The 72,089-nt window shown below is 42.4% G+C and overlaps 1 protein-coding gene across 1 annotated transcript; it reads left to right on the top strand.

Annotated features, from left to right (window-relative positions):
- Positions 1 to 13,598: 13,598 nt before the first annotated feature.
- On the top strand, positions 13,599 to 69,377 carry GPR1 (G protein-coupled receptor 1). The gene is made up of 2 exons (XM_040357299.1): positions 13,599 to 13,995; positions 68,246 to 69,377. Exon 2 carries the CDS (start codon positions 68,266 to 68,268, stop codon positions 69,334 to 69,336), a length of 1,071 nt encoding a protein of 356 aa, XP_040213233.1. The 5' UTR covers positions 13,599 to 13,995; positions 68,246 to 68,265; the 3' UTR covers positions 69,337 to 69,377.
- The last annotated feature ends 2,712 nt before the right edge of the window (positions 69,378 to 72,089 follow it).

Below are 72,089 nucleotides of genomic sequence, written 5' to 3'. Positions count from 1 at the left end.
AGAGTGTATGGCGGTGGGTGGTATGTACAGGTGAGGGGTGAGGAGTGTATGGCGGTGGGTGGTATGTACAGGAGAGGGGTGCGGAGTGTATATATGGATCGTGTATGGGGGGGTGAGGACTGGATGGATAGATGGTGTATGACATACACAATACCCCAAACACTTACTGTACAAGGCTCCTAGTCCCAGAGTGATCTCCGCAGGTAACATGGAGGCTCCGGCTCCGCCTGCAACCCCACCTCTGTGTGCCTTCTGCAGCCTGCAGCTCCGCCTCCATGTCCCGTCTGCAGCCAGAGCACCCAGCTCCGCCTCCACCTCCACATTCCTGTCTGCAGCCAGAGCACCCGGCTCCACCTCCACATTCCTGTCTGCAGCCAGAGCACCCGGCTCCGCCTCCACCTCCACATTCCTGTCTGCAGCCAGAGCACATGGCTCCGCATGAAGGTGGAGGGAGAAATTATGGCCTGGCAGGAGCGAAAATGTCGGGTCAGATACTGCCCGCGTTACATGCGGCCAGAGACATGTCTCACAAACCGGACAGGTGGCAACCCTGCAATCCGGGGACAAAATCGGGGACAGACAAGCTCCGGGGACAGTGTCCTCAGTCTGGGGACTGTCTCCGGAAATCGGGGACGTCTGGTCACCCTAGTATAAAGGCCATGATGAGGGAGAACTTGGATTTATTAAGTATGCTCGAAGCTTAACAAAGGTAGCATATGCAAGCATGGGACCTCTATAAGCCTAGTTAGGCCCCAGATAGCCATCTGAATCGCCTCATTGGGGTTCCGCCACTTGTTGCATTACACAATGACACTTCCCTATCACATAATGACGTACGGGGATCTAATTTTTAGAACAAAATGCTATTGTAGTTCAGGACCTTGTAATCAGTTCCCGTTCATGAGAACAAAGGAATAGATTTTATGCACATGACACCTTATCATAAGAAGCTTGTAAACTGTGAAGTACTTTATTATCGGCTGTGACAATGAGAAATGTATAACATTGTATTTCTGGGAAAAATTAGAGGAAGTGGTGCTGGCATGAGCACATAATATTTGACGAAATACAAAAAAAACAATCAGATATTTTTCCATTTTCCTCTGGACAAGGCTGACATTCAATCTACTGTACTTATATTTTGCATTTTCTTTGTCTGCTCCCCTCATCATGCTAGTTAAATTTTAATTCCTTCCTGCCAACCCCATGTTTATCAATGACAACCTTTCAAATATGTGTGACTTACACAGCAGTGACTATAAAAAGGCTCCTGCACTACTTTGGTGCGACTTTCATGCGACCTGAGGGTTCAGAGATAGAGATAGTCAGCGTGGAACATATTCAAGAGGGTAGTATTAGGGGCATTAGAGGTAGGGTAACCAAAGCACATAAACCCAAGGTAAGTAGAGTAGCAGGTCCTAGTTGCAATCTCGGAACACCCAAGAGGATAGTTAAAAAAGCTATAAACTATAAGAAAAGAGCTTTTAAAAAATATAAAAATTAAGGAACACTAGTGTCATTTAAATGTTACAAAGAATATAACAGGATATGTAAAAAGGAAATCAAGGATGCAAAAATTCAAAATGAACGACAGATTGCAAAAGACAGTAGGACAAACCCCAAGAAATTCTTCAAATATATTAATAGTAAAAAGGTCAAGTCTGAGCATGTAGGGTAGGCCCTTTACAAAATAATCTAGAGTGGGTGACTGGGGACAAAGAGAAGGCTAATTTATGAAATACTTTCTTCAGCTCTGTGTATACATTGGAGCATGGGGGAGCTCATGTCTAAATTTAGTGGGATGAGAGGGTTATTTGCTTTCATCTGTGTTGATCTATTTAAATGTTGGCTGTCGCCAGCCCTGAACTGTCCTGTGGGTCATTCTGTGGTCCAGAGATGTAGTTTCAGAGGGGTCCAGGCGGAGCCGCTTTTCCCCAGCAGCCAATTGAAGGAGCGTTTTCCCTTGCGGGGCATGCTGGGGAGGGGTATTTCTGTGTCGGAGGCCTTTGTTCTGGGTTCTTTGCGGGTTCCTGGTTCCAGGTGCGGCACCCACCTTTAGGGTGTGCACACATCACAGGCCCCGGCGATAGGGCGCATGTGCTACGCAGAGTTCCTGACTCTGGGCTCTCATGGCCCGGAGCAACTGATGCTGCAAAGGGACACCAGTGACTGACTTGGTTCCCCACCCCTCATCAAGAAGATCCCAAGCGAGTTGTGCTGTTCGATGGGGAGTCGGTCTGAGGTGAACCCCGGAGGCAGGTGATCCAACAGGGCTTAGACGAACCATTGGAGATCTGGGTGGCCGTACACTGACAGGTTGTATGCTGCAAACTGTTAGTCGGTGACTCAAGGACAAGAAGTCCACCTGAGAGGGATTCAGGCTAACTATCAACGGGGAGGATTCGCTCTACTATTCATGTCCTCGATATACTAGGCCTGTGGCAGAGGTCTCTTTACAAGTCCTAAATTCCAATAGAGCCAGGTCTGTGGCAGAGACCTGTTCCTCCCCAGAAGTTCTAAGTGACGCTCTGGCTGCCAGGTCTGTGAGAGGGATCTGTCCAGGGGCACTTTACCCACTCCAGCTGGAGTGGCGATGTGACAAGTGTAATTGTTGGAGGCAGGACTGCTTCCTCTATCCATAGCCTGAATTTGCAAAGTTTATTCTCTTTTCACCAACCTATTCTATCTACCTCGAGTTGACTGTTGGTCGTGTTGGACCAGAAATAAAAGCATTGAAAACGTCAACCAACTGTCTGGACATTCCGTCACTGCTCTCACCACCATCATCACCCCTAGACACATCACAGAGGTAACATAATAATGCCGTCCCAAATCTAACCAGCGGCTCCTCCGCGGGGTAGCGCTACATTTAGACAGAATAAAGGTGGATAAAGCACCTGGACCAGATAGCATCCACCCACGGATCCTAAAAGAATTGAGCTCTGTAATTTCAAAGCCATTGTATCTAATTGTTAGGGACTCATTAATGACAGGAATAGTACCACTGGATTGGCGCATGGCCAATGTAGTGCCCATATTTAAAAAGGGAACAAAGTCTTTACCAAGTAACTATAGACCTGTTAGTTTAACTTTTATAGTTAGGAAGATACTGGAGAGATTAATAAAAGACCACATAGATGAGTTCTTGCTGGAAAAAAACTATTTAAGCAGCAGACAACATGGATTCATGAAAGACAGAAGTTGTCAGACAAACCTGATTTCTTTTTATGAAGAGGTAGGTAAAACCTTGGACAGAGGGGCGGCGGTGGACGTTGTATACTTGGATTTTGCAAAAGCGTTTGATACAGTTCCACACACACGGCTCATGTGTAAGGTAAAGTCTACAGGATTGGAAATATCAGTTTGTAAATGGATAGAAAACTGGCTGAAAGACAGAATTCAGAGAGTCGTGGTTAACGATTCTTACTGAATGGTCTAAGGTTATAAGTGGTGTACCTCAAGGTTCAGTGCTGGGACCCTTACTTTTTAATATCTTTATAAATGATATTGGGTCTGGGATCAAAAGTAACATTTCTGTTTTTGCAGATGACACCAAGCTATGCAGTGGAATAACGTCCTTACAGGATGTCTCCAATTTACAAGCCGACCTCACTGCTCTGTCTGATTGGGCGACTATGTGGCAGATGAGGTTTAATGTTGATAAATGTAAAGTTATGCACTTGAGGGCTAAGAATATGCATGCATCATACATGCTAGGGGGAGTACAACTGGGGGGATCTGTAGTGGAGAAGGATCTGGGGGTTTTGGTAGATCATAAGCTCAATAATAACATGCAATGCCAAGCTGCGGTTTCCAAAGCGAGCAAAGTCCTTTCTTGTATTAAGAAAGGTATGGACTCCAGAGACAGAGATATCATTTTGCCCCTGTACAAATCATTAGTAAGACCTCATCTGGAATACGCAGTTCAGTTTTGGGCACCAGTTCTCAAAAAGGATATCGGAGAACCGGAGAAAGTGAAGGGCAACCAAGCTGATAAGAGGCATGGAGGAGCCCAGCTATGAGGAAAGATTAGAGGTACTGAATTTATTCACTCTTGAGAAGAGGAGAATAAGGGGGATATGATCAAAATGTACAAATATATAAGGGGTCCATATAGTGAACTTGGTGTTGAGTTATTCACTTTACGGTCAACACTGAGGACAAGGGGGCTCTCTTTACGTCTAGAGGAAAAGAGATTTCATCTCCAAATACGGAAAGGTTTCTTCACAGTAAGAGCTGTGAAAATGTGGAATAGACTCCCTCCAGGGGTGGTTCTGGCCAGCTCAGTAAAGTGCTTTAAGAAAGGCATGGATTCTTTCCTAAATGTACATAATATAACTGGGTACTAACGTTTATAGGTAAAGTTGATCCGGGGAATATCCGATTGCCTCATGGAAGGATTTTTTTCCCCTGCTGTAGCAAATTGGATGATGCTTTGCTGTTTTTTTTGCCTTCCTCTGGATCAACTGTGGGTATAGAATTGGGTATATGTGATTGTGTAACTATAGACTGCAATGTAAATCCTCAACTGTCGTGTGAAAGTCACACCTGAATGCTATCCATTTGAACACCAAGCCTTTTCTGAAACTTTTTGCTTTACATGTAACAATCAGTATTTCTTGCTATAAGATATCTTAGAACCCCCAAACATTTTATATATATATATATATATTTTTTTTTTTTAAGCAGAGGCCCTAGAGAATAAATTGGTGGGTTTTGCAATTTTTTATGTCACATGGTATTTGTGCAACAGTTTAAAACATTTTGGGGAAAAAAAACTTTTTTTAAATTTTAATGCATAAAAACACAATACATAACTCAATTTTTTGGTAAAATAAAAAAGAAAATGTTGGGCCGAGTAAAATGGATACCAAACATATCACTCTTTAAAAATGTGTACGCCCGTGCAACAGCAAAATCAACACAAATTCTACTATCCATAGGTGACGCTTTAACCGCTTAAGCCCCAGACCATTTTGGTGGTTAAAGACCGGGCCACTTTTTGCGATTCGGCACTGCAGCGTTTTACCTGACAATTGCGCCGTGCGACATGGCTCCCAAACAAAATGTACCCCCGGGAGACTGATGGATTTTAAACGCTGCCATTTATGCTACCAGGATCGACCATCTTTACTTTGAGCTACCAGCTCATAAAGACTCAACATTACCACTTTGTAGAAAAAACTCCCCCTTTTTTAAGGACGTTTATTGTTAGCCTTCCTGTGTTGGCAGCACAGCGTTCCATCCAAGATCCCTTACTTTTAAGGGTCATATTATATCTATTTAGCTGTCCAGCAGCCCGGACTCCTATCTTGAGCTTCACTATAGGAAATTAACCCTTCCCAAGCTCTATACCATTGAACTATACAGACGTTTTATTACTCTCTCAAACTATTCAAAAGACTCTGTGAAGAAGCGCTGTTAAACGCGCGAAACCGGTCGAGTCACCACATCGCAATATCCATTTTTCAGACATTTCCATGTCTGACCCTCCTCTGTCTACACAGGACAATCACATGATTATTATTTTTTATATACTGTTTTATATACTGTTTTAATTGATTTCTATAATCGAAACTATCTATATATTTTTGTATTCTTTAATTTAATATTAGTGCATAAGTTCCTGTGTCACTCTGGAGGCACTTTGCCATGTGTAAATAGTTTGCTAGTTCCTATGGAACATCCAATTTTAATGTCAAATTGCACTTTTGTGTCTAAATAAATCTATTTTTTTAGAGAAAATTCTCTGTACGACTACATCCTTTACAACGTATTGTGCCTGAAAAGTCCAATAACTTGCCCCCAGTTTATTTCTTCCTCAACCAGTATTGTTTGGTGGAGGAACAACATCACTCTAAACAGCAATTATTATATAAAGTTATCAAGAGAATCTGTCGGTGGATTTATTTGAACACGAATATTGGGACTGTACTGTTATACATATCTTTGGAACTCTACCTTTAGCACCAGGATTGGTGCTTTATATGTATTTCATTGTATGGATTTGGCACTTATAATTTAATGTTTTATTGGCACAATATCTATATATTATATTCTATATTTTTCAGAATTGGCACATTTAATTTAATGTTCATTTGCCATATATCACTATATTTATTGTGGATTGGTATTACGAGGCACTTTATTGTAGTATAGCGCTCTCTACATACATTTTCACTATAGTGATCACAGCTTCCCATAATCGGAAGCGGTGATCACTGTCTTGTCACACATAACCCATCCCCCCTACAGTAAGAAGCACTCCCTAGGGCACACTTAACCCCTACAGTGCCACCTAGTGGTAAACCCCTTCACTGCCTGTGTTATTTTCACAGTTATCAGTGCATTTTTATAGCACTGATCGCTGTAAAAATTACAAAAGTGTCCGATGTGTCAGCCATAATGTCGCAGTCACGATAAAAAGCGCTGATCACCGCCATTACTAGTAAAAAAATAAAAAAATATATTAATCAAAATGCCATAAAACTATCCCCTATTTTGTAGACACTATAACTTTTGCGCAAACCGATCAATAAATGCTTATTGCGATTTATTTTTTTAACAAAAATAGGTAGAAGAATACGTATCGCCCTAAACTGAGGAAAAAATAGTTTTTTATAGATTTTTTGGGGATATTTATTGTAGAAAAAACGAAAAAGTATTGAATTTTTTTCAAAATTGACGCTGTTTTTTTGTTTATATCGCAAAAAAAAAAAACGCAGATGTGATCAAATACCACAAAAAAAATGCTCTATTTGTGGGGAAAAAAATGATGTAAATTTTGTTTGGGAGCCACGTCACACGACCGCACAATTGTCAGTTAAAGCGGCGCAGTGCCGAATCGCAAAAAGTGCTCTGGTAAGGAAGGGGGTAAATTCTTCCGGGCTGAAGTGGTTAAAGAATGTACATGAAATTGTATTTTCATGCTGAAAGCACAGCGATAAAAGTAAGGTCAAGATTTTTTCAGTTTACGGATGTTGATGAAACTTTTACTCTAAATTGACAAACATTTACACAATGCAGAGATTCATTTGGTGATTCACATGTCCATCCTTGTTGTCTGTGGTTGTCTGTGTTTTTTTGTCTCCGAAATTAGACTTACCTCTGTAGCAGTGGTTTCCTGATCTAACCATGTAGAAGTCATGACCTTTTCACTACGATCGTCACACACTGCCACCTCTGTTGATCTTGCACAACTGTAAGATCGGTTGTGGACACAAAAATGTTAACTCTTACAAATCTAGTAGTTATGGAGACTAAACAATCACAGTCTTACATACACCAGCCTCTGAATAGTTCTATATACATGACACGGATGCCTTGGGAAATGGTGTTCGTGTTCTACTGAATAACCTCTTTTTCTGCATAGTACAAGCATGCTATTTTCAAATAAATGAATATTACTTGATTTTCAAAATTTCACACCAGGCAAAAAATGTTTGTTTTAGATAAATTAGAGAAGCGTTAGCCTGACTGTAAACAATCACGACCCATTCGGTTTTAAAATAGAAATGAAAGGCAAAATATTTTTGTATAGATATAAAAAATTATATTATAAATACTCTTTTTTTCCCTAGCACAAAAATGCACACTTACATCGAAGAAGTGAGATAAGGCATATAAAATATAATCGTCCCGTGACAACGTTCCCTCTAGTGACGAAACGTTGGGAGGAACGACGTTCTGACGTCACCGTGTTGTGCGCCAGACCCGGAAGATATGGGCTGCTGAATTGAAGAGCCTGCCAGCTCGATTGTATTTTATATGCCTTATCTCACTTCTTCGATGTAAGTGTGCATTTTTATGTTACATATTCAATTTTTAAGGGTTTTACGCTATGCCATGCCCTTCCTTTTTTTATGTGGTGCATCCTGAATTGCTATGCTGTTTGAGACATTTTCTATGCAATATTGAGCCACACTGAGGGATTTATGCTACCAATAGAGACCCCAGGCTGGGATATCAACCATATGCGCACATTGATCTCCTATAAGTAGAGATCACATCCATCTGGTAAGCGGCAGTGTTATTGTTTGGTGGGGGCACTATCCTGTCAGCACTTTTTCCTGGACTATTGGATTTGTTGAACACTGGGGATATTTAAGTTTATATGGACACTCTGCATTAATATTTTTAATTATATTCACATTTGGTATTCATAAGGATTTGTTTTTTAGTTTGTTCACACAGACTGGTATTTATTCCTTTGATAATTTTCAGGTTTCTACATTATTTAGGCATTAACCCCTTGTCAGGACTAGACTGATCTTTGGAGGAGAGTACACTGAGTTCCCAGCATAGCTAGAGAGCTCACTCGTGATGATCTCTCCTGCTTGGTGTGGTCAGTTTGTAATAGTAAAACAGAGGGACTGGCAGGAACACCAGGGATTTCACATAAAGGAAGCAATACAAAGAGAACAGGATACTTTCCCATACAAGTACATGGTACAGCAGGTACATATCATGAATATGAAGTGTTGGGGTAACAAACACTTTAAGTTGGCCATGCAGTATTGGATTTTTTTTGTTTAAATTGGATGTAAACCCACTCTCATTCTTTCTAAACTACTTCCATAGTGGTTATCTGTAAAGATATATATGCCTCCTGCATATATCCTTACCTGTCAATGTCTCCTCTCTGTCTGTTATGAGACGTGAAAAACTGCAGATTCTGACTGGGTGAGTCTGTTTTCCGGAGCTCTGTGGGTGGAGTCGTGATGTCAGTAGACTCCCCGCCAACCTCTACACTCCCCTGGTCAATATGCATTTTCTCCTGTGTATTTCTTACACTGAACTTCTGCTATGATCACTAACATCCAGTCAAAACCCAGAAAAGTCACCACATGACTTCAGCATGCCCAACCATGCTGAGGTATGGAGCAGCCAATCATGGGAGAGCTGGAGAAGAAAGGAGGAGGGGATCTGAAGTACACAGAATGCATCTCTCACATGCCTGTGAGATATTTAAATCACCTGTCATTCACAGCAAGGGGGAGAAACATACTCCTATTCTCTGTGTCTGTTTTTATCTCACTGAAAAAAGATAAGAGCATTGCTCAGAGCTAGATTAACTCTTCATAACAAGATTGGGCACAGATGACATGAAATCCTATACTGTACAAGGTGCAAGCCTCAATTAAAAAAAATAAAAATTGGGTTTACATCCACTTTAACCTGTGGGCTGAATAAAAATAATTAACCACTTCCCGACTGCCTGCCGTACATATACTGCAGCAAGGTGGCTCTATTGCGCAAAATCACGTACCTGTACATGATTTTGTCAATAGCCACTGGGAGGTGTGTGTGTGCGTGCTGCCAGAGCCGCGATCGCATGCTGCCAGAGCCGCAATCGCATGCTGATTGGCCACAGGGGGAGCCAACTGCAATCGCTCACCACAGAGACAGAACGGCGGTCTGCCAATGTAAACAAGCAGACCGTCGTGCTGTCAGGCATGGACAGTGATCTAGTGTTTCTGCTAATTAGGAACACGGAAAACAGTGTCCATGCTGTGAGCCCATCCCCCGAACAGTAAGAAAGCACAATTAGAGAATGCACTTAACCATTTGATCGCCCCTGATGTTAACCTCTTCCCTCCCAGTGTCATTTATACAGTGTCAGTGCATATTTTTAGCACTGATCACTGTAATAATGTCACTGGATCCCAAAAAGGTGTCAGCTAGGTGTCCAATCTGTCCGCCGCAATCCCGCTAAAATCACTGATCACCGCTATTACAAGTAAAAAAAATAAAAATAAAAAGTGCCTCAAATACTGTATACTGCATATCCCCTATTTTGTAGACGATATAACAATCAATATACACTTATTGGAATTTTTTACCAAAGATATGTAGCAGAATACATATTGGCCTAAATTGATGAAGAAATTTGATTTCTTTACATTTATTTTTATTGGATATGTTTTATAGCAGAAAGTAAAAAATATTGTTTTTTTTTTTTTTTTTTTCATTCTTTTCTTGTTTATAGCAAAGAAAATAAAAACCGCATCGGTGATCAAATACCACCAAAAGAAAGCTCCATTTGTGGGAAAAAGAGGACATCAATTTTATTTAGGTACAGCGTCGCACGACGGCGCCATTGTCAGTTAAAATAACGCAGAGCCGTATCGCAAAAAATTACCTAGTCATTAAGGGGGTAAAACCTTCCGGGCTGAATTGGTTAAACACTACACAGTTTGGATTGACGAATCCCCCTGATGGGTTATTGTATGTTGACAGCAGCAGGGCCAAAATTCCAAACCAACATGATACTTTCATTTGGAGACTGACAACTAAGATACTGGCTAGACAGGGATCACCAACACAGTTGGCCATCATACAGTACATGGTACAGCAGGCACATATCCTGAATATGAAATGTCAGGGTTACATATTCTATAAAGTTGCTTTGCCTTGCCCCCAATTGTTGAACCTCCTCTTATCGGGTCCCTCACCGGTGCTCCAGGCACCTCCCTCCTGCCAAGTGCCCCCACTATTCAGACACAGAGCTGCAGCTTGGTCCCGCCCCCTCTTTCTCCTCATTGGCTCACTGACTTTGATTGACAGCAGTGGGAGCCAATGCCGTCTGCTACTGTGTCTCAGTCAATCAGGAGGGAGAGTCCCGGACAGCCAAGGCTCTCATGCAACATCGCTGGATCGAGATGGGGTTTAGGCAAGTATTAGAGAGGCAGAGGGGGGCTGCTGCACACAGAAGTTTTTTTTATCTTATTGCTTAGAATTCATTTAGATAAAAAAAAAGTGACTAGCCTCGGGTAATGCACAGAAATGAAAAAAATCCTCTCACATAAATTGTACCTGGTTATCTGCAGCCCTGCAAAGTATACAGTTTATACAGTATTTCTGAGCTTCAGGAGGCAGGGGCAGAAATCTGATGTCACACACTGCACAGCACAAAGAGAAGGACTGAGTGTAATCTGAGACCTAAGTGAAGGAAATGAACACCCCCCCCCCCTTTACACAGTCTTATAGGGAATCATGGACAGTGGAACCTGTCAATCACCTGCTATGTGCTGGAAGGGAGGTGGGTTGTGTCACAGGATTGTGAGGTTTAGGGATAAATGATCAGAAGGCAAGTAGGGATTATAGAGGGATATGCTTTGTTGATTTTTCATTTTAGAGGTTTACAACCACTTTTAAATAGCCTGCTGGCTATGTAAATAAGGAGAGAGCAATTTTTTACAACTCGGTGTGGTATTTATGTGAGATTATAAATGTGATCGCTTCTGTTTAACTTCTTCCCGTCTGGCGTATAGTCATATGACGTCCGCTGGAACCCATCGTCCCTCCGAGCAGACGACATATGACGTCTGAGGATTCCCTGCAGTGTGAAGATTGCACGCGGGGACCCGATGCACGTACCCAGCGGGCATAATGTCCACCGGGCACCCGCAATTGCTCGTCACAGAGCAGGGATGTCGATTTCTGTGTAAACACATAGATCCATGCCCTGTCAGGGAGAGGAGACCAATGGTGTGTCCCTTGTACATAGGGACACCGATCGGTCACCTCCCCCAGTCAGTCTCCTCCCCCCACAGTTAGAATCACTCCCTAGGAAACACATTTAACCCCTTGATCACCCCCTAGAGTTAACCCCTTCCCTGCCAGTCACATTTATATAGTGATCAGTGCATATTTATAGCACTGTTCGCTATATAAATGTGTCAAAATAGTCAGATTTGTCTGCTGTAATATCGCAGTCCTAACAAAAATCGCAGATCGCCGTCATTACTAGTAAAAAAATAAAATAATAACAATTTCATAATTCTATCCCCTATTTTGTAGATGCTATAACTTTTGCGCAATCCAATCAATATACGCTTATTGCAATTTTTTTACCAAAAATATGTAGAAGAATACATATTGGCCTAAACTGAGGAAAAAAAAAGTTTTTTTAAAAAAGAATAGAGATATTTATTAAAGCAAAAAGTAATAAATATAATTTTTTCAAAATTGTCGCTCTTTTTATGTTTATAGCGCAAAAGAAAAATGCAGAGGTGATCAGATACCACCAAAAGAAAGCTCTATTTGTGGGGGAAAAAATGATCAAAATTCATTTGGGTACAACGTCGCATGACAGCACAATTCTCATTCAAAGTGTGACAGTGCTGAAAGCTGAAAGTATGGTATAGAAGTGGTTAAACAAGTCAATCCAATACCTGATATGTGATGGAGTGTGGAGCCAGGGCCGCCATCAGGGGGGTACAGGCATTACACCTGTAAGGGACCCGATGCTCCCTAGGGGCCCGGTGCCCCCCCATTTTCTTTATTGTCTGACCCCCCCTTTAGCAACTCGCAGCAGGGGCCCCATGTGTTTTTTTTTTCATCTGACTTTAGCGACTCGCGGCAGGAGAGAAGAGAAGACTTGAGTTGACCCCCCCCCCCCTGCTTATCATCTCGTGGCAAGAGAGAGAAGATAAGAGATGACACTTTCGTCACCACAACCCCCCCCCCCCCCCCCCCGCTTATCATCTCGCGGCAGGTGAGAGGAGGGCCCACCCCGTTCTCTGCTCCAGGGGGCCCCTGCCTAAAGCTGTGTAAGTGGCCCCAAAATTTGTGAAGGCTGCCCTGTGTGGAGCCTAAGCTCACCTGGAGTGATATGTGGAAAGTTTAGTGCCAGAATTACTAGGTAGGACTCACATACATTTAGCAATTTGAGAACTTGGAAATCTCTGCATGACCCACTTGATCTTTCCCTCTTCTCAATGTAAAGAGTGATGGAAATCATTAACAATACCTGCAACTAGGGCTGTTACTGATTACAATTTTTGTGTTCGATTAATCGATTTTTTTTTTTAATCGATTAATCGACTAATTTCGATTAATTATAACGTACATACAGATCCAACTACTTTTAGCTGATCTCCTTGCAGGCTAATTCCCAGTGCAGCTACCAACCACTGGAAAAATGGATAGCAGGATACTAAAAACACACAAAGGCAGCGCTCGATGGGAATAGCATTAAAACTTTTATAGTCTTCAAGTAGGTAACAAAATAAATATTGCACTGGAGATAAAATCGATATAGCTACATAAACTGTAAAAATGGTGTGAGTAATACCAAACGGTAGCAAAAGCAGACATTAAAACATGTAGCTAAGTATGATACTGGTATAAAAATGGGTACAACAATGCCACTGCTGAATCCAGATGAGCAGGTGTTAACATCAGTCCGTCAGCATGTAGATGTCCCGGGAAGGGAACTATCACAACTCCCAGTGGATGGTTGTAGAATCCCAGGTTGATAGAGGGAAGTGTAACAGCCCTTGCGTGTGGCAGATAGTAAGGTCCTGTCGGCATGCAGATATGAAGGCAGAGCAAAGGAGCCCTTCAGATGGACACGGCAAGCCCTGCCGGTGTCCGTGACGTCAACGGAACTCCCTAAAGACCCGGGAGCCGGTGGAGAGGTGAGTACCAATCAAAAGAATTTTGATCGATCAAAAAAATGTTGATCGATCATAAAAATTAAAGATTAATCGATGAATTATTAGTTAATTTCCACAGCCCTACTTGCAACCCTTCACTCCATCACGCATATCCAGGCACATTAGACTTCAGTGCAGATGTCTCCCAACCCATCTACGGACAGCGTAATAGTTTGGGACAGAACATTCCAAATCTTTCCGCATAGCAACCCTAAACAAGCCTCTGTGTCTACACAGGGTGTGGTGGACCGTAGTAATTTGTTTTCAAAAGGTCTCTGTAGACCAGTCATCTTTGCCTGGCCAGAAGACAAACTCTGTGTGCAAGTGTTCACTGCTAAAGCACAGCAAGCACTGACCATCTTAGCTCCAAACTCTGTTAGATCCGATGTGACAAGTCACAAGTCACATCCTCAATCTGAAAACTGGAAATGACACTCCTTCGAGGGAGGGAGAATGAGCTGCTCTCTTGCAAGAACACATGAATCACAGTATTTCAGTCTGCTGCACATCTGTGCATAACATCATATTGTCTACACTCACAGCAGCTGCTTAGGTAAGTTCATTTTTTTTATTATTAATGGCAAACTCCGTATAAGAAGAATATACTTTTAAGCTATAAGAATAACTCAAAGTTATGTAATATTATTAGAGTTGGAAATAATTTTTATTTTATTAAGTAGAAATAATCTGAGAATTTTTTTTTTTTGTCTGTGTGTTTTTAGGATTTTTTTACTGTTTATTTTACTGCAATAGATAAATGCAAATATTATTATCAGTTATTTAGGCGTAATGCTTAATGCTTAGTAACACAGAGCAGACCATTAAGTAGGTTTGCACAGCCACTTAGTTTTTTTGACTCCCATCAAGTCAAAAAATAGGTCAGGCACAGAACAGGGATGCTGAGAAGAGGAGCACAGCACAGAGAACTCTTTTTCTTTTGCATGAATATATCATTTTCACACCCCTGTTAAAAGAACGTCAGAATTAGAGAAGACTGCTGAAGGATCTGTTGGCACTTATATTTTTCTACTATGTGTTTTTACATTCCATGCATATATGTTTTTACATACAGAACTATACTTATGTATGCTTTGCTAGACTGCCCTCTTATTCCCTTCTTTACTTCACTTTTTTTATTTAAAAATCAAGCCAAGAGGAGACAGGAAATGAGAACAACTCAGTAGGTGTAAGTGATGTCAACCTGTCTGCATGCGGCATTTGTTGCTTAAATCTTTCATTACCAGAGGTTACTGAGGTCTAGATGCCCAGGGTCAATTTTAGCATCATTAGCCGTTTTAAGACCAGGCTTTCTGTTTACACGTTTAAATTCTATTTTTTTTTGCTAGAAAATGACTTATAAGCCTCAAACATTATAAAAAAATTTTTTAGCAGAGACCCTAGAGAATAAAATGGCAATTGTTTCAATTTTTTATGTCACACAGTATTTGCTTAGCGGTTTTTCAATTGGAAAGCATTTTTTTTTTTTAAAGAATAAACTTTATTAAACAAAATGTAAAATAGTATATATACCCTAATTTTTCTGTAAAATGTGAAAGATGATGTTACACTGACTAAATAGGTATCTAATATGTCACACTTTGAAATTGAGACAAACTACGGTACTTAAAAATCTCCATAAGCGGGCCTTCAACACTGTTTAGAGATACAGAGGAGGTCTAGCGCTAGAATTACTGCTCTCGCTCTAACTTTCACAGCTATACTTTACATGTGTGGTGCAAACACTGTTTACATATGCGAGCCCGACTTACGTATGCATTCGCTTCTGTGTGCGAGCATAGAGGGATGGGGGTGCTTTACTTTTTTTATTTTTATTATTATTATTATTTATTTTACTTTTTTTTTTTTCACTGTCCCTTTATTTATTTTTTTATCACTTTTATTCCTATTGCAAGGAATGTAAACATCCGTTTACATAATAGATAATTTTTACGTAAAACGGAGGGGCGGAGCGGACAATTCCCACTGCTTCTGAAAGCGGCTCTTGAGCAGCTCATAAGAAAGCCAGCCACCAGATGAAAAAACAAATACCAGGGTTATGGCTGATAGCTCCAGCTAAAACCCCAGTAAACCACTTCAAAGCTGTAATGTGGTTAGGGATTAATTAGCTTGACTATAACCAACCCAAATTATTGGGTTGGGTTGTTCACTTGCCCGACCGCAATACGTATATATTCGTTGCGGCTTGCAGCATCAGCCATAACCCTGGTATTTATTTTTTTAGCCAGCGATTTACTTTTGAAAGTTCTCTGAGTGGCTAATTAGCTGCTGGATGGCTTTCAGAGGCAGTGGGAGTTGTCACCTACCCCTCTCACCGCTGTTACTACCAGTGTTGTTACCAGTACACCTGAAAAATGATCCGACAGTTCACATGGCTGGCCGTACAGGTTACCATCGCCTCTTTGGTCTTGGAGGACCATAGCAACATCATGACGTCCCTTCTGATCTAGGGTAGAAGTATAAAGAAAATGTATCTTTTCCTTTTAAAGAGGAGACATTTAGGGTCATATTGACGTCAATCAAATCCAATGATGCAGGCGCCGGGGTAGAGCCTGGTATTCTGTATTCTGGACTCTGGAGTATGCCCGCACGGTAACACCCTGATAGAGCTCTTCTCCTGGGGGGTTTCCAGACGCCAGAAGGAGCTGCGAGCGCCGCCGTTGGAACTCAAAAGACGAGGTTTGGGGCCACTCCATGCAAAACAAACTGCAAAGTGGAGGTAAGTATGATATCTTTGTTATTTAAAAAACAAATAAACAAGGGTTTAGTAACCTTTTAAGGCTTTACAGTTACTTACTTTAAGTAGGATACACACTATAAGAAAATTAGAAGAAAAATTCAGTTTGAGGCAAAATTGTTCGATTTTTATATAGTGTGTCCACTTTCGACATCTGGTCCAAACAAAAATTTACGAAGGAACAAACTCCCCAAAAAATATCATACATGAACAGAACTAACGATTTTTGTTTAATGTGTAGTTTTCAGATGTTATTCTACGAGAACAATCTGATCCAAAAGACTGTGCATGATCAGAAACAATTTTAAAAAAAGCCAGTGTCCTACAAGAATTTTTATACGTTTGTTTAATCCTTGGTTTCGACTTGCTGCGAAACATAGAGGCAAACCGGAAGATTGTTCGCCCGATTTTCTTAAAGTGTGTACCCAACTTTAGTGGCTCACTGGCATCTTCAGGCTGCAGTGGCATCGGCAGGTTCTGGGTTTATTTTGTAAATGAACCTTCATCCTGAATGTGCTTACTATGTCTTACTGATATAGTAATCACATGACCAAGAATCACGCTGATTGGTTCCCAGTCCTAGTCCAGTGTCAATGATAGTGCAGTCTGACAGCTAGAAGCTACGTACAGTGCCACCTGCTAGCTGGTACAAATTGAATGTAAATCAACATCTCCCAGCATGGGGCATTATTGAAAGGAATGCCTGTTTACAGATCGTGTCTGGAAGCTGTGAAAGAAAACCTTCTCTGCCTTTCTAATTCAATATTTTCTAAGTCATTGACCCAGAACAACATACATACAAAAGCACTGGGTCGAGAAGGTCAGCATGGCAACCAGGCAGCTAGCATTTGCATACTGAGTAATGGCAGCCTTTTTATGTCTTTCAGGGAAGACTTTAGGCAAGAAGGAAACACTCTGTCATAAGGGCATAGACAAAACAAAACACATTTTTAGCATAGTAAGAAAATGTTAAAACTAATTTTTATTGCAACCTGTGTCTTTTAGTCCTGGTGACAGCTGCTCCCCCATTTCTTGTCTGGGTGTCACAGGGACACACAGTAATGGAATATCTCCCCAACGGGGTCATCAAGGGACAGATAGTCTATCCAATAAAAACAATTGGCTTAGAGTAAGGTTTTTAATAAAAAAAAAGAGTCTGAACCAGATTACCTTATAGCATTAAGCAAACACAATAATTTAGAAAATGTGCAGTGACATCACTTTGAACTTTGTATTCTTTACCCAACCACCTTTATATTAGTAGTCTGTCTTTAATTAGCTGTTTGCACAGACATTATGTCAGATATTTCAACCTTTTATCTTTTTAAACGTAGGTATTTAAATTGTTGTTTCGGTGCAAATATTGGCTTATTCAGTAAAGCAGTACACAGTGCAAAGATAATAAGAAGGTAATATTCAGCAACCCATTTTAGATATTGGTTTGCCAAAATAAAATCTGTTTTAAAAAGTTATTTGCTATCAGTTACTGCACTTTACCTGCACTAATTTTCTTTGCCTTATTCAACCAGGCTATTAGATTGTATATGTATATAGTAATGCTATAAGACTACGTTCAAACCAAAATAGATATTTCTAGCAGTGTTCCAAAACAGTGGTTTTAAAAAAAAAAGTGTATGAACAGAGATGCTCACTATGCTAATTTAAAAGGTTAGTTCATCTTTATGAAAAAAAAAGTAACATAGACACTATCCCCAATCACCTTGATCCCTGCTGTACCTACCTCTGGGGTTTACACTCTCTCTGCTCTCTGCTCTCTGCTCGTTCATGAGATAAAGAAATTAAATGTCAGTCATAGAAGTGGGGGATGTGGCTACGCAAACTTATCTGTGTGCAGTTTTTTATCTTACTAAAAATTGACAAGAGGATTGTTCAGAGATGAATTAACTCTTCGTGGCAAGACTAGGCATAGATGATTTGACATCCTCTACTGTACAAGGTAGAAGCCTTCATAAAAAAAAAAAAAAAAAAAAAAAACAGGTTTATATCCATTTTAAGGAAGCTGGCCATGTTATCATTTTCTTATATATTGTGCTAATTCACCAACCAGTACAGAAAACAAAATGCTTTTTGGGTAGAATAAACCACAAAATCACATTTAAGATAACTCTTTTAATACCATTTACAAACAGTTCAACTACCATATATGATTAATTGGCCATAAAAAAATTGCTTAATACCCATGTAAAAACACAACATAGTAAAATTACTAACAAACCAAAATTAATGACAGTATAATATACCAAAACTATAACTGTGTCTTTACTGTATTTCTGTAGTTTAAGATTGTATTGGCAGTCTCTTCTGTTCTGTGGGTTCTGACATGGAGACATGGCTTAGAAAATTCCTGTTATGTTTCCATTGGCTGCAAGAGAATTCCCCACTCTCACTGCCTTATAACTGACATACTACACAAATCCTGGTGGTTAGTGTTTTTTGTGTCCTTATCCCTGGCATCTAGCAGTCTGTGCATCCACATCCACCTGCCATCTGCAGTTTTTTGTGCTGGTATTCCCCTGGTATCTAGAATAATGTTATGTTCCTGCGCTCCTATATTTCTTCAACAAATGGAGCACATTGATGCAAGCCTGGTCTCAAAAATATTAAGATGACCAGAGTGAGGGTTCCTAGTAAACGCTTTGACACATCACTAAACCAACAGTGCATTCAATGCTCGTAGGTATTTGTTCCCACTCCAAAACATGCCACATAGGGGTAATTTAATAAAGGCAAATCCGCTGCTAACTTTCCAATGGAATTTCCCCTAAAGCTTAGTAAATGAGTTGATTCGGCATTCTTTGTAAAGTGAAACTTCACCACATTCAGTAAGCTCTTGGAAAAATTCCCTTGCAAAGTGGAACCACCCCCTGCAAAGTCAGAACCCAATTTTCCTTTAGTAAATCAACCCCATAGAATCTACTCCCACTTATTTGGAGGGGCAAGAAGTGTGGGGGCAGAAAGGAAGGCACAGTCCTTCAAAAATAAGGATAGACAGCAGTTATGCTGTAAAAGGACACTGATAGGAGCAGAGAAGTCAAAATAGATATATTTTGATATTATATTTTTGATATAGATTGGCTATTCTAATATTGTATATATGTATTATTTGCACACAAAAAAACAAGAACAAATAATGTGCTTCATTAGTCAATGTTGGTTGCATACTCAGAATCAGACTATGCTTTATCATTTATTATGCAAAAACTGTAAAGTCACTTACTAATTTAATAAAGAACTGGACAAAATGTTTTTGGACAGGATATATTTTGCTGTCAGTTGAATATTTAAACCATTACTATTTCAAAATTGTCAAACAAAGCCAGCACTATTAAACAAGTGTTCTATGAGCAATGCAAGCTGGATGACCTGGTAAGAATATTGGCCAGAACTAAGCAGTAGTTAAAAGCATTACTTACAGCAGTATATGTGTTCTAGCTTAAGAATTTGCCAACATGCCTCTTGTCTTCCACCTTATAATTGTTCATATATTTATTGGCCAAGGAAGAAAACATTGTTTTTGTTTTTTAATGGGCACCCTAATACAGTATGCTGAAAAAAGTTGGTGTACAATGATAAAATCAACCAGTAGATTATTTGTTAGAAATTATATTTATGAATGTTTTCTTTCCATAAGTTGTAGGGTCCAGGTAGACATGCCTGAATGTGAACTTCAATTCAGTGCTGTGCTGGTAATAATCAAAACACAAGAGTCTAAGGCCTCATACACTCGATCGGAATTTCCGATGGAAAAAGTCAGATGGACTTTTTCCATCGGAAATTTCGACCATGTGCATGCCCCATCTGAGAAATTCCATCAGAAATTCCGATAAATTCCATTGGAGATTACATAGAGAACATGTTCTCTTTTCCTCCGATGGAATTCCGTCGGAAATTCCGATGTGAATTTGATAACTCAGAATACACAGCCAACATTGTTTTGTTCAATAAAACACTTATTTCCTTGATGGAATAACATTTGTTTACTTGCATTTATAGAAACTTAGAATAATACTTGGGGGTAAAGATACTGGATAGGTTAATTATATTATTAAAATAGATTAAAGCTGAGTAGCCTGCAAGCTCCCTGTTAAAAAGTCGAAATAAGAGAAATCCCACATAAATAGGCAGCTTCTCTTTTTTATTTTTGCATAGAGTAGGGAATATTTTAAATCCTCATCAACCTTTTGTCCCTTTGGAAAGATTTTTTTCTACTTCCTGTCTGTGGGAATAACATCTCTCCAAAAGTCATGGCAAATTCCTTCTTAGATAGTTGTCATCAAAACAGGTATCCGTATTGGCACATTTTCCTATTTACCATCACCTCCTGTTCCAGTCACAACTGTGCAATTTCAATTCCCATCACTTTCTATTGTGGTGACAAGGGTCCAAAATATATTTAGCAGGTAGATCTTGCAGCAGGCATAGAGACAACAATAAATCTAACAAAAAAGTTTGGGCAGTAGATACATTTCAATTTTCACATGAGATTATTACAATCACAAATTCAAAGTTGAAGCATATTACATTGCCATTTAGAAGAATGTGTTAGCTATAAAATAAGTAAATCAAAGTAACAAAAATTGTTCCAGATAGACCAAATAATTGGTTTCCCATATTGCAGTTGCAATTCAAAAACTGCAATGTTATTGGAGGTGCCAATAAAAACTTTCAAAAATAATACAATTATGTAGTAGCCATATACAATCTGGAAACAGAGGAACAGTATCTTCACAGGACAGCTGCCAAATTTCTGAATATGCCCTGAAATTAGCACAGGATTGAATTACCACATCTATATCCCAGTCTCATAGGGAATATACAGTATATTGAATGCAATGCTTGTTGTACATGTAACAGAGCTCAGCTTGATGTAAAATAATTTTATCGATGTGTGTTAATGTTTTATCTTTTTGTTTCTTGTATGTATGTGTAATTGTATATGTACATGTGGCAGCCATATTTGCTATTTACATAGTATTTTACTATTTACATATGTAGGTACTTCCTGTATGGGAAGAGTTATATAGGGGGAACTATTGTTTTGCCAGTGTCCATTCACCTACAGGTGGCGTATAACCCAGATAGTCATTATTATGGCCTGCTCTGTGTCCCGTGATGTACGATAAAGAAAAACTAGTAGCGTGCAACAGGCTTTACTTCTCCTATCCCACTGTAAACAAGGTCTCTTTTAATACCTTTTCCTCCATCCAAGAAGCAAAATAAACAAACCTTCAAGTTTAACCAGTAGGTTATTATAACAGGACTTTTGAAGTACTATTTTCCCCAAGCATGGGACACAGTTAATGACTGTGGTTAAGAAAGTCTGCTTGTTTAGCAGGCATGGTCAGGGTAAAAAAAGATAGTTTTTCTAAATATAAATTGTGTCTTTGGTAGCACAGACAGAAAAACATAGTCTACTATCTTACTGTTTTGTTTGTCCTTAAAGTGTTGCGTACACAGTACTTGACTCATATCCTTATGCTCTTGTTATAGTCTCAGTCCACACTGCATGTACCACAAATTATATAGGACACTGCAAACTACATTTCATGGCGCCATTATCTGTGTTTTTAGTATGTACCTAACATGGACTTTACAAAACCAAGCTGAGCAAGTAAATGTTCAAATGTTTTTGCCTTTAAGAGACTCTGTCACCAACTTAAATGAAAAAAAATACCATTTTAAATGTTTCTTGCCAGTGTTTTTCCTTTACATAAATAATCTTCCCTTGCACAGGTCCCTGGATGTTTATCAGCAGTGGAATTTATGGGCTATTGTATGAACGCCCTAAAATCGCATTCAGGAGCTGTTTTTCTAACCACATAAAGCGCTTAAAAATGTTAAACGCACATACCAGCATCACCAGCAATTTTTAACGTTTTTGATCCATTAAAATAAAGTAAAAAGCGCTAATGCGGAAAAAACGCAAAAAAAAACCCCTAAAAGCTGCTAATAAATGCTTTGGTAAAAAAAACATTGAAAGACTCACTGTAAAGCTACTGGCGTTTTTATAAAGTTATTTTAATGTCCAGTGTGCATGGAGCCTAAGGGCGGGGAAGAGAAGGGTACTGGAACTTAGGAAAAGGGAGACGAGGGATGGCAGGGGAAAAGAAAGAAAAGAGAGAAGTCACGATTGAATAAGAGAGGAGGAAGGAGTAGAAAGCTTCCTCCCTTTCGGAACTTTGGATGGGGACCAAAAAAGTCCAATCTCTATTTCTCGATATCTCTGTCAGGTCACCTGAACAGTTGATTTCCATTGTAAAAAAAGGGAAGTCGCGCTAATTAAATTAATAAAATAAAATAAAACACCAGTGATAGTGAAAATAAACAGTACGTGGAAATAGACAATTCTATATATAGTGATAATCACCCTCAATGGGGTAGGTGTATATTATAAATAACTCTAAATGGCATAAATGTCTCTTCAGTTTAGTATGGGCAAATTGACAGTCCAGACAGGCCAAGCGATTTATAAAGCAGTCCACAGGTGTAGTGATGAAAAGAAATCCTTAGGTAACAGTGATAACGACCACTCTGTGTTCAGAACAAACGGAAGACCTCCACCACAAAGATGTCTCCTCACTAAGATAGTGAGGAGACATCTTTGGAATCGGCAGCAGAGGAGAGTCTGGATTTCAATGGTGATTACTGATGTATGGATATCGCTGGTTGAAGATAATCTTGTGGGCTGCTGCTGGATTTGTCTCTATGCCTATTGTATACTGAATTCTGGTAAGAGTCAGTATTATTTGTGGTGGAGGTCTTCCGTTTGTTCTGAACACAGAGTGGTCGTTATCACTGTTACCTAAGGATTTCTTTTCATCACTACACCTGTGGACTGCTTTATAAATCGCTTGGCCTGTCTGGACTGTCAATTTGCCCATACTAAACTGAAGAGACATTTATGCCATTTAGAGTTATTTATAATATACACCTACCCCATTGAGGGTGATTATCACTATATATAGAATTGTCTATTTCCACGTACTGTTTATTTTCACTATCACTGGTGTTTTATTTTATTTTATTAATTTAATTAGCGCGACTTCCCTTTTTTTACTATGTTTGTTTGTGCTGTATGGCACACTTAAGACGCGGCTGATAATATATGTTTGTATCACACGTTGGGTCTGCGCAACAATATTTCCTTTTTTCTATAGTTGATTTCCATTCCTTCAATAAAGCTGTTCGTTCAAACTCTAGTAACGGCGCCAATCTCATTGGCTCATGATGTGGAACTTGAAGGGGTTAATCCTCTGCATTGTGTAAAAAAGCTCTTTGACATATGTATATCTCGGTGGAATTGGTGGAGTATATGGACAGATATTTCCCCCCCTGCACTGTCTATCTTGGCAAGGCCATATAATACAGTGAGAGACTAAACTGAGCATGTGCAGGTCGGCTACCCTCACTGTATTATATAGCCTTGCCAAGATAGACATATCCAATAAGCCTCCAATGAACATTCAGCAGAGCATGTTCCAGTTGAACTCACTTGTCACAGAGTGTACCATCCTAAACTGTGTCAATTTTTGGGAGTAATACACTCAAGAGTGCTGCTTTAGCTTTATGGATCACTGAAGATGAACTTTTAAGGCTTATGGTTTATTTTCTTTTAACTTAATTTAACTTCCAATAGTTCATTTGAACTAAGCTGATCCAAAATAACTATTACTTTTACTAATACATGTGCTGCTGCCAGTTCTCTATAAGCTGTACTGTATGTAGCATCATCTACATACAGTATATAGGGCTATGTTGTGGCAGCGGTACGGGGACAAAATCGAGTTGGGATGAGCGCTGCTCAGCCATTTCACATTCACCTTGTGTTTTTATAAATTAATAATTGGCTTAGATAGAGAGGAGGGTGGATGATGTCACAATATGGGGGGATTTGGGGCTCAAAAAAGTATGCTGGAGTTAGGTTTTATATTAGGCTATGCCAGAATAGTTTCTGAAACAACGTCAGTTTTCTTACTGTAAACACATGTTCAATTCCAGTGTCATAAAAGAAAACATGTATTCCCCAAGCATCCTTTTAGACATATTGTACAACATCCTTGCAGGAAGTTTTCTAAAGAAGCACCAAGTGCCGAGCATTGCTGAGCAGGCCTGTAATGTGTTCTCGGACTCGGATATTTCTAGGAAAAGCATCATAACATGTGATAAGAATTCAAGGAAATGCCCCCTACAAACTGTGTGTGTGTTGTTACTGCAGAGACAAATATTTGAATTTTTGGCAGTTTGGGGAAATCATGTCAGCAGAATATAAAATTTGTTTTAAATACCTTATATTGCCAAATGGTCTGTGTAGCAGTTTTGTATGTTATATCAGTATTTTAGTAAAACTAGAGTATGATCTGTAAGTTCAGGAGATACTTATGAGAATATTTTATTTACAATAATGTCTGTACATTATAATTTGCAGGCTCTATTCACGATAACGGCACTAGAGCACCAGCAATAAGCTGCATTATTTCCAAATTCTAACATCTTCCTTACTGGTTTACCTCTTCTGGCTACCTCTGGACACTATTTCTAAATCCAGTAAGAGAACTGTTGTGGTACTGGATGCCGAGTAAGCATTAAACCATGTATAGTTTTCCTTATTTGTGACTTATAAAATTAAAGCCCAATTCCCAGATATTAGCAGCCCCACCTCCCTCTATCATTGGTATAAAAAAAAAAAAAAATATATCAAAATGGCTATTTTACTCAACCTGTCATGTGAAAACCCATCTCCCTTCTTTTGTTTACTTCCTGGAGTCCCACTTCACATGTTCATATTACTGACTGCATGATATGGACATATCCTATTGGTGGAGTTGACACTTTCAGTGGACACAAAGAGACACAAAGAGACACAAAGAGACTATTATAAAGAAAAATTTAACAAACCCGCGCTATGGTGATATGTCCAAACAATAAATATATATATATATACAGTACAGACCAAAAGTTTGGACACACCTTCTCATTCAAAGAGTTTTCTTTATTTTCATGACTATGAAAATTGTAGATTCACACTGAAGGCATCAAAACTATGAATTAACACATGTGGAATTATACATAACAAAAAAGTGTGAAACAACTGAACATATATTTCATATTCTAGGTTCTTCAAAGTAGCCACCTTTTGCTTTGATTACTGCTTGGCACACTCTTGGCATTCTCTTGATGAGCTTCAGGAGGTAGTCACCTGGCACCCCATCACTCTCCTTCTTGGTCAAATAGCCCTTACACAGCCTGGAGGTGTGTTTGGGGTCATTGTCCTGTTGAAAAATAAATGATGGTCCAACTAAACGCAAACCGGATGGAATAGCATGCCGCTGCAAGATGCTGGTTCAGTATGCCTTCAATTTTGATTAAATCCCCAACAGTGTCACCAGCAAAGCACCCCCACACCATCACACCTCCTCCTCCATGCTTCACGGTGGGAACCAGGTATGTAGAGTCCATCTGTTCACCTTTTCTGCGTCGCACAAAGACACGGGGGTTGGAACCAAAGATCTCAAGTTTGGACTCATCAGACCAAAGCACAGATTTCCACTGGTCTAATGTCCATTCCTTGTGTTCTTTAGCCCAAACAAGTCTCTTCTGCTTGCTGCCTTTCTTTAGCAGTGGTTTCCTAGCAGATATTCTACCATGAAGGCCTGATTCACACAGTCTCCTCTTAACAGTTCTAGAGATGTGTCTGCTGCAAAAGGTGGCTACTTTGAAGAACCTAGAATATGAAATATATTTTCATTTGTTTCACACTTTTTTGTTATGTATAATTCCACATGTGTTAATTCATAGTTTTGATGCCTTAAGTGTGAATCTACAATTTTCATAGTCATGAAAATAAAGAAAACTCTTTGAATGAGAAGGTGTGTCCAAACTTTTGGTCTGTACTGTATATATTGTAATTGATAGGAGCAGCGCTAATTTAATTAGTTGTTTCCAAAAAAAAGACTATTCCCAATACACGTTTCTGCAAAATGGCTGTGATTGTAAATGGGTGCTGCAAAAACCAACATTGGATCTCCATAGTGGGCCCAAAGCTATATTCAGTGATCACTGTACCTGGTCTGGAGCCGATTAGACAAGGGGCTTTCATTGCGGCTAAGTGCTAAGCACCCCTGACGGTGAGAACAGGGACTGCCAGGCTCAAATAAGCATGTGTGCCATTTAGGTAGATCTGCTGGAAGTTGCTTGCAGCACACCCAGATAGCAAGCAATTGTACTGCAAGTTTGAAAATGATTTGCCAAGCTATTGCTAGACTTGCACAATTGCATGACTCCAGCTCAGTTAGTTTGTGCCCACCACAGGCATCACTGTGGCTGAATTTTCATGCTTTAGACTTGGAGAGCTCTTGCTGTAGCATCACCACTGTAACTTTGCTCTTGCTAGAGACTTGACATGCAAATTTGGTACAAATTGGAAAAGTGTGAAATAGAACTTGTGCTTCAAGTGCTGTGCAAGTGTATAAGTTGCCAGTTAAAATGTGCAGCAAGTTAACAGACTTACAATTCAACACTGCCACAAATTGGGCAAGTTATCCTTGCTATCTGGGCAGTCAACTGGACAGCCGTCAGCTGGTCATCAGGAAGATGGCAGGACCTCCACTGCCCCTGGAAATGTAGTGGGACCAAGGCAGCAACCACAGGCAAAGTGGAAACCATAGAAGAAGTAGGATCAGGCTGGCAGGACCAGACTGAAGAAGCATAGTCAGGATGGTAGCCAAAGTCATACACAGGAAGGCAGGCCAGAGAGTAGGCAGGAGCGCGTTCAAGAACAGAGCCGAGATCTTTCACAGGGATTCAGTGGAGCAATCAGACGAGTAGTCAAGAGCAAGCCAGTCATGCACAGCAGAACAAGAGAAGCAGAGTACTTCAAGCAAGCCAGAGTCCAATAAAACAAGACATTGGTCGCACACTGGAACTCCAACTTATCTTGATGTTATCTTTATTGTCAAAAGGGTCAAACAAATATAGGCAATGGTAGACGTTTTTCACAAGCGATAGCTTGCTTGTTCTTATCAAGATAAGTTGGAGTTCCAGTGTGCGACCAATTTCTTGTTTTATTCGTCTTCCACGGTGGTCAGCTGAGGTCTGCACCTGTGATCTACCTTGCACCTGATTCTGCCTGGAGCAGTGTGCTTCTCCTTGTTCTAAGCCAAAGTCAAAACCAGGGATCGGCAGCAAGGAAGTTCAGAAGCAAGCCGGTTGGTAACAGGTTACATAGTTACATAGTTAGTCAGGTTAAAAAAAGACACAAGTCCATCCAGTTCAACGATAAAGTAACCATGAGGTAATCCAAGTAATATAGGAAACACAGGAGCAAGGGGTCCTGGTAGCTGAAGATCATTCAGCAGAGTCTGAGTGCAGCCACCGTCCTTATATAGGGCATTTAATGCCAGTTCTGGCAGCAGATGTGCGAGAATGCACGCCAGTGTAAACCTTAGCACAAACGAGGATGTTCATGCGCATGCACACATTTCTGTGCAAATGAGCACGGCCATGTAAAGTATTGGCATCTATGCCAGGTCTTTTCCTCTGCACATGCACATTTGTTATCTGGTGTCTTCTTTTTTTTATGTTTGTTCCAAATAGCACTCTGCCAACACCATTAGAACAGAAGCAACACATGTGTTGAGCAAAATTATGTGATTGCTGAAGAAAGCTTTGAACATGCTCTGGATATCCATGCTGTGCATGTGACATACGTTCACTTCCAGTGGACAGATCCTCTCTCAGGCTCCAGAAACAAGAGAACTCATGAGGGAGGTGAGGGGACCAGTGCTCAAGAAGATAATGAGCAGGGAAATATGTCTGGTCCCCAGGGCAGGAAATAAGCTTGGCTAATAGAGGAAACTGTTTTTTTAATCAATAAGGCCCCTTTCACACGGGACACTGTATTGTCCTCTATGGAGCAGTAAATGTCAGCAGATATATCGTGTATAAAAGACAATTAGCGCCACCTACCTAAAGTGTTATGTGCTATAAATAAACTATTATGTATACTAATTAGTACTCCACAGTTGCTGTACACTTCCAGTATATTCACCTCACCATACAACATATAAAATAAAATGAAAAATATAAGTGCAGCGCTATTAAGCCCCGTACACACGATCTGTGAGATCAAATTATATTCAAATAAATAAAAAAATGTATCTATTTAATAATGTGTTCATTAAAGTTCATATGCTGAAACTTTTCTACGTTGAATTATTGTGACTACTCAATTATTGTGACTTCTCAATTCATATATCATCCACCACTGTGCAAATCGTGTCTTCAGCAGATTATGTGCACGCCTTCACCAGTCGTTATACCTGCTCACCTCATACATGAGTCATAAAGACTCAAAACAATTCCTTTCTTTCTTTCAGCTATGGTCTCATCTCTTCCACATCCGACCAGCTACTCTGTATCCACTTTCTAATCAGTAGCCTCCTAGGGGTATCGCAAGAAAGATCTCTCTAAGGCTGGGTTCACACCAGTCCTGTGCGAATTCCAACTCCGTTTTCCCTGCAAAGAGAAAAAGCAGCCAATCAGCGGTTCCTCTCCTTTGTAGCTGCGGATCAGCTGAGCAGGGAGAGGCGTAGTAAGGAGCGGGAGAGAATTCATGTTCACAACGGAACACATCTGCGAATCAGATGCGTTCTCATAGAAAATAATGGGCTTGAATTCTCACCTGAGCCAGACCGCACTGCCTAGAAAATGCACACTTTTTTGGCCAATGCAGAGTGCGAATGTCCTGCGAATTGGATGCGGTGTAAGCCGCATCCAATTCGCATAGGTGTGAACCCAGCCTAATATGTTGCCCCACTGCTTTTCTCTTTCCTCCACACCAGCGTTATTAAGCCCTGTACACACGCTCGGTTTTCTCAGCGGTAAAACCGAGGGGAAAGCAGAGAACCCGGCTTTGGCCGGGAATCCTGGCCGTGTGTATGCTGAGCTCCATCGGCAGTGCCTCGCAGTGTTTCCCATAGGAAAGTAGTAGATCTGGCGGGAAAAAAAAAATGCCGGGAATCCCAACGGGAAAATAGAGAGCAGGTTCTCTATTTTCCCGCCGGGATTCCCGGCTGTTTTCCTGACGGGAAAACTGTGAGGAAGCTTACACACGTCCTCTTTTCCCGGCCAAAAGCTCTCCTGTCGTGTGTACGAGGCTTTACTCTGTATTCCTGATAGGATATGGCTCCACATTCATGCAACAATAAATAGAGGATACATAGTGCTCTCAATTTGCAACATTTATTAAAATGCCACAATTAAACAACACTTACAAGATATTAAGTTAAAACCAGCACTGCAGTGTCCTGCTCACCACTGTGGCTACGTGACCTCACAGGCTCGGTTCTTCCCCTCTACACGCGTATTGCCCTCTGATTGGGCTTTCTCAATAGATCAATGCCCGCTGACACCTGCCACTATCCGATCTGGTTCTGTCTGCCAAAAGTAGACGAATGGTGGTTCTGTTTTCCATTCAGCCGGCGGATCAGATTGCCCCATAAAGGAGAGCAGGACTGTGTCCCTGTCCTCTCTGCATAGCGGAACGGACACGGACCTGTCATCCGCCTGCTCAACGGGGATCAGCGTAGAAATCCCATGCCGAGCAAGCGGATTCTGCTTAGCGGAGGCACCCGTGTGAAAGGGGTCTTACACTGCAGGATGACTGAGGAAGACATGTCTGGTATCAAGTTAAATTTCATTTTTGCCTGGAGTTGGGCTTTAAACATAGCTCTGCACATAAATCAGTTCAATAGTCCGTTTTAGCACTCATCATAGGGGCAGAGCTTAAATAACAACAGGGTATGATCACTCTCAGGCCTTGTACACACGACCGGATCTATCCGCTGGGATTGATCCGCGGATCAGTTCCAGCGGACAAATCCGGTCGTCTGTACGGCCTAGCGGATATTTATCCGCAGAGATTTCTCGGGCCGATCGATTGCAAGCGGATATAAATTTCTTAGCATGCTAAGAAATCTATCCGCTTGAATCGGGTCCAGCGGATTGATCCGGTGGTCTGTACAGACTCACCGGATCAATCCGTCCGCTCCCCTCCCTCGCATGCGTCGTAATGATTCGACGCATGCGTGGAAGTACTTACCTTCCAGCGTTGCGCACGTCGCCGCGTCATCATCGCGGTAACGGCGCGACACGTCACCGCGGATGAATTCCGCGCGGATTTTGATCCGATGGTGAGTACAAGCCATCGGATCCATATCCGGAGGAGGAATCTCCGCTGGAAACGGTCCGGTGGACCGTTTCCAGCGGAGATCCCCTCGTGTGTACGGGGCCTCAGATGACCTTTGCCAAAATGATATCTAAGTACCAGAGGCGTAGCTTGAAGCTTGTGGGCCCCGATGCAAAGGTTGGGCTGTTCTCCCCCTGTGCTCCTCTCCATTCAGCAAATGACTCACAGCTTGTCCCCAGCCAATGAGAACGGAGGGGTGTGGACAGTGGAAGGCAAAGTGGAAGCCCAGTACTGGAGCGTGGCTATGGGGCCCTTGGGCAGATCAGAGCTGGACTTTGTGGAGGATATGATAATATGACAGGGAGGCTGCAGGGACCCCCCTGGAGCTAGGGGTGAGGTCGTGATTGTGACCCCTGCAACCTCTTATGCTACGCCCATGATAAGTACAGGTTTTATAATATAGTCTGCCATCATTGCTATTCAAATCTGAAATGTTAACCAGGTGACACAAAATACATTTGTTTTTTTCTTGCCAAGAGATTAGGCTTCCGCCTTTCCTAAATGGCCTCCCAAGCATGAAATACATTTGGAACTAGTGTGGGAAGTGGAGTCAGTTTATTAGTAGAATATAGAAAAGCTGATTTTAGAAATGTGGTCAATTGTTAGAAAAAACGAGAGAGTCAAGTTCTTTTGTCGTTTGCTTGCTGGAAGTGAAATGCTTATCTTTCTCCATGGCAGGTGCATCCGTGGCTATCCCTTGGAAATGATTGTGTGATTTTCGTCTGATCCCAAATAATTGTTCTGACCCCTGATCCTCATTGTGAGTTGGTGGAAATCTGTAACCCACTAATATCAGTTAAATATTTTTAAAATGTATTTCCTACATATCCTGTTTGAAAGACAGTTATCAGCACATGGGTGTAATATTGCAAAGCTCCCTTTAGCACTAGTCACATTTTACTCCCTTTCCTTCCCATGATAATGTCTGACTTGTTATCTTTGCAAACGCCTGGCATCAATCTATCATGTTGTAAAAAGCTCCGCTTATATAAGTGCGAATTCTTTAGCTTTTAACTAATGCGAAATCTGTGAATAGAAGGCTTTCTTCATCGGCAGCGTTTTGAAGACAGCCCATTCATAGGCCTGTGCACGCTAAGGCCTGTATTTATCTTTGCATGCCGGAGATACTCATTCATTCATCGTCGCTCAAAAATGTCATTCTTTAAAAAAATAAACAAGCATAACAGCACTGGATTGGAGCATTTCTGTATGTGACAAAAAATTTCCAAGTGCAAATGAGCACTTACGGTTAGATAACAGACCCACGCTGAATCAGTTAATGGATCAAATTGGCATGGGAATAGATAGATAAAGGACTAATCCAGATTAAAAGGGGTCTTTTGTTACTTTTTGCTTCTCAAGACAGCTCTAAATGTCGCCAAAAACAATATAACTCAGCCCCATACATCACTTTCTCACAACCGCCATCTCTGTTTCTACAGACTTTGAGGATTCTGTAGCTTGATATGTTGATAGCAGAAAACAATGAGGAGTTCAAAGGTTAAAGATGAACTCTGGTCAGCGGATAAAATACGCCCTATATAGTAATGCCGCGTACACACCATCACTTTATGTGATGAAAAAAAACGACGTTTTTAAAAACGTCAATTTAAATGACCGTGTGTGGGGGAAAACGTTGTTTTATGTCTTGTGAAAAACAACAAAAAAAAAATTGAAGCATGCTTAAATTTTATGTGTCGTTTTTCAAAACGTCGTTTTTTACTTCACAGAAATTGACCGTGTGTAGCAAAAAAACGACGTTTAAAACAACGTTTTTACACCCGCGCATGCCTAGAAGCTAGTTATGACGCGAGCTTCAATGGAAAAACGTGGTGAACGTAACCTCGCTTTGCTAGAACATTGTGAGAAAAACGATGGTGTGTAGGCAACTTCGTTCCTCAAAATTGAAGTTTCAAAAACGTCGTTTTTTACTTCACAGAAAATTTCGTTTTTTTTCATCACATAAAGTGATGGTGTGTATGCGGCATTAGGGTCTAATCCTTAAAATGGTTGTAAGCCTCAGACATGGGATGAACAAAACATATCCTTCTATAGTGCGTACTTGTCTCATTTACGAGCAGGGCCCTTTCACACTCCTGCGTTTTTGCCTTGCAGGAAAAATGTTTCCCTCTAAATCCCTTAGGGCTCTTCACGTCACTGCATTGCAGTTGTGCATTTTTAAAAATCCTGCATGCTGCCTCTTTGAAAACCACACCAAAAACGCAGCTTCCCATTGAAGTGAATGGAAATTGCGGTAAAATCAATGTAAAAACGCACCGTGATTTGCATTTTCAGTGCGTTTTTGAGTCACATGTTAATTTTTCACAGGTGCAGGCAACCCAAAAATGCACCAGAAATGCATCTGAAATGTGGTGGAAACACATGCGTTTTTACCATGAATTTGCTACAGAGCAGTGTGAAAGGGCCCGAAGTGTAATTTCTGTCTGCTGCTTCATTCCTCTGCTATCAGCATGAATCACTTCTCACCAGGCCTGGACTGGCCATAGGGAAGACCGGGCATTTTCCCGGTGGGCCGGGCCATCCGCTCCATGGCCTTTTGATGACAGTTCCGCTCTCCTCTCGGACGGACTGCTCCTCCCCCTCCAGCCTGTCTACTCCTGTGTCTGACCCGCCACACACATTCCCGGGGAGAGGTGAAGGAAGATTGAACACAGAACATAAAAGCTGCAGGCAGCCTGCGCCTGAGCCTTCACCCTGGGGTAAGTAAGCTCACCCTCTCTCCTGCCTCTAAGTCATATATATATATATATATATATATATAAAACTAATTTAAGGGGTGCTCTGTTTCCCTTTAGACCAGAGTCCACAGCATTCCCCCTTAAATCAGGGTTCTCAGAACACCACTTTACATCAGACCCCCCTTGAATAAGGGTTCCCCTTTACATTAGTCCACAGAGCTGTAAGTCCCCCTTACAGTAAGTGAAATTCTGCAGCTAGGGGGGTCTGTGCGGACTCTGATTTATGGGGGGCCTGTGCAGACTCTGATTTAAGGGGGCCTGTGCAGACTCTGATGTAAGGGGGGCCTGTGCAGACTCTGATGGGGGGTCTGTGCGTACAGCGATGTAAGGGGGGTCTGTGCGGACTCTGATGTAAAGGGGGGCCTTGCGGACTCTGATGTAAGGGGGGCCTGTGCGGTGGCCTTTTGCATGCCTCTATCTGGTCCTTGAGGCATTATTCCTGCCATTGACACCAACAATGGGGCATAATTCCTGCAACTGACACCAATTATGGTGGCATTATTCCTTCCACTTGTTGTATATCACTTTTCCTAACCATCTTATTCTGTGTATTGCTCTGTGTAGTCCCTGTTGCACATAGTCACATTTTCTAGGTTGTGTTGTACATTACCTATTCCAAACCATCCCATTCTGTATGCTGAACCATGCACTTCCTATTCTACATTTTCCCATTCTTTATGTGCTGTAGATTCCTTATTCCCCTCTATCCCTTTCTGTATGGCCCCGTACACACGATAGAATCCATCCGCTGAAAAATCTCAGCGGATCGGTTTCAGCGGATAGATTCTATGGTGTGTACAATCCAGCGGATCTGTTTCCGCGGATTTTTATCCCCTGGGATGGATTTCAAGCGGATATAAATTTGAAGACATGCTTTCAAATCTATCCGCTTGAATCCATCCCAACGGATTGATCCGCTGGTCTGTACAGACTCACCGGATCAATCCGTCCAAAGGGATCCCCCGCATGCGTCGTAATGATTCGCCGCATGCGTGGAATTCCTTATATGACAGCGTCGCGCTCGTCGCCGTGTCATCATCGCGGCGACGGCGCCACACGTCATCGCGAGGGGATTTCGGCGCGGATTTCGATCCTATGGTGAGTACACTCCATCGGATCCAAATCCGCTGAAATCCTCGAGAGGATTTATCCTCTCGTGTGTACTAGGCCTAAGATTTATATTCTGTATGCTTTGCTATCTGACACTATCTGTGTATACAGGCTGTTGTTTTGTTTTTTTGATAATGTCACAGATCTATAGGGCAAACTTCATGGTCACAAGACTTTTCAAAGCAACATAGATTTTTATGTAGAGTTTTCACAACCTCCGTCTAGGGCACATGTGTCAAACACAAGGCCCCATGGACCGAATCTAGCCCTCCAAGCCATTTCATGTGCCCCTCCACCTCTCATGCAGCTGCGGCAACCCCCTCATCTCCGCCCCCAATCTTGTCTCAGCAGTCGGCAGCAGAAAGGACAGAACTCCTACACATATTGTGCCTCTCTGAAGAGCCACAGCACCCCTCATCTCTGTCTCCCTTGGTCTCAGAATTCAGCTGACTCCAGCCCTCCTCCGGTCCTCCTCCAGACACTACACTTTCTGCTTTCCAGTTCCTCCCCAACTTCATACCAACAGCAGCACAAGGTAAGGGGGAGCACTGTGATGTAATGAAGGGTGGAGGTCTCTTGACACCTGATGGAGGGGGGGGGCCCTTGATGTCTAATGTAAGGGGGAAGGGTGCTCTGGATATCTAGTTTTACAGATACAACTGACCCTATGAGGACCACAATAATGCTGATAAAATTTAGTTGGACACCCCTGGTCTACGGATTACTAGGGAGTTGTAATATTAGTGCACGATGAATAAAGAACTTTCAACAGCCTCCTTGCACAGGTACCATTAGATAGGACAGAATGAGAAATATTGTGGGGCATTTTAAATATCCCATGTTGTCCTGCTGCATGCACATTGCTCTATGATCCACAGTAAATACTTATTTTAAAAACTTGATATGCCACTTATGCTGTGTGTGGGTGTTATGCTCAATTCTGTGTAATTAGGCAGAAGGGAGTTGTTCTACCATACCAGGCTCTTGCTTTTTCAGTGACTACACCCTTCACAGTGTATTCAGTGCCTGCTTACTTTTGGTAAGTTTTTATTTTTACAGTCTAAGATTTCACTTATAAACATACAGAAATAGTTTTGATGGAGGATGGCTACAGACTCTTGATGGATTGCAGTCATTTCTAGAGATCTTAATTTAGTCACTGCTGCAATATGCACACAGTTGTCTATTGAGTCTGTAAAGTCTGGGAATCTGCCCATTAAATGGCCAGCCTGATATAATATGTATAATGCATCCTTAAGTCACCAGGGTCACATCTTGTCATCTTGACCAATATTAGGTGCACTCAGCATTGTATAAATAATTCAAGGAATGTGGGGCTTTAACTTAGCAAACGTCTTGCTCTGTTGAAAACATTTCAGCGTAGCTAATAATTGTACGGATGAACAAATGTCTTTTGAGGACATGAGCATTTACTCCTGATTTGTGTTTGGCCTTTTGTACACAGACTTTGTACACAGACTTTCGTAATTCCACATTCATTTTGACATCTTCTGACATCATTTGATTGAAGCATTTGAATTGGATGTTGATGGAAGCAGTACTCAGATGGATTTCTGTATACCTGCCCGCTTAAAGTGGTAATAAACCCCAAAACAAAACTTTAATATATTCCAGCTTACCAATACTTAAAAGAGAAGTTCAGTATTTTTTTTTTTTTTTAAGAATCTTACCAAGGTTGATGAAGCATTTTTTCCCCGCTGGCGCTAAAGGCCCATACACACGATACGAAAATCAGAAGTAACATTTTGTCTGACGAACGATCTGCCGATTTTTGGATCGTTAGTATAGTGCTAACGATCTGATAGTGATAACGATTCTGATTTTTTTATCCAAAAAAAGCTAGATGTGCAGGCTATAAAATATTTGTCTAAAAGAAAAGGTAAGCTGCGCTGCAAGTATATAATGTGAAAACAAAATATCACAACCAACCCTGAAATGGTATATGACTAGTGTCCACAGAAATAGCAAAATAGTGACAGCAATGTGCATGAATAACAAAATTAAACTAAAACACAATTGAACGTGAATACAAAGTCCAAATAATCGTGACATTCACAGCTGCAACACTTGTGGATATCCCATTCGGATCAAAGATGCACCCAAAGTGTGTTAAAAGATAGTCCAGGGAGCAGAGTCAGATGGTAGAACGAAAGACACCTCCACCTCTAATAAAAATTCTGCTTACCGACTCCCGTGGATCTTTTTTTTAAAAGATCATTAGCGCATGTGGCTCTATGCCAAGCTCATTCCTATGGCTCCTCTGCTGCACTCCTCCGCTTTATATTACACTTAACAGTGATTAGCCAGGTCTCCCCGCACAGATTCCAAATCCGGGAGTGAAAAAACAGAAAGGCCAACATAGGGCAGTATTGTATAATAAAAGCAATTTTTTTACATAAAAAAAAGATTGCACCCACATGTCGAATGATAATTAATAGCGTTGTGTAAGTTTAAAAGCCGGCCGGCTCAGATTTTCGCCCGTCCTTCCGGATGGTCGTTGGTGAACAGTGGTGACGTCAGCACGCCACTCCTCCCTACGCCGTTTCGTCAAAGAGATGACTTATTTGTCGTATGTGAACTTAACAACCGAATTTCGGGTAATTAGTCTGAAAAAAATTGTAAGAGCATGCTCAGAAACGAAAGAATACATATAAAACTATTCAACACACAATGTCACTTCTGAAGTTGTATTCTGTTGTGTGAGAATTTTCGTATGGTGAGTAACCTCTTCACTTTCGACATGAGACTAGCATGCCTCAAACACCGCTGATCGCTCAGTTCTCAGAGCTCCGTGAGCAGAGAGCTGGCTAATGCTCACTGGAGCGCTGGGCTGTGCAGCGGGCGGGAGCGGCTGGCTCAGGCTCTTAGAGGCTCAGCCAGGCAAAGCCTCATATCGGTCCAGGGTTGTAGTCAGATCCTGATCATATTGTCACAATCTTGCCCCAGCCTGGACCAGCTCTGTTTATTTGCGCTAATACAATTTAATTGTTAGTGCAAATAAATACAATTATCACTGATAGTACTCAACTGTTGTATAGCTGCATGCATTGTTTCTTTACCAAATAGTTGTGTGTCCACTGCAAAAAAACATAAGATAAAGGGCCTCACCAATGTTATTAGACCTCCGTAAGGTAGGCCTCGTAGCCCCCATCCAGGCTCTCCAGCACTCTATGGATCCACAGCTGCTGTCACAACAGACTAGGTACACCAGTTTCCTGAGGACTACAGTGCTTGGTATATGTATACTACACCTGCATATTCTGCAAGTTTTGTAGATGGTGGCTCCACACCATACAAGAGACAGGGAGAAGATATAATGCAAAACAAACTCTTGTCAGGACCACAACCTGGAGTCAGAGCTGTGGTTGCATTTAACATACGCATCTGGATGGGAGCTATTAGGACTACTTTTTGTAAGTCTAATAGCATTGATGAGTGTCTTTGAGTGCTTCATCATACTTCAGTTTTTCCAGGACTCTTCTCTGGCACTGGGCTTTCCCCAATGACCCAGAGAACATTGCTGACATGATAATGTAAACACTGTTCTCTGCATCATTGTACTGTGAGTGCAAAGGGCTGTGTTGTTGGTCCGGAAGGGGATAAGTCTATGATGCCCAGCATTCCAGGAAGTAGTTTAAATGATGCTGGGTGTCATTTGACCTGGAAAAATACCGGCATTAGATCACAGATGGGGTGAATCTGCAAGGGAAGAGCAGGTGAGTATTTCCGCCAGAGCTACTTCAAAGCTAAAATAAAACTGGAGCAAAGTTTAAATTTTGAAATGGAATTTTAGGGGGAAGTGTTTACCAGCATTTATACTTTGCATTTTGGTAAATGCAGGCTCTCCTACTACTGTGCATTGAATTTTAATGTGAATTCAAATAAAAGGCATCTCCAAAGCATCTCACATTCATCTCACATTTATTCTAACCTAATCTCATTTCCTTGGAAGCACCTAAAAGTATGCTGCCTTTGTCTTTCTTCTGAGTCTAACACCCATGTAGACGAACCCTTATGCCTGGTACACACGATCGGGTTTCCCGGCTGACTTTTTACCGCCAGGAAAACCCGAGGGGAAATCGTTGAACCGGCTCGGCAGCTGTTTCCCCCTACACGTGGCCGGTTTTCCTGGCAGGAAAATTGCCATGAGAGCTTTGGCCGGGAAACTTGGCCGTGTGTATGCTCCACCGCAGTGTTTCGCAAAGGGAAAAAAAAGACCACCGGGAATCGCGGCAGAAAAAAAGAAAACATGTTCTTATTTTTCCCGCTGGGATTCCCGGCGGTTTTCCTGTTGAGAAAACTGCCTAGGAGCATACACACGGCCAGTTTTTCCCGACGGGAAAACTGGTCGTGTGTACAAGGCAATGAAATAAAGAAGTGAGATAAGCGCTACACACTGTGGTAATAATAATAATAATAATACCACCACAACTGCCTACCAATGAGATCGCTGGCAGATGAGAATGGTCATAAATCGCATAACTAAATGTATATATAATACAGACAATCAAAAATGCAATCACAAACGCAAAGGTTTAGTGCAGATCAATAAACTAGCACAAGTGATCCATTAAGACACACAAGGATATATATGTAAAATAAATTAGAATGTATGTGCAAAGTCCTAAATAGGAGAACAGTCCTTCAATCAGGGGAACCGATAATGGGCATCAATGGGTGCTGACAGGCGATGACTATAAATCCCCAAACAATGCAGAGATATCCGACAATAGTCTCCCAAAACTCTCACCTTAATGACATGAAATGCAGGCATGTAGCATGGATGTAAGCGTGTCCAGGAATGGATGCCAGAATGCTCCCAATGGTGTCCTCTATGTTGAGCTCTTGCCAATATGGCTAGTGTTGATCCCAAGATGTATGGCTGATCTAAAACTCAATGCTCGATAGACAAGGGGGAGAAAAAAAGGATACTCCGATAGTGAAGTATTGCTAAAATGTGTTTTGGGAGACTATTGTCGGATATCTCTGCATTGTTTGGGGATTCTTTATAGTCATCGCCTGTCAGCACCCTATGATGCCCATTATCGGTTCCCCTGATTGAAGGACTGTTCTCCTATTTAGGACTTTGCACATACATTCTAATTTATTTTACATGTATATCCTTGTGTGTCTTAATGGATCACTTGTGCTAGTTTATTGATCTGCACTTTGTGAATGCATTTTTGATTGTCTGTATTATATATACATTTAGTTATGCGATTTATGACCATTCCATCTGCCAGCGATCTCATTGGTAGGCAGTTGTGGTGGTATTATTATTACCACAGTGTGTAGCGCTTATCTCACTTCTTTATTTCATTCTATATCTGTGTTCAGTGACCACTATTAGATACAGCAGCTTCCACGTTTTATGTTATATTCACTTTATTCACTTTTCATTTCAATAACTCCCAGTAGCGCATTAGTTTATCACTTTTTACCATTTCCGTGTGTACAAGGCATCAGTCCGGATTCACACCTATGCATTTTTTATGCTTTTTGCAGATTTGCACTACAGAACATGTTCCATAGGAAACCATGTTAAATGGACTGTAGTGCAAATCTGCAAAATGCAAAAAGCACTAAAAATGCATTGGTGTGAATCAGGCCTTATATTTCTGCTGCTACACTCAGGTACAGTGCAATGAATCAGAACTCAAAATAACAGCAAGTTTGGTCACTTTAGCCTTTTCTGAGATAGTGGTGCCCACAGACGGGAGCCCATCATGCCAAGTAATGAATCAAGCCCTGAGTGTGCCAGACTAACGTGGTTCTAAAGCCTAAACATTTTTACCTTAAGGCATTCCCTGCATTAAGGTAAAAAACGTCTAGGTACCCTGTAGTATTTTCGCCCCCTCTCCCTGATTCGATTCATCGCTGTGCCTGTCTGTAGCGGCTATACATGCGTTTACAGGCTTTGCTGTCAGTCAAATCCTGTGATGATGGAGTAAGGGGTCGGGCTGGGCCTTGCTATCTGGGTCTATGGACACAGGCAGTGCACCTCAGTATTGAGCCCACAGGTGTGCCACAATAGGAAGCAGCTTCCTATACTGCTACACCGAGAGTAGGAGCCAAGGAGAGAAGGATCATAGCTGCTATGTGCAATTCTATTCTAAAAACAAGTTTGTTATTAAAAGAAGAAAACCTTTAGAGCCAGTTCACACAGGGGCGACCTGGGATCCGACTTGAAGTCTCCCCAAGTCGTGCGGTTGAGAAAATCAATGGAAGTGAATGGAGCTGTCTTAATGTACACTACTGAAGTCGCTACGATTTCAGAAAAGGTTCCTGTACTACTTCGATCTGACTTCTAGGCAACTTGTACCCATTGATTTCAATGGAAGTTTCCTCAGAAGTCTGATGCCTGTCTTAACTGAAGCAACTTTCCAGGAAGATAACATACATTTCTCAGGTGGGACTTTAAATGTGCCTTTGAGGAGTATAAAAAATGAAATTCAAAATCATTGATTTATGAAAAAGTAGAAAAGTTTTTATTATTCTGCCAACTGGCAGTGCATTCTAATTAAAAAAAAAACAACATAAAAGAGATTTACAGTCTTGATGTTTTGAATACGGGATGTGCAGGTCCCAAACAGTGAAAGCAATAGGGCCAACGCGTTTCGCGGACAATTCCGCTTCGTCTGGGCCTTTGGAGTTGCACAGCAGAATTTCAAATAATTTCTATGAATGAAATATTAATAAAATATAAATGATATAATTTACGTATATGAAAGTTCAAATACATAATGCATGAATTATTATATTCATTTAACATAGATTATATATCAGACAGGAGGCTCATATCTTATGCATTATCTTTCTTTAATAATGCCCATAGCAGAAATACAACTTTTTCAGTGATTTCAAATAGAAAAACGTTTTTACTGAAAGAAAAGAAAAACTACAACACCCAGCAGCCCTCAGGCTGGGACTGCCAATCATGAGGCAGGACAGCCGGCATATAAGGGGCTGCCTCCTTAGAACCTTCCTCTTTCTTTCTGCTCATGGCAGAGCATACAGATAAGTATTTCATGTAACTTTAAGCTTGATTTGTGTATATCTTAGCCCTGATACCGAATTTGGTCTCAGGTACTTTTATGGAATTTGATTCATATGTTTAACATATTGTGGAATATTGGGGGTTTCCCTTGTATTTCCCCGATTTTGTGATTTTATATTGTCTCCCTGATACCGGATGTCCCGGTGTCAGGTAGGTTTTTGCTGGAAATTCTGATTGTTTTTATTTGGAAGATTGTGGATATGGGGAGTTCTTCCCTGGTATCCCCCGATTTTGCACCTTTTGTCTGTTTTTTCCCTGATACTGAATGGTGTCAGGTAGTTGTAACAGATAGTTGTATTCGAGTCATGTCTGTACTTTATTTTTACTTGCAGTCATCCTGACTTGGGCTTTCCCCTCCTTGGCGCCGGAGCGCTGCGGCTCCTCCATGAGGGGTCCATGCCTTTTCCCTCGCTCCCTCAACAGGCGCCATCTCTGGGCAACTGTCCCTCCCCTCCTTCTTCCCCACGCTCGCCTTCGCGCTCTCTGTCGGGGGGCGGGGCCTCCGTCGCGGCCGCTCCCCTCCTTCACAGTCTCATGGAGGCAGGCAGACACTGCGATCGCGCCCCAATTCTCTGAGCGGGTCGAGAGAGAGCGGACCTCATCGTCCGCTCTGTCCCTCAAACCCTCGGCTCAATAGGGACTCCAGAGGCCGTAGTCTCGCGAGACTTCGCCTCTGGAGTTGAACCCCGTCAGACTCTCCTCGCATCTCCTCCCACCGCAAGCTAACCCAGCGGTGTGGGAGGCAGGCACTGCGATCGTTCTCCTCTGCAGTGGCAGTGCTCCTAGCTTAGTGGCTAGCACGCAGGCTTGGCAAGGCTGTTCCCCATAGGCTCGCAGGTTCGAATCCCCAGGGGGGTCTGCTTACACAGCTTGCCAGCGTGCGCCCTAAGATCTCTCTTTTTTATTTCCCCCTTGTATGGCTACTGTCAGTAAATCAAATAATTTGAATAAAATCTCTAGATATCCTATATTTAAATATATAAATAAATATATATATATATATATATATATATATATATATATATATATATATATATGTATATTCTCATTGCCTTCAATAAATGAATAAATTTAATAAAATTTAATAAATTAATCTGAACTTAAATACATAAATAGATAATTTAAAGATTCAAATCAAAATAAATAATTAAATAAATAAATATATATAATAACAAATAAATTACATAATTTATACAAGCCAGGACCTCGCTCCCCCCTGTATCGCTACGCCAGTGTGCGGCGTGCGATGCAAGACCCAGGACGCGGGTCCTCATGCTTTGCTCCATTGGGTGGGGAAAATCTCCCCTCACTGTACTATCACAAACAAATGAATACATTTAATAAATGAATAATAATACATTATATTGGTGAATAAGTGTTTTATGATTATATGATTAATTTGATATGACAAATATATGATGTATATTTTAGAAATATAGATCATATTATGTAAATAAATGAAATATTATTTAATGAATACATTATACTAATCATCGGTTATGTCTCTGGGGAATTCATTCCCCTGACATGTACTTTTCTGAACAATTAAATAAATAAATACGTTAATATACATAGAAATGTATAAAATTATACATATAAATAATAAATTATACCAATAGATGATTTTACCACAGGTTTCCAAATATCTGATCGGTAGATCCGTCCGGGCCGCCCTGGCGTCTGTTATCCCAACCCGCCTGCGCCCCCCTACGTCCGGACCGTCCGGCAACGGTTTACCGCCCCTAAGAGGGACTAGGTGTCTCCAAAACACCGCCACATTTCTGTGGCCCCCGACTCCCCGGCAGGGGAAGTAAATAACATGCCCCAGGCAGTACCCCACCAGGACTGCCAACCCACTGCTCTCCCAGACTCCGATCGACCCCGAGCCTCGGGGAGATGCACAGGCTGAGGCAGCGATCCGCTAGACGGACTAGCCAGACCCACTCATGGACTCTTCCAGAGTCGTCCGAGGCGGCTAACACTTTTGAGTCTGAGGATGAGGATGATGATGACTATTTGAGCAGTGGGCACATGACGCTTCATGACGGCGCCAACCCTGTGGACCAGGGTGGAACACTATTGGACTCTCATGGAGAGCCATGTCGATCCGGGGGCGATTGCCATCCTCACTCCGGTGACTGGGCACCTCTACCCGAGGTGGCCCAATATATATCAATACTGGACCCGGACATCGGTCGGTAAACCCCACCGAAACAAATTGAGGGCGTACTACCCCCTTCCATTACCAAATAAGGTCGTGCACACTCCTGGGGTGGACCCCATACTCTGGAGGTATCTCACCAAACACGAGAAGTATCCCAAAAGAGAATAGAGAAGTCCTTTCGGACCATTCAGTCCAGGCTCTTAGACCTTTTTGGTCCTATCACCACAACCTACGCCTTACCGAACGGACTACTGCCGCTGAACAAACGTTCGACCCAGTCCAACTCAGGGACTGAGCCCAAGGGGCAGTTGCCTCCTGGGATGCACGAACATTACGTGTCCGACAGGACACCGCCGCTCAAGCTCAATGAGACTTGATCCCCAGCGGTTCCACCTAGCCGAATCAGACCCCGGTCATACCACCGAGGGCATACTACTCGGGACCACGCTGATAACCTTATTACAAGTCGGTAGGGCTCCGGGCTTCCTCAGTAACATCTTCCTGGCCAGGTTGGGGTGGAAGTTATCGCCCTGCGGTAAATCTCACCTCTGCGGTTCAGAGGGGTGAGGTTGGTTATCTACTTGGAAGACCTACTCTTAACAGCTCGTCCTCCTCGCCTGACGAGTGAACACGTCTCCCGGACAACTCCCCATAGATCACAGGGATCTAGCCTCTCCCCATCACAGGGGATAGATTTTTTCGGGTTCTTGGTGGACACCAGCCGAGCGGTCCTTCGGCTACCCATGACCAATTGACCGCCATTTGCAAGAGGTCAGTATCTTACTGGGCAAACTACGGGTCTCCTTACGCGGATTGGATCGCCTAGTCGGCCTGTTATCGGCGTAAAACCAGGCCATTTTTCCGGCACCACACCTTCACTATCGAGCCCTCCAGAAACTCAGGGTCCTGCGTTTTCGCTAGGGGCTTCACTGTGCAGACGAAATCGCTTTGGGCACAGAAGCCATACTGGACCTACGGTGGTGGTTGCGTCAGGCCGGCGATCGGACGGCAAGACCATCTTCAATTCCATGACGGACTTTGTCATAGAGTCTGATGCCATCCGCCTCGGCGGGGTGCTCGGTGCGGTCACTCGTCCGCAAGAGGGACTTGGCCCGCAGCGGAGTCTCTGCTGCATGTCAACACGTAGAACTTCTGGTGATCTTCTTGCCGTCAGGAATCTGCTGCCACACGAGTCCAACTACTGTGTGTTCCTGCGCATGGACAACGTAACCGCGGTCCGGTACGTCAATCGCTTGGGGGGTCCCAGATCCAGTATCCTAGCAGATCGTCCAAAGTCTTCTGGCAATATACCTGGAGCACAACATCGTTCCGGTTACGGAATATGCCTCAGGTATTTCCAATATGATGGCGGATTGGAATTCTCGTTACCCAATCGATTCCGGCAATTGGCGGCTTCGCCGGTCAATGCTCCTGACCTTCGCTCACCTATGGGATCCTTGCTGAAAACTATGGACTATTCGTCTTTCGTCTCTCCTGCGCTTTTGCAACCAGAGGCCGGATCCGGTGGCGCACTCTGTGGACGCCCTCCGCCGAAACCCGGCCACAGGGGACACATTACGCGTTCCCCCGTTCTCGTTGACCCTCAGGGTCCTCCTTCACTGTACAAACATGAAAACATCAGTCGTGCGGTTCACTCTGCGGTGGCCGACGTAACCAAGGCTTCCCCTCCTCCTGGGGATGTCGATGGATCTTCCCGGGTTGTTTACTCGCTCCCCTCATCTCCTTGCCAGTCCGGACGGGGATCTGCACCCTCTACTCACGACGCTCATCCTACCTCGCCCCGCTTGGGTGACTTCGGGGTGCCGGTCGCGAACAGCGATTTTTAAAAGTTCAGCTGGGGTCTCCTTGCTTGGACCTGGGCCCCGGGACTAGATCGACATCTCGATCTACCTGGGGACGCTAGTTGGTGTGATCAAGGACAGGTTGGCCTGTTCGGACGTCTGCCTGTAGTGACCAACTATCTGACGGACTATTTGAAATCCGGGAGGTCCTATGGCTCCCTTAACATCTATCGCTCGGCGACTCTAGCCTAACGCTCCCTTGTAGTCTTACTACCGGTGGGGGAACATCCATGGGTGTACCGACTTTGACAGGCGTCAAGTTTCAACGCACTTCAATCCGCCTTACGTGTCGGGCTTCACGACGTTGGATATAGCCAGGCGTCGGGTCTCATTTCACTGAGTCAGGTTTTTTCCATCATGTGTAGGCCAGCGACGGGTCTTCCATCGGCTTTCTACCCGTTCTTCCCTGCGCACCCACAACTAGGTGTGCTCCGCTCTATACAGGCTTACGAGCCCTTGACGGTCCGGCTGCGATCCTCGCAATTCTCTCAATTCCTTATCTCCTACGTCAATCCTCAGTTTCTGGATTTCGCGACTAAGCTAGCCAGAGGGGCTCGGTCGTTCATGCTTAGGGCTAGGTTTGACATAACCCCATTAGGTGCCCATCACTAGGGTCGTCACCTCGAACGGCTCCCTCTAGGAATTACGGCTAGCGGCGGACTGGTCGTCCCGACCACCTTCCGCCAATTCTGCTTCAGACCGGAGGAACACATATCTGTATCAGTTTGTAGTTGTTCCGATTGCTATCATTTATATATACATTGTCATAGCTTTGAACTTGCATAAGATATGAGCCTCCTGTCTGATATATAATTCGAGATTTTCCTAGCTTGTGACGGAAAATATTAATTATATGAAGACAGGAGGCGAGTATCTTCCCTCCCGACCCAACCCTATCACGGTGTTGTCTCTCTCTCGTTCTAGGCTGTTGAACCACACATCCTGCAAGTCGGAGGCTGATACGCCCCGGGAGTTGAGATTGCTGTTCCGTTTCGATCCATGGGTTTTAGTTCATCGCAGACCAAAGAGGGAGATTCCTACTGCGCTCCAGATCCGGAGTCGGGATGCTGTTGACCGAATCCGGTACCGAAGGTCCAGTTTATCAGGGTCCCGGTGTTTTCGAACTGTTTGCTGTTCCGGGCTACCTGCCGATTCGCCTCAAGAAAGAGGAAGGTTCTAAGGAGGCAGCCCCTTATATGCCGGCTGTCCTGCCTCATGATTGGCAGTCCCAGCCTGAGGGCTGCTGGGTATTGTAGTTTTTCTTTTCTTTCAGTTAAAACGTTTTTCTATTTGAAATCACTGAAAAAGTTGTATTTCTGCTATGGGCATTATTAAAGAAAGATAATGCATAAGATACTCGCCTCCTGTCTTCATATAATTAATATTTTCCGTCACAAGCTAGGAAAATCTCGAATTAAAAGTGCATTTCCTGTAATGTTGTGCAAATATTATTACAGGCTGTATGTTGTATTTTAAAACATCAAAGATTAAAAACAGTTACATTGGTCAGTTTAGAAATGTGCAGCGAACTCCTATACCTAGGGAGGGTTCGAATAAGGCTGATTAAACAGGTGTTCATGTTTTTCAGTATATTGAGATCATGTTTCTTATTTATATTAATGGTTGATTCATATTAGCAATCGCCGCCGGGCACTCGCAATCACTCGTGACAGAGCGAGAAGCGGGAGCTGTGTGTGTAAACACACAGCTCCCGGTTCTTTCAGGGGGAGAAATGACTGATCGTATGTTCATACAAAGTATGAACAGTGATCTGTCATTTCCCCTAGTCAGTCCCATTCCCTGCAGTTAGAACACACTTTAGGGAACATAATTAATCCCTTCCTCGCCCCCTAGTGTTAACCCCTTCCCTGCCAGTGACATTTTCACAGTAATCAGTGCATTTTTATAGCACTGATGCTGTAAAAATGCCATTGGTCCCAAAAATGTGTCAAAAGTGTCCGATGTGTCCGCCATAATGTCGCAGTACCGTTAAAAATCGCCATAAAACTATCCCCTACTTTGTAAATGCTCTAACTTTTGCGCAAACCAATTAATAAACGCTTATTGCTATTTTTTTTTTTTTTTTTACAAAAAATATGTAGAAGAATATGTATCAGCCTAAAGTGAGGAAAACAATATATATTTTTTTAATATATTTTATGGGGATATTTATTATAGCAAAAAGTAAAAAATATATAGCTGGATTCACGTAGGGCGGCGTATTTTTGAGCCGGCGTAGCGTATCGTATTTACGCTATGCCGCCGTGAGTCAGAGAGGCAAGTGCTGTATTCACAAAGCACTTGCCTCCTAAGTTACGGCGGCGTAGTGTAAATGGGCCGCCGTAAGCGCGCCTAATTCAAATTGTGAAGAGGTGGGTGTGTTTTATGTAAATAAACCATGATCATACTTAACATTGTCTAGGCCAGCTTTTTGTTCGACTAACTTTACGCCTGAAAACGCCTTACGTAAACGGCGTATCTTTACTGCGACGGGCAAGCGTACGTTCGTGAATAGGCGTATCTTGCTAATTTACGCATTCTAGGCGTAAATCAGCATTCACGCCCCTAGCGGCCGGCGGAACTAGACAGCTAAGATACGACGGCGCAGGCCGTCGTATCTTAGCTACATTTAAGTGTATCTCAATTTGAGAATACACTTAAATGTACGACGGCGCAGATTCAGAGTTACGACGGCGTATCTACTGATACGCCGGCTTAACTCTTTGTGAATCTAGCTAATAGACTTTTTTCCACAATTGTCGCTCTATTTCTGTTTATAGTGCAAAAAATAATAAACCGCAGAGGTGATCAAATACCACCAAAAGAAAGCTATTTGTGGTGAAAAAAGGACTTCAATTTTGTTTGGGAGCCACATCGCACGACCGCGCAATTGTCAGTTGAAGTGTTGCAGTGCCGAATCGCAAAAAGTGGCCTGGTCTTTGGCCAGCCAAATGGCCAGGGACTGAAACACCATTTAGCACAAAAAATATATATACATTTTTCCTTTTTGAAAATCCACCCATTTATAACTTGATAAGTTTTTTCATAAATGCTTCCGATATGCTGTAGGGGTGTTACACCTACTCATTTGATTGAGGGTCTTTATGGAAATACTATTACTTGTATATACTCTGGGGAGCTCCATAAAGTTGCTTACCTGTTGCTTACTGCTGCAAAACGACTATAGGTTTTTTATATATTGGAAGTACAATATTGATTACTATTGACAGTGATGCCTTGCAGTACAATGGTTGTTTTTTTATATATGGCACTCTCTGCATGGTCTTCTTGTGTCTGCGTTGGTTTCCTCCTGCAGCCATGAAACCCGCTGGCAGGTTAATAGGCTCTTGAATTTACTGGCTTTAGGAGATTCATTAGATTGCAAGTGCTTCCCACTCCTGTGTCATAATCAATGACTTTACAAGCTACAATGTGTCAAAACAAGTACATTTTAAGTAAATATTTTGCCACATGGGGGAAGAAATACAGCTGAGACGACTTCCAGGAGGGTCAGCATTGTATGAAGGCTAGAGGTCTTGTCAATGGGCCTCCTGATGTTATGACATCTGCTGCATACCTTACCACTATGTCTTACTTTGTAGTCTAGAAGTCGGGCCTTCTCTGATTTTCTTCTTCCTGTTTCAGATTATACTGATTTCTTTCTTTTCAAAACAATGTTTATTGAAAATTTTAAACATACATCAAGAAAGCGCAGTATAAAACAATAGCATGAGAGTTCAAAACATCTGAAAATGCAACAAAATTGCCATCCTTGAAAATTGAAACAATTGTGGATGGTCATTGACAGACAGTAATAGTTTAACCACTTAGGCTGCATTCACACCTAAGCGACAAAACGCCCGACGCGGGACGCTTCTGCCGCTAGAGGGGAGAATTCCCATTGCTGTCTATGGAGATGGTTCACATCTCATAGACGCGCAACGCCTGTCGCCTGAAAAAAAGTCCCGGACCCTTTTTTTCACGCGACAGGCGCGTTTTCCCATAGACAGCAATGGGAATACTTTTAGGAAAAAAAAAAAAATTTAAACATTTGTACTCGCGGCAAATCTGCCGCTACACGCGAACGCGGCTGTCGCTTAGGTGTGAATGCAGCCTTAAGGACCGGACCAATATGCTGCTACATGACCCAAGGGGTTTTTACAATTCGGCACTGTGTCGCTTTAACAGACAATTGCGTGGTCGTGCGACGTGGCTCCCAAACAAAATTGGCGTCCTTTTTTCCCCACAAATAGAGCTTTCTTTTGGTGGTATTTGATCACCTCTGCGGTTTTTATTTTTTGCGCTATAAACAAAAATAGAGCGACAATTTTGAAAAAGATGCAATATTTTTTACTTTTTGCTATAATAAATATCCCCCAAAAACATATATAAAAAAAAAAATTTCCTCAGTTTAGGCCGATACGTATTCTTCTACCTATTTTTGGTAAAAAAATCGCAATAAGCGTTTATCGATTGGTTTGCGCAAAATTTATAGCGTTTACAAAATAGGGGATAGTTTTATTGCATTTTTATAATTTTTTTTTTTTACTACTAATGGCGGCGATCAGCGATTTTTTTTCGTGACTGCGACATTATGGCGGACACTTTTGACACATTTTTGGGACCATTGTCATTTTCACAGCAAAAAATGCATTTAAATTGCATTGTTTATTGTGAAAATGACAGTTGCAGTTTGGGAGTTAACCACAGGGGGCGCTGTAGGATTTAGTGTTCACCTAGTGTGTGTTTACAACTGTAGGGGGGTGTGGTTGTAGGACTGACATCATCGATCGAGTCTCCCTATAAAAGGGATCACTCGATCGATGCAGCGCCACAGTGAAGCACGGGGAAGCCGTGTTTACATACGGCTCTCCCCGTTCTTCAGCTCCGGGGAGCGATCGCAATGATGCGGCGCGTCGGGGTGGGGCCAAGTGATACAGTCGGCGGCAATGCCCGCCGCTGTATCACAGGAGCGCGCCCGCAAAAGCTTTCCACCATGCGAGCTTGCTCGCATGTAGGTGGAAAGCTTTTGCGAGGAGGAGCCGAGACCGCCGCCAAGGGACCCCAGAAGACCGGATTCGGGGATACTCTGTGCAAAACGAGCTGCACAGTGGAAGTAAGTATAACATGTTTGTTATTTAAAAAAAAAAAATGTTGCCTTTAGTGTTCCTTTAATATTACTGTTTGTATTTATTGGCTCCCACTGCTGCTGCGAGTTCTGTGACAAAGGAGAGAGAAAGAGCAGTGTTTATCATAATATGAGGTGATCCACATGTCATTGTATATTACCAGGATGTGTTATGTGGGGGAGGGGTGGATTTCTCACTTTTTATACTGTGGATCACCTCATATTATGATAAACATAACATAACATATGATAAACATGTCCAAGCTAGATATGTAAATAACCTGTCACTCAAAGCAAGAGAAAGAAAAGGACTTTGTATTTAGACAGGGTTTTATCTGGAAGTCTGTTAATTTTCACTGAACAATAAAAGAGGATTGCTTAGAGCTGGATTAACTCTGTGTGGCAAGACTGGGCACAGATGGTAGGAAATCTTATACTCTACATTGTGACATCAAAAAATAAATAAAACATTTGGGGTTTACATCCACTTTAAGGTAAAAAAACCTTGAGGCTTTAGTACCACTTTAATCACAAAGTGAGTTGTTAAGGAGATTCACTCTCACTATTTGTCCTGTTTTTCCATTATCATCGATCATGAAAGTAAAAGACAATCCACAATTTTAGGTTGACACCAGAGCAGGAATACAGGGGATATCTTGCAATGGGGACACTAGTTCTGGTGATCCCCTGGAATTCCCTGATTTTGTAGGAATTTCCTTTCACTTTCTCTTTTAACTATGGGACAGGAAGTGAAGGGAAATCTCCCCTATGGGACAGAGATGGCTGGAAAAAAAGAAAAGAAAAACCTGACCGAAGTTATAACCCTTGATTACTCTATCCAAAAAAAGTTTTGCTTTTGGTTCTACTTTAAGGCTGGATTCACAACAGTCCGGTGTGAATTGCAGCTCTATTTTCTCTGTGAAGAGAAAAAACAGCTGTTTAGCGGTTCCTCTTTGTTGTAGGTGTAGATCAGCTGAGCAGGGAGAGGGGGAGGTGTAGTGAGGAGGCGGAGAGAATGCCTGTTAACAATGGAACGCATCTATGAATCTAATGCGTTCCCATAGAAGAATATGTGCCTTCAATTTGCACCGCACTGCCTAGAAAGCGCACACGTTTTTTGGGCAATGCGGAGTGTGAATGCAACACACAAATGTGAACCAGAATGATTCAAACTAATAGATTTTAAAATGATATGCGAATTGGATATGGTGCAAGCCGCATCCAATTCGCTAAGATGTAAACCCAGCCTCAAGAAAGTTTTTTGTTTTCTTTATTAGTCTTGTCCACCACAGTAACTGGACTTGGGACTTGTTCAGACTGTGCTGTAGGAGATTTAACCTTAGGTTCACTCATGTGCGTTTTTGCAGGCCGCTTTTGCGAGGGCACACCAGCCCATTCATTTTAATGGGCTGCCGTTCCTGTGTTTCCCTTAAACAAAACGTGGCATCGCATGGCAATTAAACATGCAAGGGGGTGCCATTCAGAATGAATGGCAGGCACAGGGGCGTAGCTATAGGGGGGGGCAAGAGTCGCGATCGCGGGCCGGCCCCAAGCTGCAGAGGGTCCGTGCGGCTCCCCTATCAGGTTTGTCTACACTTGTGTGAGCCAGAGCCGGATTCGGGGGGCGGAGCTGGGAGGCAAAGCTGGCGGTCCTAGGAACGGAAGACTGCTTGCCTCTTGACTTTACACTCTGTATTCAGCTAGCACCAGGCTGGATAGAAACAATCTCCTCTATTCTACTCCTGTCTCCTGCAGGTCTTTCAGTGGCTGCAGGAGCAGGTTTGGTTCTCCTATATGCCGCTCTGCCGGCACTCCTATCCAGCCAAGAGGCAAGCAATCATATCTACCTAGAACCACCAGCTCTGCCTTCCAGCTCTGCCCCCCGACTCTGGCTCTTGCTTCCTGCCTCAAGGCTGTTCCTGCCGCCGGAACGGAGAAGAAATGCTCCATGCCCGAGGCCGCTCCTGGTAAGCAACAATCTTTCTGTGACAGCAGAGCGAGTATAGTGTTCTAGGTGTGCTGCTGACTGTCACTCTGCTCCCTCCTATACTGCCCCCCTCCAGTCATGCTGCCCCCCACTGCACCCCCCCCCATCATGCTGCCCCCCCCCCATACTGCCCTCCACTGCCTCCCTCCCATCAAAAATCAAAACTATAAAAAATTGAATTGTAAAATAAAATAAATTGTAATAAATAATAAAAAAAATACAATAACAAAAAATAATGACCCCCATCCACTGCCCTACTGACCATGTCCACTGCTCTACTGACCATGTCCACTGCTCTACTGACCACGTCCACTGCTTTACTGACCATGTTCACTGCTCTACTGACCATGTTCACTGCTCTACTGACCACATCCACTGCTCTACTGACCACGTCCACTGCTTTACTGACCATGTTCACTGCTCTACTGACCACGTCCACTGCCCTAGTGACTGACACTATTCATAGTTCACACTAACACCACTAGCGGAACTACCAGGGTTGCAAAGGTCACACTTGCGACTGGGCCCTAGCCTTCCGCCACTATGGCGGGGCCCAAGACTCCCTGTAAAAGGGAACCGCTGCGGGACCATAAAGGGTCGTGGGATCAGTGGGAATGGCTTGGAGGGAATGACCCAGGTCGGGGTGCCCTTTGTGTTTTTTTGCACCAGGGCCCTAAGAGCCCATTCACACCTCCGCGAACAAAACGCCCGACGCCGGACGATCGTGTCGGTGGAGGGGAGAATTCCCATTGCTGTCTATGGAGATGGTTCACATCTCATAGACGCCGTACGCCTGTCGCCTGAAAAAAAGTCCCGGACCCTTTTTTTCAGGCGGCATTGGCGGTCGGCCATACAATGCAATGGGAAGGCTTTGTTAAAAAAAAAAAAAAAAAGTTACACACTCGCGGCAAAATACGCCGCGTACGTGGCGTATCTTGTCGCGGAGGTGTGAATGCAGCCTAAAGGTTCTAGTTACTCTTCTGGGCAGGCACGCTAGTTTTCACAGATCAGCATATTTTCACTGCGGTGGTTGCGGGTGTGGGAATCACTGCGATTCCCACACCTGTAGCCACACGCAGAGGTGCGAACCAACCCTCAGACGTACACTTTAGACATAGACATAAGAAAGTGGTCAGATATTTATTTTCCTTTGTCTGTCTGCCTTTTTTCTGTGGCCTTGCACTAAGGGCTGCTTTCCTCACATAAGTTGTATTCAGAGGGGGAATACTTCCCACTGAGCCATTGTGTTCTCCAGGTGGGGGAGGCCGTTCTCGCCGGGAGAACACAGTGATTACTGCTAGTGGCTATAATAGCAATAATTGCATGTAAAATCTGACAGGCTGGTTGTACCCGAGTTGATCGATTGATGGATCAACTTGGGTACATTCAGCCTGCCCACACATGGTTCTAATCTGGGCCTGTCCACGCAAGACCAGTTGAGATTCAAACCATCTACCGCCGGCTTTAGACTATAAGGGCCAGATTTTTGTAGATTGGCGTAAAAATGGGCGGGCGTAACGTATCTGATTTACATACGCCGCCGCAAGTTTTTCAGGCAAGTGCTTTATTCACAAAGCACTTGCCTGTAAAGTTGCGGCGGCGTAGCGTAAATCACCCGGCAGAATTCAAATTCGGCGGGTAGGGGCGTGTTTCATTTAAATGAAGCGCGTCCCCGCGCCAAACGAACTGCACATGCGCCATTCCCTAAAATTTCCCGGCGTGCATTGCTCTAAATGACGTCGCAAGGACGTCATTGTTTTTGACGTGGACGTAAATTACGTCCAGCACCATTCACGGACAACTTACGCAAACGACGTAACTTTTAACATTTTCGACGCGGGAACAACGGCCATACTTAACATTGACTGCGCCTCATAGACCCAGGGGCAACTTTAAGCCGGAAAAAGCCTAACGTAAACGTCGTAACTTTACTGCGTCGGCTGCGCGTACGTTCGGGAATTCGCGTATCTACTTAATTTGCATACTCGACGCGGAAATCAACGGAAGCGCCACCTAGCGGGGGGGGAAAAAATTGCAGTTACGATCCGACAGTGTAAGAGACTTACGCCTGTCGGATCTAATGGATATCTATGCGTAACTGATTCTAAGAATCAGTCGCATAGATACGACGGCGCTAGGCAGAGATACGACGGCGTATCTGGAGATGTGCCGTCGTATCTCTTTTGAGAATCTGGGCCTAAGTAGATATCATGCAGACACACCCAGCTTTAATCAGAAGGGGGGTTTAAAAAGTACTTGGCCAAGGCTAGTCAATTGCTAGTCTCTGTCTTTATTGTATTAGTGTATTTATAAATGACAGTAACCGAATACTGTTACCAACAATCTGCATTTCACCATCTCCCTATCCCACGGAGCTTACACAAAATTCATACAGTGGCCCAGATTCAAGTAGAATCGCGCAATATTTGCGTGGGCAAAGAGCAAATTTTTTTCTCTGCGCCCACGCAAATATTGCGCTTTGCCCGCGATTCACGGAGCAGTTGCTCCGTAAATTGCGCGGGCAATATGCTAAGCAGCCGGGCGCAAGGCTGCCTAATGTAAATGATCCCGCCGGGGGCGGGAATCATTTAAATTAGGCGCGCTCCCGCGCCGAGCGAACAGCGCATGCTCCGTCGGGAACCTTTCCCGACGTGCATTGCGGCAAATGACGTCGCAAGGACGTCATTTGCTTGTAAGTGAACGTGAATGGCGTCCAGCGCCATTCACGGTTCAATTACGTAAACGACGTGAAATTTGAACGTCGCGAGCGGGAGGCGCAGCTATACTTTAGCATTGGCTGCGCCTGCTATTAGCAGGAGCAACCTTATGCTAAAGGCGCCGTACGGAAACTCCGTACCTTGCGTACGCAGGGCCCGCGCAACTTTTGTGAATCGGTGGTAGTATGCAATTTGCATACTACACGCCGATCACAAAGGCCGCGCCCCCTAGCGGCCAACGCAAGAATGCAGCCTGGGATGTGAAGGCATAAGGAGGCTTATGTTTGTCACATCCTAGGCTGCATTCGGTGTAACGAGGTTCCTGAATCAGGAGCACTCGTTACACCGGAGCAAGTAAGCACTTGCGCCGCGCAACTATGGTTGCGCGGGCGCAAGTGCTTCTTGAATCTGGGCCAGTGACTTTTAGAAAAATAAAATTCAGTGCTACAAGATGATCTGATTTAATCTTCGGAAGTGTTACATAACCAAAATATGTCTTTGTCTTTAATTTTCATAATACATCTGGATGGCCACAGTGTATAATGAAGACGATCACATTTTGTTCTTGGACCAGCATTTAGTTTGCTAATATTTGAAGTGTGCACATCTTGGGCGGTTGTTTTTCCACTAAGGTTTTCCACAAGTGCCAGCAATTTGGGATCAGGATGAAACTGTGAAAGTTGTTCTCATTTCTTCCTTATGAAATCACTTTCATGTTTGTGAGCGCTTTAGTCCGGAAAAGACAGAGCTTAAAAACATAAACAGAGTACAAAAATATGTTGTTTCCAGTGTTGCCAACACCCTGGAGTGAAATTTACTGGCAAGAATGGCAACATTTCCGAACGGCACCAATTTTTTACTGGCAAAAAATTATGAAAATTACTGGCAGAGCCGCATTTTTTACTGACGCGGCAAAAGTAACAAAAATTACTTCGTTTTTTAACTATAAACACTTAGCTAATGCTATTATCAATGTGTTTAAAGGGTCACTAAAGGAAAAAAAATGTTTTGCTGAAATGACTGTTTACAGGGTATAGAGATATAAAAGTTAACTGATTCCTTTTAAAAATGATTAAAAATTGAATTTAATCTATCATATAATGTGCCTCTAGTTTCACGTTCGGTTTTAAAGGTACATACATGAAGTTCCGGGTGAGAGGTGAGTCGGGAAGACTCACAGAACAAAAACAACAAATCCAGGGCAGTGTTTTGTTTTTAAAATGAATCTGATTGGTTCTGAGGAGTTTTAGACACACAGTAATGACAGCTTAGACCACCGTGAAAAGCTCCCAGTACTGTGGTTATAAGGAAACAGGCAACCAGGAAGTGTGGAGATCACAGCAGAATTACAGCTACTTCAAAGCAAAAACGAACAATGAGGACATGAAACCAGTACTGCAGTAAGGTAAAGGAAGCTATTTAGCTAAAAAAAAAAAAAATTCCTTTAGTGACCCTTTAAGTTAAACAAAAGTAAAAAAAAAACATATTTTTCAATTTACATGAAGGTTGGGTTACTATAACCAAGCCAGCACAGAGTTCCCTCTTACATCAGAGTCTGCAGGATGCCCCCTTACAGTTCAAGGGAACTCTTAGGTAAAGGGGAACGCTGCACAATGCTCAACAATGGATCCCAATAGATGTAGGGCTCTGTCTGGAACCCCCTCCTGGTGTCACAGTTCGGTGAAAATGGCGCCACCATGCAGCGCTGCGACTCCCGGTGGACTGGAGTGCAGGTGATCCCAGATGCTCTGGAATGCAGGCCGGTTCGCTTGCTAGAATAGAGGTGCTGTCCTCCGAGGTCCCTCTGAGGCTGGCGATCCGGCTCTCTGCTGTATAGGCTGCAGTCTCTCACTCCCTGTCACACAGACCTCCTGCTGGCAGGTTCAGAATGGCGTCCAGAGAGACTGAAAACAGGCCACGCCCGTCCTTTTATGTCTCCTTCCAGCAGGCTGTTCTGCACGCTTTGCATTGTGTAACCTGTAGTCCAGAGCTGATCAAGCCAACAGATTCACTTCCTCATCCAAACTACATGTCCCATAATGTATTGCTCTGTTCACTCTCAAGGAGTAAAGAAAAACCCCTGACAGAGTTCAGCAGGCACTAGGCTAGGGGGAGTCAAACTCATATACAATAAAACTGAAACGTTTAACAATAAGAACTATAGTAGCAACCCCTGGCTACATAATCTTTATTTAATTCCTGTGTAAATCTAAACTGACTAAATTTAATTAGATTGTTAGTCAGTGCCAGAATAGTCAAGCTAAACTGTGTCTTGCTATTTAAACACTAGTCATCACTTCTTTTGGTTCTCTAAAAATTTCAGATTGCTGAAACATACTTATTGTTTTAAAACCACAAAAAAAATGCTATTAATGTCCGTTTTCTGTCTGCCACACTGCTTTCAGTGGATCCTTGAATCTGGAACTTCTGAAACCTGGAGGGTGACTATTGCTGGAAAGCTGGAAACAATAATTCTGACACCCTACAACAATTTTAACTATTACATTTTTATTATCAGCGACAATATCATAAAACCAGGGCTCAAAATTTCAAGTCCTGAGCTACTAGCCAGGCCTCAAGAGTTACTCGCCACCAGTTGCCCCACCTAATTCATACACTGCCCTGCGCCTAATTGCACCCGTAAACACGCCCTCGTGGATTATCTCATGGAATGACAATGTTTTATGCAGAATCAAGTTACAAAATTCAATATTACCAACAACAACTTTAACAAAATGGGACAGGGCACTGGGGGCAGACCAGAGGGACAGGGCACTGGGGGCAGACCAGAGGGACAGGGCACTGGGGGCAGACCAGAGGGACAGGGCACTAGAACTGGGTCTCTTCCCCATTCTCTTGCTGTCTCCTCTGAAACTCCCATCCATCCTCTCTCTCTCTCCCATTCATCTCATCATCAGGAGCCTGTGTGTGCGGCTCCACGCTTGCATGTCCCCACTTCCTCCTTTTATTCAGGCTGGCAGAGATGAGAGGAGCTGCAGCTTCCGCCACCAATCTCATCGGGACTCTAAGTGTAGGCACAGATTGGAGGGAGATTGGTCATGCAGCCCTGTCATCACTCGCCCCCAGCTTAAATCCACTCGCCAAATGCTAGTAGGCGAGTGGAAATTTTGAGGGCTGATAAAACGACTTTCCTAATCCAGTGTTCCTGTTTAGAGGAATAAACAACTCAATTCAGGGTTTTCCCCATCCCAGAACAGGCAAGGTTGGCGATATTAGAAATAATATTGAAAAACTGTTTTGGTTGGTAAGATGTGTAGGAAAAGAGTGTTGAGCGTCTGGCAGTGGCAGCATCTGAAGGAAAAAAGTATGAAGAATATGATGGTAGGCAGTATTTGCAGGGCATGATATAATGCATTATATAATGGAGGGCACTAGGTGCAGGAGAGAAGTGTGTAGGGGATGACAGTGGGCAGTATGTTCAGGAGAGTAGTGTGGATTGTATGGCAGTGGGCAGTATGTACAGAAGAGAAGTGTGCAGGGTATGATGGTGGGCATTGGAGGAATATGGAGGGTATTGGCAAGGGTAATATCAAGCTGGCCTTCCTACAATCAGCACAAATAAAAACTCAAATGTGTTTCTTTAGTAGTACGTTTGTGCTGTTTTGTGGCGTATTTTTTTTTATTTTTGCTGCTTTAATTTTTAGGACATTAGCAATTGTTTTTCCAGGCTATGACATCACCTAGCCCCCCTACAACAGCCAAATGGCACGAAATTGGTTTTGTTTGTTAGTGCTACGTGTGTGCTGTTTTGTGTTGTTTAAATTTCCATTCTATCTTTTATTGTTTTTGCGTTATTAATGATTTATTAAAGGTCACTAAAGGTCACTCAGCCCCCTACAATGCCCAAATTACACAAAACTGGTCTTGTTGGTTAGTGTCATTTGGGCATTGTAGGGGGGCTGAGTGACCTTTGGTGATCTTTAATAAATCATTAATAATGCAAAAACTATAAAAGATAGAACGGAAATGTAAACAGCACAAAACAGCACAAACGTAGCACTAACCAACAAGACCAGTTTCGTTCCATTTGGCTGTTGTAGGGGGGCTAGGTTATGTCATAATCTGGAAAAAAAACATTGCTAATATCTTAAAAATAAAAGCAGCACAAATGTAAATTTTTACGGCACATAACAGCAGAAACGTCGCACTAAAGAAACACACTTGATTTTTTATTTGTGCTGATTGTAGGGGGGGGGGGGCAGCTTTGCTGAGCTAATATCTACAGGAGTAGAATGCGGCGAGCATTATTGTAGGCAGTTTGTGCAGGCAGGGCTTGCAGATGGTATGATGGATGGCAGTGTATGCATAAAAGGGGTGCAGAGGGTATGATGGTGGGCACTATATGCAGGTGAGGAGTGCATAGGGGTTGGCGGTGGGCATTATGAAGAGGAGAAGTGTAATGTTAGGCAGTGTTTGCAGGAGAGGATGGTAGATGGTACAATGGAGGGCAGCATGTTCAGGAGAGAAGTGTGTAGGGAATCATGGTGGGCAGTAGGTGCAGGGGCAACAGTATTCACTGAAGGAGGCAGCAACTGAAGCTGGATTCAGGGTCTATGATAAGCCCAATCTAGTGCCAGCTGCAGAGAACAGGAATGAGGTGACCTACACCAGTGGTTCTCAACCACAGTCCTCAAGTACCCCCAACAGGGCCATGTTTTGGGAACTTCCCTTAGCTCCCTTAGATAAAATAGCTCTTATCAATACCATGTCATGGATATTGATTTAAAGCAGCTATGCAAAGTGAAGTAAAACCTGAAAACATGTCCGTTAGGGGTAACTGAGGACTAAGATTGAGAATCACTGATCTACACTGCTAGCTGCTTTTATGAGAAAATGTGTGTAGGAGGGACAGGAGCATATTGTCCAGTCTCAGAGGTCCCACCAAGTAAGATGTGAGTTCCAAGAGTAGGTTTTCCGATTGGGAGGGATGTGTGGTGGGGAGGAGCTAGAAGGGTTAAGGTGATAAGAAGGGTCAGAAGAAGGGGTGAGTATATGGGAAGTCAGGAGGAGGGGCATTTAGAATTTGGAGGTTGTCATTTGCAAGTCTGTAGCAGGAGCTGATTCTGTGTTATGTGTGAGGCCTCGTACACACGACCGTTTTCCTCGATAGAATCCATCAAGAAACTTGGTGGGAGAGCTTTTTTGCCGAGGAAACTGGTTGTGTGTACTGTTTTCATCGAGGAGACTGTCGAGGAACTCCACAAGCTTTTTCCTCGACGGGAGTCTCAATTTCCTCGTTGCGTTCCTCATCGGGCTGGTTTTCGACGAGAAACACGATGGTGTGTATGCTAAGAAACCCTTGTATGCCCAGAATAAAGTATGAAACGGGAGTAAAAGTAGCATTTGTAATGGAGATAGCACATTTGTCACGCAGTAACAGACTGAAAAGTGCAAATCGTCTCTTACCAAACTTTTACTTAACACGCAGTAACATGAGATTAGCAAAAGCAGCCCCAAGGGTTGTGCCAGTGGAATCGAACTTCCCCTACCGTTGTATGTGTTGTACATCACCGCGTTTGAGAACGAGGAGATTTTGTCTTGACAATGTGTAGGCAAAGCAAGCTTGTCGAGTTCCTCGACAAGCCTAACAAGGACCTCATTGAGGAAAACGATGTGTCTTTTTCGACGAGTTTCTCGGTCGTGTGTACGAGGCCTGTGTGTCTTTCTGTTCCCTCAGTTTCATATTAATAAGAGTTAAGAATTGACACCTTTAGATTAGAGAAAACCCACTGGGGAGATCTATTAAAACTGGCGCACACAGAATTTGGTGCAGCTGTGCATAGTACACAATCAGCTTTATTGTCAAAATGTAATTGGACAATCTGACGTTAGAAGCTGCATGGTTACTTTGCAGAGCTGCACCAGGTTCTGTGTGCGCCAGTTTTAGTAAATCTACTGGGTCATGTTAGGGACAATTGTTATTCATCTGCAATGGATTTTATTGGCCAATCATTATTGTTCCCTTGTAATATTTCCACCATTAAAGTGGTTGTAAACCCTCTCTTACTTGTTTTACCTACAGGTAATCCTAGATTAAGGCTTACCTGTAGGTGTTTGCAATATCTCTTAAACCTACATGGTTTAGGAGATATTTGCCACATAGAATGCACCGTTGTCTACGCAGGCGCACTGAGAATGCCGATTTTCTCAATGGGAAATGCCGGCTTTGACGGCTCCTGCAGGCATGCATTGAGTGACGTCTTCGCTGCTCCGACCAATCACAGCGCCGGAGCGGCGATACCCGGAAGTAACCTCCGGGGGAGATGTCTGCGGCCGGAGGGGGAGACAAGGACGGCTTCGGGGGCTTAGAGCTAAGGTAAGTAATTCATAATGAGCTAGTATGCTAGTTAAACTAGCTCATTATGCCTTTGTCTTTCAGGTTTTTTTTTTTTTTTTTTTGGGGGGTTTACAACCACTTTAAGGGCTGCCTACTCGGTGTGCACACATGCAGGCCTATGCAATATGAATGTACATGCTTATGTACTAGTCATAAATGAAGAGTTTTGTAGCAGATAGCTTGTGACAGTGCATGCCACAAAAAGACCCTCTTTATGGCACACAGACATGCACAATCACTGTTATGAGGAGGCAATATGAGGTAAAGCCTCCTGAAACCCTAACATTTTCTTTATATAGCATTCACCATTAGTTCTTCCATAGAAGGTGGCTTCTAATAAATATATAATGATTCTCCTCTTTCTCTTAGTGATGCTGGTATTACCTCTGCTCAGAAATTTGAAAATAAAAATACATTTTTATTTAGGTCCTATTCTTTCTTAATCATCAGATGTACTAAGAGATATATGGGGGCTGCAGTGCTTAAAACACAATGGTGTTGATTTACTAAAGGCAAATTCACTTTGCACTACAAGTGCACTTGTGAAGTGCAGTCACCTTAGATCTGAGGGGTAGATCTGAAATGAGGGGAGGCTCTGCTGATTTTATCATCCAATAATGTACAAGAAAAAATGCTGTTTTTTATTTTCCTTGCATGTCCCCCTCAGATCTACAGCAATTGCACTTCCAAGTGCACTTGTAGTGCAAAGTTGCTTTGCCTTTAGTAAATAAACCCCCCCCTAATCCAATGCTTCAAGTCACTGATCCAGTAAAGTATGCAATAGGTGAAGTCAGAACTCTGTCTAGTCAGATATCCAAAAAACAACGGTCAAAACTCGACCAACATTTAAGTCTCCTGTCTGCTGCACCTCCTTAAAGTGGATGTAAACCCAAAAACATTTTTTTTTGTTTTTGATGTCACAATGTAGAGTATAAGATTCCCTATCATCTGTGCCCAGTCTTGCCACACAGAGTTAATCCAGCGCTGAGCAATCCTCTTTTAATGTTCAGTGAAAATTAACAGAATTCCAGATAAAAACTTGCCAAATTATAAAGTCCGTTTCTCTGTTCTTGCTTTGTGTTACAGGTTATTTACATATCCTGGTAATATACAATGAACTTTGGATCACCTCATATTATGATAAACATAACATAACATATGATAAACATGTCCAAGCTCTAGATATGTAAATAACCTGTAACACAAAGCAAGAACAGAGAAACGGACTTTATAATTTGGCAAGTTTTTATCTGGAATTCTGTTAATTTTCACTGAACATTAAAAGAGGATTGCTCAGCGCTGGATTAACTCTGTGTGGCAAGACTGGGCACAGATGATAGGAAATCATATACTCTACATTGTGACATCAAAAACAAAAAAACTATTTTCAGTTTTCAGTTCAGTGCGATTCAGTTCGCATGCGCCGCGCTTTATAAGTTTTTCATTCATTCATTCATTCACATCCAATTTAACCTCCCTGGCGGTATGATTATTTCAGATTTTAGGTGCTGAAAGCGGTACCATTTTTTTGCATGGAAATTTGGCGTTTTATATTGTAGGCCTGTAATTCTTAGGAATAACTCACTTAAATCTGACCAAACAAGAGTCTAGTAGACATCCCAGGTATAATAAAATTTGAAACACAAAATCATAAATTATAATATAATAAATACATATAAATAATTATAACAAATAATATAATAATAATAAAAATTATTACTTTACATTTTTTGATGACGAATTTCCCCACAAATCACTATCGCTCAATTCTGCAAGTGATTCTAATTTATTATCGCTGTTTTTTAGCTGGTTTAAAACCACTTTTGACATAAAGGGACACTTTTTGGTTGCTATGGACAATCTCCAGTTTGCAGGCAGAAAGAACAGTTTTTATTTTATACAAGTGCATGTAGGGCACTGGGCAGACCACTAGGGACAAAGGGGGTGTGTAATTTTTTCATACAGTACTTTAATCTATAAGATTACTGTATGTATTGTGTTTATTTACTTTTTTACATTTGGAGCCGATCTCCGCCCCCGTGTGTCGTAACGTCGCAGGGAACGGAGCTCGGCAGCACTCGGCACTGTGAATAGGTAACTCTGCCTGTGGACACTGCAAGGCAGTCCCGAGTCTGGCTCGGGGTTACCGCTTTTGGTCCTGAAATTCCACCCCAGGCCAGATTTGGGAATACTGCTCAGGGGGTTAATTAAACCAGTGTAAAAAGTGTGACTCAGGTCTTAGTTTAAAGCAATGTCAAAAATGATAAACCAACCAATACTGACTTCGGCTCAGGCTCAATAGTGTGTAATGCCGTGTACACACGACCGTTTTTCATGTCATGGAAAAAAAACGTGACGTGACTCCTTTCAAGCCTGCCTTGCATACAGACGATCGTGATAAAAAATGCTCGAGTAAAGCACGGTGACGTACAACATATACGACGGCACTATAAAGGGGAAGTTCTATTCGGATGTCGCCACCCTTTGGGCTGATTATGCAAATTTCCCATCTCATAACTTGCTTCTGAGCATGCACGTTTTTTTTTTTAAAGCCGACACACGACGATGTTTTTTCACGACGTGAAAAACGACGAGAAAAAATAGAGCAGGTTCTAAATTTTTAATGCCCATTTTTCTTGTCGAGAAAAATGCTCTGGAGCCTACACACGATCGTTTTTAATGACCAATTTAAAAAAAAATTTTCATCATGAAAAACAGTCGTATGTACGCGACATAACAGTAAACATGTGGAGCATCAAAGAAAATCAGAGCTAAAGAGAAAATCTGCATGTATTGGCTAGGGTAGAAGTTAATGAAAACTCCATGGAGGCAAGACAAGGATTGCCAGCTCGTTGTGAGGGCCTTGTATAAAGACATAGGGGGTTATTTACTAAAGGCAAATGCGCTTTACACTACAAGTGCAAACTACAAGTTGCACTGAAGGTGCATTCGCTGTAGATCTGAGGGGGACATGCAAGGAAAATAAAAAACAGCATTTTTGTTTGCACATGATTGGATAATAAAATCAGCAGGGCTGCCTCTAAAACTGGAAAAGCGGTGCCCATGGATGATGTGAAAGGTTTTAACTGTAGTGTAATTACAATTAATTTTAATGCTTAAAGACCATATACACGGCAATGTGTTTCTAACAATAAACAGGCATAGGGAAAGGTGTGAGCAGTGTGCTTTGTCACATGGCTGCTATTTGTCCCGCATGACTTGGAAAACATGGTGCTTGGACATTAGCACAAGGGTCCATCCAGTGTAAGCACCGATTTACTCACCAGCTAAAAACAATTTTCTATGGTTTTCACAGACAGATGGCAAATATGCCAAGTATTTGTTTTTCATAAAATACAACTTAGATCCGGCTCTTAAGGGCCTTTGATTCTTCATAGTATTGCTACTTCACATTCCTTAGCAGAATATCAGTCACCTAATATAGGGATTTCCCATCTAAATATAAGCTATAGTCTTTTCAAAGGTTTTTGAGATTTATATTTAATATATATATATATTGAAATAAAGTTATTAAGTGTTAATGTTTTGTAAAAAAAAATTCTATGTGTAATTTGTAAATGTCTTTTGCGACAGCTATAGTTCCTCATTATTTATCCAGGTTCTGCCTTCTGCGTTGTAGTGCTACACAATGGTTGAACATTATTTCTTCTTACATAGAAAGTGTATGGGTTGGCCAACCCACTAAAAACAATAGTAGCTAAAATGTTGACAACGGAAATCCATTCAAGACTTAACACATGCTCCCTGCTGTTATGCCCCGTACACGCGATTAGGGCTTTTGCCTGACCAAATCACATTGGAATTCCGACGAAAATTCCATCAAAGTAAAATAGAACATGTTCTATATCTAAACTCTGACGGAATTCATCGGAATATCCGATATAAAAAATCCGATGGGGCTACACAGGATCAGAATATCCGATGGAAAAAGTCAGCCGGTCTTTTTCCATCGGATATTCCGATCGTGTGTACAAGGCATAAGATTTCCCACCCTGACGCCCTACACAGTGTACCTCTATGCAGTTCTTGACATCCTGCTCACACCTCTCATTCCCTACCTTTATACCCTCCAGCACAAATTGCTTGGCACTTTGCTCATGCATGCTCACTGCATGCTCCTACTATGCCCACGGTCTTACTCTCCAGTTTACACATTCCTCTCCTTCACATACTACCCACCACCATACCCCCCACAGTCCTCTGTTTCACATACTGTCCACCATCACACCCTACACAGTCCTATCCTTCACATACTGCCCACCATCATACCCTCCACAGTCCCCTCTTTCATATACTGTCCACCATCACACCCTCCACCGTCCTATCCTTCACATACTGCCCACCATCATACCCTCCACAGTCTTCTCTTTCACATAGTGTCCACCATCACACCCTCCACAGTCCTATCCTTCACATACTGCCCACCATCTTACCCTCCACAGTCCCCTCCTTCACATACTGTCCACCATCATACCCTCCACAGTCCTCTCTTTCACATACTGTCCACCATCACACCCCCCACAGTCCTATCCTTCACATACTGCCCACCATCATACCCTCCACAGTCCTCTCTTTCACATAATGTCCACCATCATACCCTTCACAGTCCTATCCTTCACATACTGCCCACCATCTTACCCTCCACAGTCCCCTCCTTCACATACTGTCCACCATCATACCCTCCACAGTCCTCTCTTTCACATACTGTCCACCATCATACCCTCCACATTCCTCTCCTTCACATACTGCCCACCATCACACCCTCCACAGTCCTATCCTTCACATACTGCCCACCGTCATACCCTGCACAGTCCTATCCTTCACATACTGCCTACCATCATACCCTCCACAGTCCCCTCATTCAAATACTGTCCACCATCATACCCTCCACAGTCCCCTCCTTCACATACTGTCCACCATCATACCCTCCACAGTCCTCTCTTTCACATACTGTCCACCATCATACCCTCCACTTTCCCCTCCTTCACATACTGTCCACCATCCTACCCTCCACAGTCCTCTCCTTCACATACTGTCCACCATCACACTCTCCACAGTCCTATCCTTCACATACTGCCCACCATCATACCCTCCACAGTCCTCTCTTTCACATACTGTCCACCATCACACCCTCCACAGTCCTATCCTTCACATACTGCCCACCATCATACCCTCCACAGTCTTCTCTTTCACATACTGTCCACCATCACACCCTCCACAGTCCTATCCTTCACATACTGTCCACCATCATACCCTCCACAGTCCCCTCCTTCACATACTGTCCACCATCATACCCTCCACAGTCCCCTCCTTCACATACTGTCCACCATCATATGCTCCACTTTCCCCTCCTTCACATACTGTCCGCCATCCTACCCTCCACAGTCCTCTGTATTCTACACAGTGCTTGGTATTATGGTAAAACAAACGGAGCACAATTGTAAAGGTTTCCTGCCTGTATAAAATGTGTATTTTTTGTTGTATACCCATAGCAATACCTTAAGGGGTTTTCTGTTGTTACTTGTACCACACCGATATTCTTCTTTCAAAAACACTATTGGGGTTGAACTTTATGTATTGTGATGGTCCCTACTCCATAATGATTGATTCTAATACAGAATCAAAGTCAAAGTAACTGAACCATGGTATGATGTCTCTGGTCATGTACCATGCTCTGATTGGTATATTACTTAAAGGAGTTGTAAACTATCAAGGTTTTTCACCTTTATGCATTCTATGCATTAAGCTGAAAAACCTTCTCCACCCCCCCAAAGAGCCCCCTTTTACTTACCTGAACCCAATCTTTTCAGCAATGAGAACGAGCCCAACAGCTCCAGCCGCTGTCTTGGGTCCTCATTGGATAGATAGCAGCAGAGGCCATTAGAACTGTCTTCCATTTCACTGCTTGAAATTTCTGTAAGAACCAATTTAGATATATCAGGTTTGTTGGGGTACGTAACCACACATTTGAATGGGCTGTCAAGGCACCACAACATGCCAAAAATCAGACGTGCACCATTATTTTCAATGCAGTGCACCATAACACACGGTAATGAGTTATCATGCCTTGTGGTACCCTGGAACCACATTACATTAAATTGTTCATGAGGCAGCAATTTGTGTATTATAATGTAGGTAACTGCAACATTTGGGGGTTATTTACGAAAGGCAAATCCACTTTACACTACCAGTGCAAACTGGGAGTGCAAAGTGCACTTGGAAATGCAGTCACTGTAAATTGGAGGGGTAGATCTGAAATGAGGGGAAGCTCTGCTGATTTTATCATCCAATTATGTGCAAGCTAAAATGCGTTTTTTATTTTCCTTGCATGTGCATCTGCAGTGACTGCATTTCCAAGTGCACTTTGAGTGCAATTTCAAGTGCACTTTTAGTTTGCACTTGTAGTGCAAAGCGGATTTGCCTTCAGTAAATAACCCCCATGGTGTGAATGTGCCCTCTGGGAAATTAAGACCAGTTACATGCTATTGACTTTTGGTTATTAGGATCCCAAAGTTACAATGCAGAAAATGTTAATATTATTTAAAGCTAATTGATTTTTTTTTTAAATGATTTAAGCTTTCTATTGATTTCTCTCCAGCTGCTTACCTCAAGTAAAGGATGAATTTGACGATGAATGAGACTTTCCCTGAAGAGTTGGACTTCTTAAACTATACTTATGAGTACTACGACTTGGATGAGGCACCATATGGTGCAACAGAGCCACAGGCACTCCATATAATATCTATTGTGATCTACTCGCTGGCATTCCTACTTGGGGTACCAGGAAACTCAATGGTCATCTGGTTCACTGGTTTCAAATGGGAGAAAACCGTCAGCACGATGTGGTTCCTCAATCTGGCCATTGCAGACCTAATCTTCGTGTTGTTTTTGCCTCTACACATTACATATGTGGCTACAGATTTCCACTGGCCTTTTGGGAAGATACTTTGCAAAGTTAATTCATTCATTGCTATTCTAAACATGTTTGCCAGCGTGTTTTTTCTCACTGTAATCTGCTTTGACCGATATATCTTTTTGGCCTGTCCAAACTTTTCTCAGAAACATCGAACACTGGGCAAAGCTGTCATCGTCAGTGGGGTGGTATGGACAACTGCCACCATTATTGCTAGTCCATCTCTGTACTTTAGAGACATTGCAACAGATACCCAGATGGCCACCATCTGCTATAATAATTTCCACGAGCATGATCATAATGTTATCCTGAAGATTCACACATCCTTTACCTTAATAAGGTTTTTTATTGGATATCTTTTTCCTTTGCTAACAATGATTATATGTTATACAACCCTGACTATCAAATTGAAGATGCTAAACAAAAAAGCCAACAGCAAGTTCTTCTGGGTGGTCTTGGCTGTTGTGGTGGCTTTTTTCATCTGCTGGACTCCTTATCACATATTTAGTTTGCTGGAGTTAAAGATCCATCACAGCGATGAATATGGCGAATGGCTAAGAATTGGCATGCCTATTTCCACCAGTCTGGCCTTTGTTAACAGCTGTATCAACCCGATCTTTTATGTCCTTATCAGTAAAGTGTTCAGGACACATTTAGAGGCCTCGCTTGCAGAAATATTTAAAAACACTCTACGGGACATGAAACAGACATCTACGCGAAGTGAAAAGCTTGTGGACTCCGAAAATAATTCAACATACTGTGAAACAGTTTCCTAAAAAGTATATATCTATATATACACACACACACAGTATATATATATATATATATATATATATATATATATATATATATATATATATATATATATATATATATACCCATTAATAAAATACAGGGCTTTTTCTTCTGTTCTCATGTCACTTCACTTCAGGAGAAATATTGGAAGATCTTATTACACACCCATGGATGTTTCCCTCAAAAACAGGTCATAAACGATTTCTTAGTCAACTATTATTTTAACTTAACAGCCTTCATTTTAAAAATAGATTTTCGAAAACATTTTTTAAACCAAATGCAATCATTCTTTGTGGTTTTCACCACTGATCTGCATCATGTGAGCAAACCACCACAGAAGCTATTCCTGGCATTCACTGTTCACTAATCTAATTGTGGTTTCTTCTTATAGATTCAATGGACAATACTATATTGGCTTCCAACCGAAAAAGTCCAATTAGCACTTATGTAGAAAGGGAAGTTTGGGCAGAAGAGGCATAGATGACTTTGTTATAAAGTGTCTCTGGCTATTACTGAATATTCGACTTGCAGTTATTAAAGTATTTGGTAAATACTGCATATGTTTGTTGGTGTGAAAAGATATCTTGATGTTGAAGGATCTGCAGAAGTGAATACTAAATGATCCCTTGAAACACGGCTGTGTCCGTACTGCAAGAGTTAACTGCTCGCTTAGGTATAGGGCAGGGATCGCCAAACTTTCTAAACAAAGGGCTAGTTTACTGTCCTTCAGACTTTAGGGGGCCGGACTGTGTGAGTAGAAAATGGGGGTAAACAATGCTGTGTGTGTGTGTGTGTGTGTTGCCCCATTGTTGGTACCGTGGGAAGGAATCCTCCCATCATTGGTGTCAGTCAAAGGAATAGTGCCCCACCATTGGTGCCAGTGAAAGGAATAGTGCTCCATCATTGGTGTCAGAGGGAAGAATAGTGCCCCATCATTATTGTTAGTGGGTGAAAAATGGTGTTCCATTACTGCTGGTGGATGGAATAGTGCCCCATTATTGGTGCCAGTGGTAGTAATAGTGCCCTATTGTTGGTATCAGTGACAAGAATTATGTTCCATCGTTGGTGCCAGTGAAAGGAATAGTGCACTATTATTGGTGTCAGTGAAAAGAATAGTGCACCATCATTGTGTCAGTGAAAAGAATAGTGCACCATCATTGTGTCAGTGAAAAGAATAGTGCACCATCATTAGTGTCAGTGAAAAGAATAGTGCACCATCATTGTGTCAGTGAAAAGAATAGTGCACCATCATTAGTGTCAGTGAAAAGAATAGTGCACCATTATTGTGTCAGTGAAAAGAATAGTGCACCATCATTGTGTCAGTGAAAAGAATAGTGCACCATTATTGGTGTCAGTGAAAAGAATAGTGCACCATTATTGTGTCAGTGAAAAGAATAGTGCACCATTATTGGTGTCAGTAAAAAGAATAGTGCACCATTATTGGTGTCAGTGAAAAGAATAGTGCACCATCATTGTGTCAGTGAAAAGAATAGTGCCCCATTATTGGTGTCAATTGGAGAAATGGTGTCCCATCATAGGTGTCAGTGGGAGCAATAGTGTCCCATCACTGGTGTCAGTGGAAGAAATAGTGTCCCATTGCTGATGTCGGTGGCAAGAACAGTGCCTTCACCATCATTGGTAGTGCCCAATAATTGGTGTCAGTGGTAGAAATAGTGCCCTATTGTTGGTATCAGTTACAGGAATTTTGCCATTGCTGGTGTCAGTGGGAGGAATAGTGCCCTTAAGGACCAAATAAAAGCAATCAAAGGGACACAGTTTGGAGACCACTGGTCTAGGGAAACAATAAAAAAAAAAAGATTTAATTATTGGGTCCTCCACTCCTCTCTGCTGCTAGACCAGCCCCTGCAGCATCTTCTCCAACATACTTCAGCGATCTGGGATTCTGACATCTTTAGGACTAAATCAGGGTTCATAGCCATGCATTGGATGTGTTAAAGACTAGCAACAATCCACTGCCAAAGCGTGGGGGTGCGCCATCTGCTGGGGGAGTGGAGGATCAGGTAAGTAAAACTGTTTCTCCTCTCCCCTAGAGAAGACAGCCCCCACTTCGAGAGATCAATTATTTTTTCCCCCCAGAGCTGAGCTTTAAAGACCAAATTGCTTATTAGTGCAAACTGGGGGAAACTTTTTCTAAAGTCCATCCCCTGAGCTAGGTATACTTGCCTTCACATTGCTCCCCTACTTCCGAGCCAACCACTGTATTATGGCAGAAGGTTACATGCACCCTCATACACAGTACCTGGATTTTGCAGTGGCTGGGATGAAAGGAACGGAGGAATGCTGTGAAGGTGGGTATGAGTGGGTGAGCTTTACGACACCATGTTACTTTGGCATTAATGGGCAAGGTGACATGGTCTCTTAAAGTTGAGTTCAGCCATAGATGGTATGAAACTTGGCCGGTTCAGCAGGAACCATCCAGGATTTTGAACCATGTATGGGCAGGCTGAATGTACCCAAATTGATCGACTGATCAACTTGGCTACAACCAGCCTGCCAGATTTTACATGTGATTATTGCTGGCAGCTGCTAGCAATAATAACTGTGGGCCAGATCCACAAAAGGGATACGCCAGCGTATCTACTGATACGCCGTCGTATCCCTGTTTCTATCTATGCGACTGATTCACAGAATCAGTTACGCATAGATATTCCTAAGATCCGGCAGGTGTAATTGTTTTACACTGCCGGATCTTAGGATGCAGTACCGCGGCCGC

The sequence above is a fragment of the Rana temporaria genome, chromosome 6 (assembly GCF_905171775.1).
Source record: "Rana temporaria chromosome 6, aRanTem1.1, whole genome shotgun sequence".
Classification (NCBI taxonomy): domain Eukaryota; kingdom Metazoa; phylum Chordata; class Amphibia; order Anura; family Ranidae; genus Rana; species Rana temporaria.
Note: the sequence above shows the minus strand (reverse complement) of the source record. Positions and strands in the feature narration are given on the sequence as shown.

What these genes read in the sequence shown, in the direction of transcription:
- GPR1 (XM_040357299.1), top strand. Translation starts at nt 68,266, where the DNA reads ATGAATTTGACGATGAATGAGACTTTCCCTGAAGAGTTGGACTTCTTA.